Consider the following 70,144-nt stretch of genomic DNA (forward strand, 5'->3'; position numbering starts at 1 on the left):
GGCCACCACCTGTGATGCTGGCATCCATAGGGTCACATGTCACAGCTGCTCTACTTCAGATCAAGCTCCCTGCTAATGGCCTGGGAAGAGCAGAGGAAAATGGCACAAGTGTTTAGGCCCCTGCTACTGATGTAGGAGGCCTGAATGCAGCACCAGGCTCCTGCCTTCAGTCTGGCCCAGTGCTTGTTTGCTGCAGAGATCTGGGATTGAACCAGTAGGTTGACGATGTCTGTCCCACTCTCTAACTCAGCCTTTCAAATACATACATAAAACTTTAAACAATTCTAAATTTTGGTAAGTTCATTTAGAATTCTTTTTATTGGGGCCAGCACTGTGGCATAGTAGGTTAAACCTCCACCTGCAGTGCTGGCATTTCATAAGAGCACTGGTTCAAAATGCCCTAGAAAAGCAGTGGAGGATGGCACAAATCCTTTGGCCACTGCACCCATGTGGGAGACTTGGATGAGGGTCCTGGCTCTTGGCTTCAGATCAGCAAGATCCAGCCATTGTAGCCCTCTGGGGAGGGAACCTGTGGATGGAGGACCTCTCTCTCTCTTTCTCTCTCTCTCTCTGGGGAGGGAACCTGTGGATGGAGGACCTCTCTCTCTCTCTCTCTCTCTCTCTCTCTGGGGAGGGAACCTGTGGATGGAGGACCTCTCTCTCTCTCTCTCTCTCTCTGGGGAGGGAACCTGTGGATGAAGGACCTCTCTCTCTCTCTCTGGGGAGGGAACCTGTGGATGGAGGACCTCTCTCTCTCTCTCTCTCTCTCTCTCTGTTATTCTGCTTTGCAAATACTTAAATAAATCTTAAAAAAATATTTCTTATCCTTGATAACTTGATTTTTTTTTACTTTGAACTTTTATTTGGCAAAGCAACACTGCATAAACTGTGCAGTAACAAATGACAGTTTACACAGAATGTTAAATTCATATACATTATCAGCAGCAAATTAGAAATAAACAAAAAACCACTAAGCTACAAATCCCCTATCACTTTTAGAGAGAAAGAACAAACTGTCAGTTGTGTCCAACTTGAACAGCAGAGTCTATAGGACATCACCTGCCATCTTAAGTTTCAGGATTTACAGATGCCTAGTTGGAAGGTAACAAAGCAGTTGACTGTATCTACAACACGCTATTCTGTGACACCACCTCAAAAGCTTTAAAAAGAAAGCTCATCTCTACTTTCTTAGTAGCATCTAACAGATATCCAAATACCAAGAAGCTTAACTTGTGAATGGTGGTGTTATCTGATACACAGAAGAAATTCAGAAATTCAGGTAATTCAGAATATCAGTAAATGGTTTTTGCTATACAAAATGTGAAAACGAAAAGGGAAGGAAGATGGTTTTATTATGGTTACTCCTCCTTTTTAAAACTCCCAAAGAAAAATGAATAAAAGTTCTAATCAATTAAATAGAATTACTTCTTGCTGTTAGTAACCTCAGTTAACCCTATTGTTCCACAGTTGAAACCTGAAAAACTTACTTGAGCATTTAATTTGGAAAGCAACTCTAGTCCCAGTAATGGTACTGGACACCAACATACATAAAGATAACTATATCCTCATTACAGACTCAGTGGGCACTCTGCTCAGAAAACACCTTTAATTGCATTAATTCTTGTTCCTCACAGTCAATTTCATCAGAGGCATCTGTGGAAATTTACAATAGGTTTGTAAGAGATCAAGGAGCCAGGAAAGTGAGGGTTTAGTTCAGGTAGGAGAGAGGGGAAAAGTCTGGAAACTAGGGTAGTATCCATACCACTCAGAGAGCAGGCCAAAACCACATGCAGCAAGCACTTGGAGCTGCTCTCCACCGCTTATCACCAGCAGCAAAGCAGAGGCAGAGAGCGTTATTTAAGAAAGAGAGGAAAATGTGGGATCATACTGAGCACCAGGAACCAGCTACATGGAGGAGTATCTAGGCCTGGAAGCCTAGGGCGCGGGGCTACAGCAAGCCCCCTTCTGGCAAGAGGTCAGGGGAAAGAGAAGGGCCAGACACATCATGTCCTAGGAGTTTAACCCACTTCCAAAGGGGAGTGGTTAATTAACCTGATTGGCTGGTTGGCAGGCACCCAGATGTGGCCAGGTAGGGGGATGAGGTCACACAGGGGCGTGGCAAAGGCGTGGTCTTCCAGCTCACAAACCTAATCAATTTTAAGCTGTATGCCTGCCTGCTTCAACTCTGACTTTCAAATGAAATAAATATTTTAAAAATCCACTTACCAGCCACCTTCTCTTAACTTTAACACATACACAGGCCATGCAGTATGACAACAGAACACCACTTTCTTCTTAGAAATAGGATGGTAACTGTAAGCTGCTCAATCAGCCACAACGCAACTCAAGGTGCTTTTGGATGGAAATTAAATTGAACCACTCGTATTTCACCACATGCGTACTCTTCCAAACCATATCCAAATCTTCCTCACAGAGGGGCTGAGGCAAAAATCTTGGAATCTTGTCTCCCACATGAAGCAGGCAAGCATACAGGTAAAGATAGATTAGGTTTGTGAGCTGGAAGACCACACCTCTGCCACGCCCCTGTGTGGCCTCAGGCCCCTACCTGATGCCTTTGCCACGCCCCTGTGTGGCCTCATTCCCCTACCTGCCCACACCTGGGTGCCCACCAGCCAAGCAGGTTAATTAACCACTCCCCTTTGGAAGTGGGTTAAAAGCCCAGCCACGGTGTGGCCCCGGCTGCTCTTCTTCCCTGGCCTCTTGCCAGGACAGGGCTTGCTGTAGCCCTGCACCTCCAGGGTGCATGGCCTTCTGGCCATGTGCTCTAGGCTTCCTGGCCTAGAGGCTCATCCATGTGGCTGGTTCCTGGTGCTTGGTATGAACCCTACTCACCTCTCTCCCGTAAATAGCTCTCACTCTCCTATGCATCTTTCTCACTAAATAAAAGCTTAAAACGTGCCATGCTGCCTCGTTTATCTGTACTGGTATTTAGAAGTCTTCTCTAAATATTAGGCAAGAACCCTCTTGGGCTTATTAATATTGGGGATTTAGTAATAAGCCTGTGGTGAAAGCGTATGGCACCCCAAATTCCGGTAGTACACGTGGCACCCCGGATAGCATTTCTAGGGAACCTTAAGGGGGGGCTACAATTTAGTGTGGATTTTATGGGGTCTTCTCCAGTTTCACACAAACCAGTACCACGAAAAATGACCTAAGCCAGGTCCCAATTCCATAAACCCAAAGAGCAGAGACAGAAATTTCAGTCTCAGAGCTGTTGACTCCGTACACCAATGGAAGCCATTGTGCTAATAGGTAGCTAATGCGCAGCAGGAAGAGAAAGGACAGCTGCTGGATGTCCCCAGAGTCCCAACCACCACATTAGCTCACAAGCTGCTCTGGGGATGGAGTACAAGTGGCCACTGCCCTCCTTACCAGCGTGAGAGGGTCAGGCCACTTGAAGAATATACCCTAGACCTCTGGGCTAGCTCACCAATGTGGTTACCGAGGGAATAGTCCAGCTCTTGATGCTCGCCGCTTCAATTCACCAAAGATGAGGCATGGCCAGAGGTAAAGGTTTATTGCAAGAAGGCAGCAGCAGCCTTGGGGAAAGAAAAAGAAGTTTCTCTCAATCCAAACAGGTGCTTTTCTACCAAACCACCCAGTACAGAGGATTTTTTAAAGAGACAGGGTGGGCCGGCGCCATGGCTCAACAGGCTAATCCTCCTCCTAGCGGTGCCAGCACACTGGGTTCTAGTCCTGGTCGGGGCGCCAGATTCTGTCCCGGTTGCACCTCTTCCAGGCCAGCTTTCTGCTGTGGCCAGGGAGTGCAGTGGAGGATGGCCCAAGTGCTTGGGCCCTGCACCCCATGGGAGACCATGACCAGCATGGTGTGCTGGCCACAGCACGCCGGCTGCAGCAGCCATTGGAGGATGAACCACCGGCAAAGGAAGACCTTTCTGTCTCTCTCTCTCACTGTCCACTCTGCCTGTCAAAAAAAATAAATAAATAAAGAGACAGGGTAATTGGAGGGTGAGGATTCAAAGAAAACAGTCTATTCACTTGACAATTATGCAGATTTTCAGGCTTTGTTCTGAGGCACATCCCACCACCCAGTCAGAGGAGTCCTGGGTGTAACCCCAGGGGCTTTCTGCCTCAGTTGGGGGAGGGGGGAAGGGTTCTTTGTCAGTTGGGGCAACAGCCTGCCATTCCTAATCATCTCCTTTTTTCAGTGGGCTTTTGAAATTCTTATGCAAATATTATTCACTAGATTACAGCAACAGCAAGTGTCTTCATTAAGGTAAACATTTGAAAAGGAAAAATGCATTTATTGTGGTTACAGGAGTACCATTCTGTTGGAGGAGGGTATTTGGGGGCTTATAAAGAGGTCATAAGGCAGGGGGTGGCTGCTGTAAGGACTAGATGACCTAATGAGGAGTCCTTTTAAGAGTGGGCAAGACCTGTCTACTAGCAAGACAGTGAGTTTCTAGTTGTTTTTTTTTTTTTTTGACAGGCAGAGTGGACAGTGAGAGAAAGAGACAGAGAAAGGTCTTCCTTGGCCATTGGTTCACCCTCCAATGGCCGCCGTGGCCGGCGCACCGTCCTGATCTGAAGGCAGGAGCCAGGTGCTTCCCCTGGTCTCCCATGGGGTGCAGGGCCCAAGCACTTGGGGCCATCCTCCACTGCCCTCCCTGGCCACAGCAGAAAGCTGGCCTGGAAGAGGTGCAACCGGGACAGAATCCAGTGCCCTGACCGGGACTAGAACCCGGTGTGCTGGTGCCGCAAGGCAGAGGATTAGCGTGTTGAGCCAAGGGGCCAGCCCAGTGAGTTTCTAGTTTTATCATGAGAATAGAAGGGAAGTTAACAATCCCACCCTTCTAACCTAGTTTTACCAAGAGAATTTGCCTATTGCATAGTTCCCAAGGTTTTTGGTTTTAACAAGAGCAGGCTAGACAAGATTATGATTCTGTCCTTCTGATGAGATTGTTAGCTGTTATTATTCTGCTCATCCAAATCGTGGTTCAAAAACTCCACTCCATTTTTCAGGGTTGGGTGTCTACTTCTCACTGTTTCTACACACACACACACACACCCCACTCATGAACAAAATATTTCTCAGGTGCAAAATTAGGTAACGTTATCAGACTCAGTACCCTCCTTTGCACCAAGCAAACAGGTTTCTCCTGGTGTGCCTTTATTGGAGGGGCAGGGTTTTGTAGTGTAAAGTGCTGGGCTGCTTTCCCAGGCCTGCCTCTAAGGCTGCTGCATTCCTTCTGCAGAGCACATGTTTTGTTTCCCATGGCTGCTTTCACACACATAGGCTAATTTCTATCTTCCTGTCTAAAAATAGTACTAAGAGCATGAAAATCTTTTTTTTTTTAATTTATTTGACAGATAGAGTTAGTGAGAAAGACAGAGAGAAAGGTCTTCCTTCTGTTGGTTCACCCCCCCAAATGGCCGCTATGGCAGAAGCTACACCGATCCAAAGCTAGGAGCCTGGTGCTTCCTCCTGGTCTCCCATGTGGGTGCAGGGGCCCAAGCACCTGGACCATCCTCCATTGCCTTCCTGGGCCACAGCAGAGAGCTGGACTGGAAGAGGAGCTACCTGGACTAGAACCCAACACCCATATGAGATGCCCGCAGATGGAGGATTAGCCAAGTGAGCCATGGCACCGGCCCCATGAAAACCTTGAATAGAAGAATACCCTTAGAAACAAAAGCTGAAGGAATTGTCTGATTACATGAAAAAACTTAAACACATTAAGAAAAGACAGAAGAATCAAGTATCCTATAACCTAAGGCTTCTAAGATAAACAGTTTGAATGTCAGGTCACAGGAGTCAGAACTAAGGAGGAAGAAATACCTTACAGGAGATGCCTAGAAATTTGAAAAGAAAATCACCAATTAAGTAGAAACTACTAAAAGGAGAAACTGCATTAAAAATAGATTTCAAAATGAAACAGCAAGATTATTACAAATATGTATGTTACTGGAGGGAAGGCCATGGAAACTGTGGGTTCTTATCTTCAGGCAAGAAAGAATTCAGGTGTGAGACAGAGGGCAGAGTGCTAAGGCTTTGTTGGGGACAGGGCATCCATCAGGATGGAAGGGAGAGAAAGAGCGCCCAGTCGCTCAGACTGGGGAGAGTGAGGTTATGAAGTAGCACCTTGACAGTAGGGACTCCATTTTGGAGAACCTGAGACTCCATTCTGGGAAGGTGCCCCCCCACACCGTGAGACTCTGGTCTGAAACTATGATCTAAAACAGTTGAACAATAGCAGTCCACTACATCACACTTGGCAGAGCACAGAAACCCCCTACCATGATCGCTCAAGCTTGAAGTGAGTAGGCTACACCTGGGTTAATAATAAAAATGTAATTTGTCTATGTCCTACATATGATTAAACCAATACCTGGATTAATGTCAAGATTATAATTAAAATTGTTAAGATTGTAACTGGTATTGTCAAGATTATAATTGATACTAGTTTTGCATAGGTTTAAGTCAGCTTGACCCCAGTAACCGTGTATTCCCCCCCGATCCTAGCAACCATGTATTCCCCTCCCGATTTTGCAGTTTTTGCCTTTATAAACCTTTATAAACCTTTATAAACCCTACTCTCCTCCCCACCACTTCTCTCATCCCCTCGAGCCCCATTCCTGTCCTGACTTCCTTGACTTTTCCTAACTACATTTCATCATCTCAGACACTCCTATTCCCAGAGGCCTGGATTGGGTCATTGGTGGTAGTGCTTCTAAAGCTCCCCCTTTTCCCACTGGATATGCAATAATTGAGGGGGCATCCTGATGTCACCTCCTCCTCTTCCCTGCATAGGGCCATAGAGGCCAGGCCCCTACCTCAAGGCACTACCTCCCAACAGGCCGAGTTATTAGCCTTGGTTCAAGCCTTCACCTTTGCCAAAGGAAAGACAGTCAATATATATACAGATTCCCGGTATGCCTATCATATCATGCACTCCAATGCCCAGATGTGGCAAGCCCAAGGGACCCCTATAATAAATGGCAAGCTGATTAAAGCTCTTCTTGATGCTGCCCAGTTGCCAACAAAAGCTGCTATTATTCACTGCAAAGGACACCAGAAAGGTAAACAATCCCTATCTGAAGCTAATAACAAGGCTGATCTGACAGCTAACACAGCGACCCTGAAGGAAGAAAAGAAATCTAAAATCTGTCCCTTTAATACTAGAAACTGCTTCACTTGTTTTCCTTTGGCTCCTTTTGTTATGCTTTCTCTGAACTGCTTTCTCTGAATAAAGAACCAAGAAAGTAACCTTAGTGTGACCCTCCCCTGTTCTCTCCCCAGCCAGGTTTCACTTGATTAATGCAGATGTAACAAGGGCTTGTACAACAGACTGCTTGTACCTGCTTTGTGCTACTAAGGAGTTATGGTTTATATTATCCCAAGATTTGGATTGCCTGCTTCCATCAGTCAGACAGTGGACCAGAGTTTACCTCTAAAATTACTCAAATAGTATCTGCCTCCCTTCATAGCTCATGGCATTTTCACATTCCCTATCGTCCCCCCTCCTCAGGCAAAGTAGAATGGATGAATGGAATTTTAGAACAGGCTCTAACTAAGCTCTCCACCCAGGTTTACTTGGACTGGGTAAAACTCCTCCCTTTGGCTCTGTTAAGAATCAGATCTCTTCCCAAGAAGTCCTTAATGCTTAGCCCATTTGAAATTCCCTATGGAAGGCCTGTCCTTCTGTTACCGGAGAAATTGCAGGGTTCTTGTCTTCAGGCAAGAAAGAATTCAGGCGTGAGACAGAGAGTAGTGGGAGGTAAAATAGCAAGGTTTATTAGGAAGGGACATCTGTAGGGACGGATGGGCACCTCTCCTGACAGAGCCTGAGAGTCGGGGGAGGAGGAAGGAGGGAGGTTCCATGTTGAGTGGAGAGATTACACATGACCAGGCCAGGCGGGCGGCTCAGCAAAGATGCAGAGAGCTGGGGGTTTTTAAGGAGATGGGTCTTGCTTCCCCACCTCTGCTCCTCTTGGAACAAAGGGCTTTTTGGATGTAAATAGAAAAACTTCTCTTGAAGGTCTGAAACAAAGGACTTTATGGATGCAAATGTTAGCAGACAGGAGGAAGCCAGCAGGGTGTTTGAGATGCAGATACTAGGCTGCACCTGGGAGATTGTGGAAGCTTGTCAGGCAGAAGGGGTGGGAACCGCCACCTGGCAGGTTATCAGGTAGAAGGGGGCAGGGCAGGATGCGAACTCTGGGCTGCCCCTGAAACATTGTCATGATGACTTTCAGATGCAGATGCATCTCATGCTGGACATAGATGTCCTCTCTTTAGGCCTGTTACACACACATAAGCTCATAACTGACTTCCTACCTAACACTTCCACCTAGCTTCCCTCCTCTACAGAGCACTGAAGCTATTCCTCCTCCTCTGGCTTTCTCTCTTCTTACTGAAATGTGCTCTGACTTAGGGATGTATGCAGACACACACCTACCCAAACCACACTCTCTGCCTCCCGACTATATTCCTATCTTTCCACCTGGTGACTGGGTTTATCTAAAACAAAATGAGGCTGCTCTAAAAACAAAGTGGAGTGGGCCCTACCAGGTGATATTGACTACCCCCACCGCAGCCAAACTCAAAGGGCACCCTCCCTGGGTGCATTTTACTTCATTAAAACTAGTTACCTCTCCCTCATAAGAGTCCACCCCCACAGGACCCACCTCGCTCAGGTCGACATACTAACACGATGCATTTACAAGGTAACTCTGCCTCATTTTGGCCGTTGTTTCCACCATGGGCCATGGCTCTAGTGTCTCCTTTTGCCCTCATAATCATCGTGCTCCTATTTCTGCCATGCATAATTAATCCATTCCAAAGGTTCTTGCAGGAACAAATAACTGCTATATCTCAAGCCAACTCACAGGAGCAATGCAAGACTGCTCTTCTCCAATCAATCTGATCCCAAGTATAGGTCACTGCTCAAGTCCTGGCTCCATGGCTAAGCCCCCTCTCAGCAGGAAGTAGCCAGACAGAAATTGGCACCCCTCTCCTTATCTGTACTCAGAGTCAGGATTGATGGAACAATGACAGAAGCCTCAGGTATTCTCCCTCATTGCCCACAATAGGTAAACACTGGAATGTATTCCTTGTCCTCGAAACTCAACTGGATTTCATACCCTATTGCCTTCATACTCCACTCCTTACAGCCACCTGAAAGACCAGCTGCTCTCAACACCTTCAGGAACACCAGTTCCAGGAATTCCCCTCTGCCTGCTGGCCCCTACCCAAAATATAAAAAGGCCCAGCCCCTGGGGTTGGGGCCTTCTGTCCCGTGCTCCACTAGTGTGCATGTGGGCAGTTGATCACCCACCTCTACAGACTTATTTTCTCTGAATAAGTTCAGTCTGGCTGTAAATTTGTACACTGCCCCCTCTCTATTCTGCACCTCTTTCCCTAACATTTTGGTGTCCTGTGTGGGGAAGCAAAAATCTGCAACTCTTTTCCTAACAATTACCAATGCTCAATTTTGAGAAACTCATTTAGAAGTAATTTCCTTCTAATCTCAGCCAAAGTAATCTCACACAAAATTATCTGCTACAAATCTTCTGTAACATTCTTATATTACCTAAGTTATCTATTGTTTTGTACCTCCTTCTCCTTGCCAAACACCAGTTTTATTTCAGGTTAGACAAAGATCACTTGCTTCCTTTGTTATTCAAAACACATCTTGAGCACCAAGACACATTCTCATGTTTATAGATTCCTTAACATTTCTCTCCCCTATCTATTGGTTCCTTAATTTGCAATTTAAAGTGATCCTAAAAAGCCTCTAAAATAAGAACAAAGCATTTTAATAAAACATAAATTTCAAATTATTTTAAAGTAGTCAAATCCAAAAGTCCATTGTCTTTTACAACTTTTACAAGGCCAACAGTACAAAAGTTTGAAAACATTTCTTTTATGTTTACCAATTTATTATTAACAAGTACAGACTTTTTAAGAAACTAAAATATTGGACTAGCATGGTTATAATCTTGAGTCATGTTTTGCCAAAGAACAACTCGAGGAGTTAAATTTTACTTCAAACAGGAATTAATGAACATTGCATTATACCACTAACCTGTATCCTTTTTTCTTGCCCAAAATGAACATTTATGACTGAGTATCCAAAAAAAGTAAGTATGACTTTTGCTTGACCAGCAAACCCAGGGACAAAACCCTGACAATATTTCAATTTGTATCTATCAACCAAGTTAAAACAACCTATCAGATGCTTACTTAGGTTGCATGAATCAAAAGATATTTTTGGCCGGCGCCACGGCTCACTAGGCTAATCCTCCACCTGTGGAACCCGCACACCAGGTTCTAGTCCCAGTCAGAGTGCCGCATTGATTGCCTGTATTTTAACCAAGACAAACAAATTTTCACACAGTGACTCTTCCAAACAATATTTCCCTTGTGGAGGGACTGATCAGAGTCTTAGAATATCATCTCCCCAGGGCCGGGGCTGTGGTGCACTAGGCTAAAGCCTCTGCCTGAGGTGCCGACCTCCCATCTTAGAGCTGGTGTCCCATACGGGTGCCAGTTCTGTTCCTGGCTGCTCCTCTTCTGATGCAGCTCTCTGCTATGGCCTGAGAAAGCAGTCAAAAAATGGCCCAAGTCCTTGGCCTCTGCAGCCATGTGGGAGACCTGGAAGAAGCTTCTGGCTTCAGATCAGCCCATCTCCGGCTGTTGCAACCATTTGAGAAGTGAACCAGTGGATGTAAGACCTTTCTCTTTGTCTCTCCCTCTCTCTGTAACTCTACCTCTCAAATAAATAAATAAAAATCTTTAAAAAAAAATCTACCACCAGTGGGTACTGGAACAAATGACCTAAGCCAGGTCCAAATGGCATGAAACCTAAATGTCAGAGAAAGAGGATTCCCAGTGAGTATCCTGTTTGATCTAGCCAGTCTTGGAGCCTCAACTGCCCAGCAAATACCATTTCTTTGTGTCAACAGATATTCAGAGGGAGCTGATGCCAAGGCAGGGAGAAAAGGGAGAGTCTCCCAGAAAGGATTCTTGGCCTCTGCTTGGGCTGTCTCTGAAATCCCTGCCCAGGGTCCGCTCATAACCAGCAGCCACAGGCTGAGAGCTGATGCAGGGAGACAGCCTCACACCCCTAGGAAGAGCTGTGCTAAGAGGACTGGCTTGTGGACTTGGTGACCTGCTTTCTAGCTGAGGGGAATTCTGTGATCCAGGAGGAGAAAGAAGGGACAGGGATCCCAAACTCACAGCTTCTCCCCCAATGCCGTGTATGAAGTCTGGATTCTCCCTGAGGACCCACGAACCCTAACCACACAATTTGGAAAAATACAGAGCTCTAGGCTGAGCCAAAGTCACCACATTCAGGAATGAAACAAGATATCCAGGGTCCCATGCCAGCTGCCATCCTGCAAGCCAGAAGCACCTGGCCCCCACACACTCACCTCATTCCAGATTCTGAGCTGCCCAGGCATCCTTCTGAGGGCTCTTGTACTGGGAGAAGTGCACAGAGAGGGAAGGGCTGAGCATCGTGGCACCTCCATGAGCATCAGACTGGAGAAGCTGTTTAGCAGCATACAGAAAGAGACCTCACTCCCATGAGTCTGATTGGACAGCTTGCTGAGCCAGTGAGCAGGCAGCACATCAGATGATGCAGCCAATCAGAGTCACACCTACCAGATTGCCCCGAGGGGTTGGGGGGAGGGGTGCAGTTCATCCAGGCTGTGGCTGGTGGGGGAAGTGAGGGTTGAGTCTTGGGCTCAGGTCTGGTGGTGCTCACGGGGGGCCTAGCTATCCTAAGAGCCAGGGCTGCTGTCACCTTCCTGCTGACCCAACCACACAAGATTGGAGACCCTCCCTCCACTGTCTGTGATCCTGCTGGGAGCTTAGGACCTGGAGCTTCCAATAACCTCCTTCACAAGGGATGCAAGTCACTCACAATTTACTGAATGTTGAGCTTTTCATCCTCTTCATGTTGTTGGCTTAATTTCCTTTTAGGTTTTCAATTTTTTTTTTATGATTAAAAAATATTTGCTGGCTCCACAGCTCACTAGGCCTGCAGCACTGGTACTCCGGGTTCTAGTCCCAGTTGGGGCACTGGTTCTGTCCTGGTTGCTCCTCTTCCTGTCCAGCTCTCTGCTGTGGCCCAGGAAGGCAGTGGAGGATGGCCCAAGTGCTTGGGCCCTACACCCACATGGGAGACCAGGAGGAGGCACCTGGCTCCTAGCTTCAGATCAGCACAGCACACTGGCTATGGTGGCCATTTGGGGGGTGAACCAATGGAAGGAAGGCCTTTCTCTCTCTCTCTCTCTCACTAAGTCTGCCTGTCAAAAAAAAAAGAAAGAAAGAAAGAAAATATCTAAAGGTATTCTATAGAGGTTTTCTAGTCTGTATTGTGTCCTTTAAAATGGCTTTCTATTTTTTCCTGCTGCTCCATGGGAAGCCAGTTGACCTATATTGATCTTGTACTCACTCATATCACTTAATTCTCTTAGCTTAAATTTTGTTTTGCATTGCCTCTGTAGATTGTAGAGTGATCCACATATATTGAAAATTTTGTTGCTTAAAAATTGAATCTGGGGCTGGCACCGTGGTGCAGTGGGTTAATCCTCCACCTGTGGTGCCAGAATTCCATGTCCCGGCTGCTCCTCTTCCAGTCCAGCTCTCTGCTATGGCCTGGGAAAACAGTAGAAGATGGCCCAAGTGCTTGGGCCCCTGTACCCATGTGGGAGACCAGGAAGAAGCTCATGCTCCTGGTTTCAGATCAGCCCATCTCCAGCCATTGCAACCATTTGGGGAGTAAACCAATGGAAGGAAGAGTTTTCTCTCTGTCTCTTCCTCTCTCAGTCTGTAACTCTACCTCTCAAATAAATAAACCTTAAACATAAATTAATTAATCCTTTTACTTAATGCTTCCATTTTTTGTTTCACTTTCCTAACTACACTTCCAGTACAATGTTGGAGAACGAGAATTTAAGGAGTCAGCTTTGGGTAAACTCCCAGGAAAAGAGGTGTTTTTTTTTTTTAAGATTTTATTTTATTTATTCCAAAGTCAGAGTTACACACACACACAGAGAAGTAGAGGCAGAGGGAGAGAGAAAGAGAGAGAGAGAGAGAGAGGTCTTCCATCTGCTGGTTCACTCCCTGGTTGGACTCAATGGCCAGAGCTATGTTGATCCAAAGCCAGGAGCCAGGAACTTCTGTGTCTCCTACATGAGGACAGAAGCTCAAGGGCTTGGGCCATCTTCCACTGCATTCCCAGGCAACAGCAGAGAGCTGAATCAGAAGTGGAGCAGCTGGGATTTCAACTGACACCCATATGGGATGCTGGTGCTGGCCCCAAGAGCTTTCAACGTCGTGTTATTTATACTGGTTGCTATAGGTTCATCATAGACAATTTTAATTATAATAAAGAAATTCTGATATTTTACTTCTCTGCTTACAGGGTTTTTTTTTTTAAAGGCCAGATGCTGAATTTAATCAAATGCTTCCTAGCATTTAATTTAAATAATCACGTGATTTTTCTCCTTGAATTTTTATGATTTATTTGGAAGGCATACTGACAGAGAATTTGATCCATTGGTTCATGTCCCAAATGATCACAACAACCAAGCTAGGCTAAGCTGAAGCCAAAAGTCAGGAACACCAACTAGGTCTCACACATGAGTGTCAGAGACTCAAGTATTTGGGTCATTTTCTGCTTTCCTAGGTACAACAGCAGGGAACTGGGCAAAATGTCAATCATTCAGGATTCAAACCACTCTGATATGGGACTCCAACATCGCAACTGGCATCACAACTGGCATCACTGTGCCACAAGGGCAGCCATTGATTTTGAGTGTTTTTCTTTTTTAGGAAATAGCTTGATTGACCAGATTTGTATATACTTGAAAGGCAGTTATGAACACACACACACACACACACACAGAGGATGAATCTATCAGTGATGGCTAAGTCTGGGACAGGTTGAAGCAGGAGTCTTGACCTCCATCTGGGTCTCCACAAGGGTGCAGAGGGCCAAAGCCTTAGGTCATCTTTCACTGCATTCTCAGGCCTATTAGCAGGGAACTAGATCAGAAGTGCAGAAGGGGCTGGCGCTGTGGCATAGCAGGTAAAACCACTGCCTGCAGTGCCAGCTTCCCAAATGGATTCCAGTTTGAGTTCCAGCTGCTCCATTACTGATCCAGCTCTCTGCTGAAGTCTGGGAAAGCAGTAGAAAGTGATCCAAGTCCTTGGGCCCCTGCACCCATGTGGGAGACCCAGAGAAAGCTCCTGGCTCCTGAATTAGCTCAGACCCAACCATTGCGGCCGTCTGGGGAGTGAACTAATGGATGGAAGACCTCTTTCTCTCTCTCTCTGACTCTGTCTCTCTGTAGCTCTGCCTTTCAAATAAATAAATACATCTTAAAAAATAAAGAAATACAGCAGTTAGTACACGAAGCCGTGCCCATGTAAGATGTCATCCTTGCAGGCAGTGGCCCCAAGAGATATTTTTAATAACTGTAATGCTTGATATCTTAAGACTATTTCAATAGGTAAACACACACATAAATGGCATGCATCCCAGGGTTCATCCTTACCGTTTGGGTAGGGGCTAAACACCAAGGACTCCTCAGCACCTCAACTCAGAACCACTCTCAGTGGGCTTATACATTACACTAAAGAATAAACTTGCTTTAAGTGTTCCACAAATAAAAATCAACAAAATGTGGCAATTGAACTCTCTAGGGAGCAACAGTGATGATGCAGTAAAACTGCCATCCAGTGAAGTATTGGCGCCTGTCTGTGGGGTCTTGTACCTACTCATGTGGGTTAAGGGAGCACAGGGAGGCTGAGGAGACTTCAGCTGACAAAACCTGTCCTTTGGAGGTTCAGAAAAGGGAGCAGCAGCATCTTTCTGTAACTTGGGGTCCCAGCAGGGAAATCTTGTGATGTTTCCTCCCAGTAGCCCAGGGGCTGCTTCTCTCCTCCAGAGTCAGGCCCCAGACTCCAGGTCTCTACAACATTTAAATGTTCTTTTGCACCCCCAGCCAGTGCTGAAGTCTTCTATGACCCCTTGCTAGCTGACAGCAGCTGTCATTTCAGCATCCCTTGTGACCTGGAGGATGGATGGGCTCTTGTGGCAACAGTGTCCTGTTCAAAACTGAATCTCAGAGGAAACAGGTTTGGAGGAGTGGTATCTCGGTTTCAGAATATGAGGAACACTGTCAACATGTTAAGGTACTGTAGTGTCTGACACATATAATACCCCTTGACAAATACTTGCTATCCAAGGAGAACTCTCGAAACTTCTGGGGGGTGGGAGAATGCTGTTGTGGCATAGTGGGTTAAGCCACTTCCTGTGATGCCAGCATTCCCATGTGGGTGCCAATTTGAGTCTTGGATGCTCCATTCTGATTCAGCTCCATGCTAGTGTGGCGTGTGGGAGATCTGGATGAAGCTCCTTGTTCGGGCTTCAGTTTGGCCCAATCCTGGATTTTGCAGGGATTTGTGGAGTGAACCAGTGCAAGGAAGGTCTCTCTCTGTCTCATATCTCTCTCTCTCTCTCTCTCTCTCTCTCTCTAACTCTGTGTTTCAAATAAGTAAATTTTTAAAAAGGACATTAAAAAAAACCTGCCAAATATTCTACATGCTGGGCACAGGCCCAGCTCCCAATGTCTTGGTTCCCCTTCATTGTAGCATTGTTATCACACCATTGCATTTGTTAGCTAGATGATTTCACAGACAGAATCAGGAAGATACAGATTTCATTTAAAAAAATATTTATTTATGTATTTATTTGAAAGGCAGAATGGCTGGCATTGTGGAGTAATGGGGAAAGCCACTGCCTGTGATGCTGGCATGCCATATGTTTATGTTCTGGCTGCTCCATTCCAATCCAGCTCCCTGTTAATGGTCTGGGAAAAGCAACAGAGGATGGCACAAGTGTTTGAGCCCCAACCACTCACATAGAGACTAGAAGAATCTCCAAACTCATGGCTTTAGCCTGAACCAGCACCAGCCATTGTAGCCATCTGGAGGGAGGGAACAAGCAGATGGAAGATTTCTCCCTCTGTATCTCTCCCTCTCTCTGTGGAACTCTGACTTTCAAAAGAAACAAATAAATATTTTAAAAATTAAAAAAGGGTGAGTGATACAGAAGGAGAGAGACAGAGAGATATAGTTGAGAGAGAGAGAGAGAGAGAGAGAGATCTTCAATCTACTAATCTACTATTCAAATGGGCACAGTATCTGAGGCTGAGCTAGGACAAATCCAGGAGCCTGCAACTCCATTCAGGTCTCCCATGTGAGTGTAGGGGCCAAAGTACTTAGGTGATGACTCCAGTGCTTTCCCACATGTATTAACAGGGAGTTGGATTGGAAGAAGAGAAATAAGGACTCAAATGAATGCTCATACAAGATGCTGGTATTGCAGGTTGTGGCTGAACATTTGCACCACAGTGCTGAACATGGTTTTCACAGATTTCTGTTGGTCACTGTGGATGTCATGTAGAAAGCATATTTTCTTGGAAGCAAGCAGTTAGACGGTTGCTCCAAAGACACCATGCTAATCTGTCATACAGATCTACATGTACTAGAAATCTCACATTGAGTATGCACACTGTCACCAAATGTCAGACAATAGTAACATTTACTATGACAGTTTAGAGTGTGAACCAAACTTTGAAAAGTCGGTGGATGTTGGTGAAGCATGAAGACCTGCATAGTAGACATTCCTGTAATTTCAGTAGTTGTCTAAGAAAGATACTTGCTTACAACAGCTTGAATTAGAGCATCTCCCTGAGTCTTATCCTTCTGTTGAAAGGATTCTGGGATGCAGCATTGACATCATTGCTGAGGGTTTGCAATATGCTTAGTGTCTTGATCTATAAATATGCGCATCTCCGCTGAATGGTGTGTGACTTGTCTGTGGGCTTTTTGTTGGGTCAGTCCATGTTGGGCTGTTTTGTTGCACTGGAGCTTACCCATGTCATGCAAAAGCTGGAAGTGATAAGTGATATCACATGGAGGCTGCTAAAGTAGCATGTGTGGCACTTTTCCTGCATCAAGTCAAAAGCCTATGCCCTCATTTACACCATGAGGAGAGTTAGAGACAGTGGGAGGATGTTAATAGGTGAGAAAACAAGAGCCCTGGGAACAGACCATCCAGAGAGGGGAGCACAAGAAGGAGACTAATATGTGAAAGAGCCTGAGACACTGGAACATTTGGAAGAAAAGACAAGCAAAGAAACAACCTGAGATGTGTTAAATATCCTCCAAGAACAAATCTGACTGAAACCTACATTTGTTCTCAGGAAAATAGACTTTTCTTCACCTTCCACTGCAGTTTAGCTCACAGGTTCCAGTGCAAATCTAGAATAGGAAATAATCATCGAGAACATGAACATAAAACTCACTTGCTGGGACTGGCATTGTGGTACAGCACATTAAACTATCACTTATGATGCCTGCATCCCCTATCAGAGTGCCAACTTGAATTCTAGCTGTGTTCTTTCTGATCCAATCTCCTAACCTGTGCCTAGGAATTAGCAGATAATGGCCTGATTACTTGACTCCTTGCCACCCACATGAAATACTCAGATGGGGTTCTTGACTTCTGGCTTCAGTCTGGCCCAGGTTCAACTGTTGAAGCCATTTAGGAGAGGGAACCAGTGAATGGAAATCTCTCTCTTTATCCCTCCCCTGTGTATGTGTATCTCCCTTCTCACTCTGCCTTTCAGCAAAATAAATGAATCTCTAAAATATCTCCCTTCAGGATCAAGCATCTGGGGGATATTACACTTTAGGAAGAAGTGGATTGATTTGTTCAGAGTACTCAAAGCAGTTTCTTTTTTTTTTTCTTTTTTGACAGGCAGAGTGGACAGTGAGAGAAAGAGACAGAGAGAAAGGTCTTCCTTTGCCATTGGTTCACCCTCCAATGGCTGCTGTGGCTGGTGCACCATGCCTACTCAAAGGCAGGAGCCAGGTGCTTATGCTGGTCTCCCATGGGGTGCAGGGCCCAAGCACTTGGGCCATCCTCCACTGTACTCCCTGGCCACAGCAGAGAGCTGGCCTGGAAGAGGGGCAACCAGGACAGTATCCGGTGCCCTGAACAGGACTAGAACCCAGTGTGCCGGCACTGCAAGGTGGAGGATTAGCCTATTGAGCTGCGGTGCCGACCCTCAAAGCAGTTTCTTTATATCCCCATTCTTTGTACATACTTATGTTTTTATAGTACTTATTATAGCATCAGTGTGAATTTTCATTCATTTTCTCAAATCTAGTGTGTGACCTATTAAAAAGCAGCCTTCCTGATTGTGTGTCTTTTTGCTGCTCCATCCCAAATACTTAGAATAGTGTCTAGTGACTGACATGTGAAGATCATTTGTTGAATGAACAAACTGAACTATTTACTAAATGTTCATGAAGGAGCTTATGTGCAATCATTCCATTTATAAAATAAAGCTCAGCCGACTATGAAATGTTTATATTGTATAGAAAATATATATGAATTTGCAATCTGCCTTTGAACTCAGTCATAAGCATCAGCATCCTGGTCTCCTTAATTTGTTGTGGGCAGTAAGAAGACTTCTGCCTGCTCTGTTTAAAGATCCCCATGGTTCTCAGTGTTCAGAGAGCTTTTCTGCTGGTGACCTTCCATGTCCACCTGGTTTCTCTTTGTACCAAGCCTGGACTTGAGGATTGTGATTGTGGCTATGGATCCCAGGTCAAAACTCAAAATGTACCCACTGAAATATTCTCTGATTTCCTTTTTGATTTCCTCTTCAAGCCAATGGCTGTTTGACACTGTGTGGATTGACATCCACATATGTGTGACTTTTCCCATTTTTCTGGAATTGATTTCTGTTTTTATTCTATTAGAGTTATGAAAGACAATGATATGACTCCAATTTTCTAAATGTTGTTGATGCATATTTTCTGAATTAACAGATGATCCCACCTGGAGACTTTAGACAGCTGTTGAGAAGAACACATGTTCTGCCTCTGCCAGGTAGAATGCTCTCTGTGTAACTGTTAGGAAAAGTTGATTTATAATATTGTTCAAATCTACCATTCTTTACTGATTTCCCACCAAGGTATTCTATTCTGTGTTGAAAGTGGAGTAGTGATATGTTCTGCTTGTTCCCTTGCTGTTTATCTCTTCAGAGCTGTCAACATTTGCTTATATATTCTGATGATCTGAGGTTGGGTATGCATGTTGTTCAACCTAGAAAAGTACACAGAGGAACACGCAAGAATATCAAGAATAATATGGAAACAAAATGAGGAATTCAAAAAACACATAGAACAATGAAGAAGAATCAATCGATTTTCAAGATGTAGAAAATGGTGAATAAAAAGAAAAAAATCAAATAGAAAACTTTTACTCCAAGGAACACAACAGAAGAAATATTTTGTTATGCAGAAATGGGGTTGGACTTGTATGATCCTCCAGCTTTGATGCATTTCCCTGGCACAAATCCATGTCTTCTACTGAGAGCATCATTCCAGGACTTCTTCAGGGAGGGATCCATCCCACCTGTCAGTGCAAGTGGTAAGTGAGGATAGAACTAGCTCCTGCTGCAGGGGCAAGGGTCATGCTTGTTCTTCCTGCTGTGGCATTGTTGGTGCATGAGGAGTTGGGGCTCAGGGGTGCACATTTTAGGAGGGAATGTATAGGGCCCAGGATTTAGCCCTGGCTATGGACATCTCTGTGTTCAGCTCAAGGCACACCTGCTTCCACCTAAGTGTAAGATGCCCAGTGGTGACCACATTATGTTTCCCTCAAACACAGCCAGGAGGGAGGGAACCCAGGCCACACCCACACAGAACATGGCTTCTGCACTCTGTCATCAGTGTCTTTAGTGAGAGAGGATTGCATCTGATTCTTATTTCAAAAAAAATGACATAGCAACTCAGCAAAATGGAATCAGGGATGTTACTATTTTGAAAATGGGCAAATATAAGCGATTATACAAAATTAATAAGTATTAACTGCACTTCTGAGAAAGCATAACATTAACTTTTATGAGATGTGTATTTGGCCACTTTTCAAATCAACTTTTTTTTTAAAAGAGCTGTGTTGTTTATTTGAAAGGCAGAGTTAGAGAAAGAGAGGTAGACAGAAAGAGATCTTCATCTGCTGGTTCACTCCCCAAATGCCCAGAGTGGGCCGAGCTAGGCCAATCTGAATCCAGGAGCCAGGAGTTTCTTCCAGGTCCCCCATGTGGGTGAAGGGGCCCAAGTATTTGGGCCATCTTCCTCTGCTTTCCCAGGCACATTAGCAGAGAGTTGGATGCGAAGTGGAGCACCCAGGACTTGAACCGGCACCCTTGTGGGATGCTGACATTGCAGGCCAGGGCTTTAACCTGTTGTGCCACAGCTCTAGCCCCCATTTGACCACTTTTAAAATGTACTGTTAGTGTGGTCCTGACCAAAAAAAATATAGCTGATGAATTTTATCATCTTAAGTATTTCTGAGTGTATGGTTGAGTAGTATTGAGTATATGCACATTGCTGTGGGACCAATATTCAGAACTGTTTTTCCTTATGAGACTGAAACTCTCTACCCATTGAATGAAAGTTTTTTTATCATTTCACCACCTCCAGATCCCAGCAATTGCCATTCTACTTGCCATTGCCCAGACTATGGAGTCTTTAGGAGGTATGGTGATATTTCAGGGTCACATAACTGAGAGGGTAGAGGGAACCCTCCTGGATCTCAGTTTGTCTCTGCAAAGCTGGGTTCGGATTATACCTGGAAACTCCCTGGGGTTTTCAGATTGGGCAATGTGGCATATATGTGTGTGACTATGGACATGGCATGAGGCAGATGGAGGATGAGACTTTGGAGAGGTCTTTTCTGCTGAGGAATCCCATGAAAGAGGATCCCAAGAAATGAAATCAATTTCTTGAGGAAAGTCTACAATAGGACCTGGAACTCAGGGTGTCTAAGCTTTCTTCGCTGAAGCCCCACTAGAGAAAGCCATCTGTTCTGCTGCTTTGTCCTGACTTTCCAGGGGCCCAGACTCAAGATTTCCTGGATGTGAATACTTTATAACTGAGATATTGACTCAGCTCTTGCTATTGACACCTCGGGCATTTGGGCAGGAAGCATCCCATGGTGACATGGGTTGTCCCGAAGAAGGAAACTCTAGGCAAGGTCACCACTCTGATCCCATTTGGGCATTGCAACACTACTTCCCCTTTTGTGGGTATTTTTTGGGAGCCTCATGTAGGGTGTCCTGTCCCATCTAGGAACAATTTATTGGAAGAATTAAAATCTGGGTCAGCCTGTTAGGTCTGCAATCTAGGTCATGACGGCAGAATGGGAAGAGGAATGTTGTGCTGGCACTCATGTTTTATGTGAATCCTAAGCTAGAGAAATGTTCACACAGAAATCTCTGCTCCACCTTGCTAACAGAAAGTTACCTGGAACAGAAAGAGTATTAATAGCCAGATGGGGTTAGGATACCTCCAGACCTGGCTTTAGAAACACTGCAGGAGGTTGAAAATGTATTTAACGGAGTCATACACTTCTCCCTGGGTGATGGGCAATTTCACCACACTGACAATGAAGCCCAATGCTGATTCACCTTGAGTGCAAATGCAGAGGGATCTTCATAACCATGGCCAGTAATGGCCAATAAGACCTCCTGCTCCTGTTCTTTAAAAACAAACAAACAAAAAACCCAGGTGCATAATTTGATGAAGATAGAAAGATTTTCAGCTACATGTCCAGTGTCGGTGGTAATGTAAAATGATGCAACCACCACAGAAAACAGTTTGTTCTTCATTACCTTGAAAATAAAATTTTTATATGATCTGATAATCTCAGTTCTGATTATATATCTAAAGTTATTTAAAGTTCAATATAAATAAGGTATTAGCACTATTTGCCACAGCATAATTCACTGTAGCCAAGACTTCTAGTGTGGCCTGCACTCAACAGTGGAAAGTTATGCAGGCACAGAAGAAAAGAAAATTCTATGCCATGGATGAACAGTGAGGTTATTTTCCTAAGTGAAATTAGCCACAACTATCAGTCCCCCAAGGACAAGGATTCCAACATATGAAGTATTTAAAGTAGTCAGAGAGGCCAGTGCTGTAGTGCAGTAGTTTAAAGCCCCACCTGCAGTGTCGGCAATCCATATGGGTGCCTATTCAATTCCTGGCTATTCCACTTCTGACCCAGCTCTCTGTTATGGCCTGGGGAAGCAGTAGAAGATGGCCCAAGTCCTTGGTCCCCTGCACCTGTGTGGGAGATCTGGAAGAAGCTTCCAGAGCTCCTGGCTCCTGGCTTCAGATTGGCTCAGCTCTAGCTGTTGTGGTCATTTGGGGAGTGAACCAGTGGATGGAAGATCGCTCTCTGGCTCCACCTCTCTCTGTAACTCTTTCAATTAAATAAAATAAATCTTTTTTAAAAAATAGAATATGAGAAGCATAAAGTAGAAGGGTAGTTATGGATGGTGGGGGGGTATGCTATTCAGTAGAAATGGAATTTTTAGATGAAAAAATCCTAGAGATCTGGTGTGTGTGTGTAGACACATGTACATGTCACTTACCTTAGAGTGACATCTGTGCTTGTGAGATACAGTACTCAAGCCCTCTTCTACCTGACCTTGTATAAGAAAAGGGCTCCCCCTCTTGGTCTTTGGTCACTCTTCAGGTGCTTGTGAGTAGGATTGGTGGCAAGCTATTCCAAAATATGTGGAGATTCATGATTAGAGTCATCTAGGAATACTGGGAAAGACTGCAATGCAATATCTCCTCTCTCCCCAGCTTGGTCTCCTTAGTTTCTACACTGTATTTTGGTGAGAATACAAGAAGATACACCAATCTCTGATGAGTTTATGACAATACAATTGAAATAGAATCCTATGAATGGATCTTCCTTTACAGAAAAGTCTCATCTTGGCCTGAGACTTCTAAATGCATCCAACAATATTAGTTCCAGTTTTATTTATTTTATTTTATTTGTTTAAAGATTTATTGACTTATTTGAAAATCAGAGCTACATAGAGAGGCAGAGAGAGAGACAGAGAGACACAGAGAGAGGTCTTCCTCTGATGGTTTACTCCCCTATTGGCTGCGACAGCCAGAACTGAACCAATCTGAAGCCAGGAGCTAGGAGCTTCTTTCAGTTCTCCTACATGGGTGCAGGGGCTCAAGGACTTGGGCCATCTTCCACTGCCTTCCCATGCCACAGCAGAAAGCTGGACTGGAAGAGGAGCAACCAGGACAGAATCCAGCACCCCAACCAGGACTAGAACCTGGGGTGCCAGCGCCGCAGGTGGAAGATTAACCAAATGAACTGTGGTGCTGGCCTCCCAGGCAGGTTTGTAAAGATGGCCAAATGTGACTGTGGAGAATAAGATTTCTGCCAAAGCAAAGACATTTTCTTCCTAGTACACAGTGTGTGGCTGCTAAACATGTTCGAGAGAATCCTTGGAGTTAGATGAACACATGCATGAGCTGTACAATATGTGGTTGTAATCCTTTTTATTTTAATTATTTTTTTTCTCACAGACATAGTGAAAGAGAGAGACAGGGAGAAAGGTCTTCCTTCCATTGGTTCACACCCAAATAGCTGCTGTGGCTGGTGCTGCAAAGATCCTAAGCCAGGAGCCAGGTGCATCCTTCTGGTCTCCCATGGGTGCAGGGCCCAAGTACTTGGGCCATCCTCCACTACACTCACAGAACACAGCAGAAAGCTGGACTACATGAGGAGCAACCAGGACAGAATCTGGCCACAGACTTGGACTAGAACCCATGGTGCCAGCGCTACAGGTGCCTCCTCTGGCAGTTAACCGAAGGGTTGGCACCAGCTGCGCCTCAGCAGCTGGCCTCCCTCCCTCCCTCACTCCCTGCATCCCTCTGGTCGGGCACTGCAAGCCACACAGCCACTTGTGTCCCCTGTGTCCCTCCCTGGAGGCCGCAGCGCGTTTTGGGTTTTGGCGCGGACGGGCCCCTCTCGGCTTCCGTAGTCCATTTGCCCCCGGAGCCTGCCAGACCCCTGGCTCTAGGAGGCTGCCCAGGGGCGCTGCCAACAGCCCCCAGGTGCTGGCTAGCCACAGCAGCCGGCCACGGGGGAGCACACACACCTGCGGTTGTCCCCAGGCCGCACACACGGACTGCCCCGCGCTTCACGGCGTTGCAAATAGGTCCCCCGAGAAGCCCCGCCGGCCCTAGGGGCTTGTCGGGCGGGGCCGACGCACGGTGGGTGAGTGGGGAGGGCTGCTGCTGCCACACACCCACTCCTGAAGCCCACTGGGGCGGTCCAAGGGCGAGGAGCTCGGAGCTCGGTCAGGGCTGTCCCAGCAGAACTTTTTGAGGGTGGACGGACACGCCCGCGGGCAATCAGGTGTTGAGGGCAGGCCCCGGGGGCAGGCCCTGCTGAGTCCCCGAGCACCACCTGGGTTCCTGCCACCACCCTTGGGCCGGGATGAGGTGCCACCTTGTGTGTAGAAGCCCTGCACACAGGCAAGAAGCCCCCCAGGCCCGCGGCGCACCCGACCCTGGAGCCCCCTGGCCGGATGCAGCCACAGGGAACGGGGGTTCTGAGTTGGCAGGCCCCATTCCCGAAGCATCCACGGGCACTTCCTGAAGGGCTGACACCTGCTGCGCCTCAGCAGCCAGCCAACCTCCCTCCCTCTGGTCGGGCACTGCAAGCCACACAGCCACTTGTGTCCCCTGTGTCCCTCCCTGGAGGCCGCAGCGCGTTTTGGGTTTTGGCGCGGACGGGCCCCTCTCGGCTTCCGTAGTCCATTTGCCCCCGGAGCCTGCCAGACCCCTGACTCTAGGAGGCTGCCCAGGGACGCTGCCAACAGCCCCCAGGTGCTGGCTAGCTGCAGCGGCCGGCCACAGGGGGAGCACACACACCTGCGGGTGTCCCCGGGCCGCACACACGAACTGCCCCACGCTTCCTGGCTTTGCAAATAGGCCCCCCGGGAAGCCCCGCCGGCCCTAGGGGCTTGTCGGGTGGGGCCGACGCACGGTGGTTGACTGGGGAGGGCTGCTGCTGGCACACACCCACTCCTGAAGCCCACTGGGGCGGTCCAAGGGCGAGGAGCTCGGAGCTCGGTCAGGGCTGTCCCAGCAGAACTTTTTGAGGGTGGACAGACACGCCCGCAGGCAATCAGGTGTTGCGGGCAGGCCCCGGGGGCAGGCCCTGCTGAGTCCCCGAGCGCCACCTGGGTTCCTGCCACCACCCTTGGGCCGGGATGAGGTGCCACCTTGTGCATAGAAGCCCTGCACACAGGCAAGAAGCCCCCCAGGCCCGCGGCGCACCCGACCCTGGAGCCCCCTGGCCGGATGCAGCCACAGGGAACGGGGGTTCTGAGTTGGCAGGCCCCATTCCCGAAGCATCCACGGGCACTTCCCGAAGGGCTGACACCTGCTGCGCCTCAGCAGCCAGCCAACCTCCCTCCCTCTGGTCGGGCACTGCAAGCCACACAGCCACTTGTGTCCCCTGTGTCCCTCCCTGGAGGCCGCAGCGCGTTTTGGGTATTGGCGCGGACGGGCCCCTCTCGGCTTCCGTAGTCCATTTGCCCCCGGAGCCTGCCAGACCCCTGGCTCTAGCAGGCTGCCCAGGGGCGCTGCCAACAGCCCCCAGGTGCTGGCTAGCCGCCTCGGCCGGCCACGGGGGGGAACACAGACACCTGCGGGTGTCCCCGGGCCGCACACATGGACTGCCCCGCGCTTCCCGGCGTTGCAAATAGGCCCCCCGGGAAGCCCCGCCCGCCCTAGGGGCTTGTCGGGTGGGGCCGACGCAAGATGGTTGACTGGGGAGGGCTGCTGCTGGCACACACCCACTCCTGAAGCCCACTGGGGCGGTCCAAGGATGAGGAGCTCGGAGCTCGGTCAGGGCTGTCCCAGCAGAACTTTTTGAGGGTGGACGGACACGCCCGCGGGCAATCAGGTGTTGTGGGCAGGCCCCGGGGGCAGGCCCTGCTGAGTCCCCGAGCGCCACCTGGGTTCCTGCCACCACCCTTGGGCCGGGATGAGGTGCCACCTTGTGCGTAGAAGCCCTGCACACAGGCAAGAAGCCCCCCAGGCCCGCGGCGCACCCGACCCTGGAGCCCCCTGGCCGGATGCAGCCACAGGGAACGGGGGTTCTGAGTTGGCAGGCCCCATTCCCGAAGCATCCACGGGCACTTCCCGAAGGGCTGACACCTGCTGCGCCTCAGCAGCCAGCCAACCTCCCTCCCTCTGGTCGGGCACTGCAAGCCACACAGCCACTTGTGTCCCCTGTGTCCCTCCCTGGAGGCCGCAGCGTGTTTTGGGTTTTGGCGCGGACGGGCCCCTCTCGGCTTCCGTAGTCCATTTGCCCCCGGAGCCTGCCAGACCCCTGGCTCTAGGAGGCTGCCCAGGGGCGCTGCCAACAGCCCCCAGGTGCTGGCTAGCCGCAGCAGCCGGCCACGGGGGAGCACACACACCTGCGGGTGTCCCCAGGCCGCACACACGGACTGCCCCGCGCTTCCCGGCGTTGCAAATAGGTCCCCCGGGAAGCCCCGCCCGCCCTAGGGGCTTGTCGGGCGGGGCCGACGCACGGTGGGTGAGTGGGGAGGGCTGCTGCTGGCACACACCCACTCCTGAAGCCCACTGGGGCGGTCCAAGGGCGAGGAGCTCGGAGCTCGGTCAGGGCTGTCCCAGCAGAACTTTTTGAGGGTGGACGGACACGCCCGCGGGCAATCAGGTGTTGCGGGTAGAACCCGAAGGCAGGCCCTGCTGAGTCCCCGAGCGCCACCTGGGTTCCTGCCACCACCCTTGGGCCGGGATGAGGTGCCACCTTGTGCGTAGAAGCCCTGCACACAGGCAAGAAGCCCCCCAGGCCCGCGGCGCACCCGACCCTGGAGCCCCCTGGCCGGATGCAGCCACAGGGAACGGGGGTTCTGAGTTGGCAGGCCCCATTCCCGAAGCATCCACGGGCACTTCCCGAAGGGCTGACACCTGCTGCGCCTCAGCAGCCAGCCAACCTCCCTCCCTCTGGTCGGGCACTGCAAGCCACACAGCCACTTGTGTCCCCTGTGTCCCTCCCTGGAGGCCGCAGCGTGTTTTGGGTTTTGGCGCGGACGGGCCCCTCTCGGCTTCCGTAGTCCATTTGCCCCCGGAGCCTGCCAGACCCCTGGCTCTAGGAGGCTGCCGAGGGGCGCTGCCAACAGCCCCCAGGTGCTGGCTAGCCGCCTCGGCCGGCCACGGGGGGAGCACACACACCTGCGGGTGTCCCCGGGCCGCACACACGAACTGCCCCGCGCTTCCCGGCGTTGCAAATAGGCCCCCCGGGAAGCCCCGCCCGCCCTAGGGGCTTGGCGGGTGGGGCCGACGCAAGGTGGTTGACTGGGGAGGGCTGCTGCTGGCACACACCCACTCCTGAAGCCCACTGGGGCGGTCCAAGGGCGAGGAGCTCGGAGCTCGGTCAGGGCTGTCCCAGCAGAACTTTTTGAGGGTGGACGGACACGCCCGCAGGCAATCAGGTGTTGCAGGCAGGCCCCGGGGGCAGGCCCTGCTGAGTCCCCGAGCGCCACCTGCGTTCCTGCCACCACCCTTGGGCCGGGAAGAGGTGCCACCTTGTGCGTAGAAGCCCTGCACACAGGCAAGAAGCCCCCCAGGCCCGCGGCGCACCCGACCCTGGAGCCCCCTGGCCGGATGCAGCCACAGGGAACGGGGCTTCTGAGTTGGCAGGCCCCATTCCCGAAGCATCCACGGGCACTTCCCGAAGGGCTGACACCTGCTGCGCCTCAGCAGCCAGCCAACCTCCCTCCCTCTGGTCGGGCACTGCAAGCCACACAGCCACTTGTGTCCCCTGTGTCCCTCCCTGGAGGCCGCAGCGCGTTTTGGGTTTTGGCGCGGACGGGCCCCTCTCGGCTTCCGTAGTCCATTTGCCCCCGGAGCCTGCCAGACCCCTGGCTCTAGGAGGCTGCCCAGGGGCGCTGCCAACAGCCCCCAGGTGCTGGCTAGCTGCAGCAGCCGGCCACGGGGGAGCACACACACCTGCGGGTGTCCCCAGGCCGCACACACGGACTGCCCCGCGCTTCCCGGCGTTGCAAATAGGTCCCCCGGGAAGCCCCGCCCGCCCTAGGGGCTTGTCGGGCGGGGCCGACGCACGGTGGGTGAGTGGGGAGGGCTGCTGCTGGCACACACCCACTCCTGAAGCCCACTGGGGCGGTCCAAGGGCGAGGAGCTCGGAGCTCGGTCAGGGCTGTCCCAGCAGAACTTTTTGATGGTGGACGGACACGCCCGCGGGCAATCAGGTGTTGCGGGTAGAACCCGAAGGCAGGCCCTGCTGAGTCCCCGAGCGCCACCTGGGTTCCTGCCACCACCCTTGGGCCGGGATGAGGTGCCACCTTGTGCGTAGAAGCCCTGCACACAGGCAAGAAGCCCCCCAGGCCCGCGGCGCACCCGACCCTGGAGCCCCCTGGCCGGATGCAGCCACAGGGAACGGGGGTTCTGAGTTGGCAGGCCCCATTCCCGAAGCATCCACGGGCACTTCCCGAAGGGCTGACACCTGCTGCGCCTCAGCAGCCAGCCAACCTCCCTCCCTCTGGTCGGGCACTGCAAGCCACACAGCCACTTATGTCCCCTGTGTCCCTCCCTGGAGGCCGCAGCGTGTTTTGGGTTTTGGCGCGGACGGGCCCCTCTCGGCTTCCGTAGTCCATTTGCCCCCGGAGCCTGCCAGACCCCTGGCTCTAGGAGGCTGCCCAGGGGCGCTGCCAACAGCCCCCAGGTGCTGGCTAGCCGCCTCGGCCGGCCACGGGGGGAGCACACACACCTGCGGGTGTCCCCGGGCCGCACACACGAACTGCCCCGCGCTTCCCGGCGTTGCAAATAGGCCCCCCGGGAAGCCCCGCCCGCCCTAGGGGGTTGGCGGGTGGGGCCGACGCAAGGTGGTTGACTGGGGAGGGCTGCTGCTGGCACACACCCACTCCTGAAGCCCACTGGGGCGGTCCAAGGGCGAGGAGCTCGGAGCTCGGTCAGGGCTGTCCCAGCAGAACTTTTTGAGGGTGGACGGACACGCCCGCAGGCAATCAGGTGTTGCGGGCAGGCCCCGGGGGCAGGCCCTGCTGAGTCCCCGAGCGCCACCTGGGTTCCTGCCACCACCCTTGGGCCGGGAAGAGGTGCCACCTTGTGTGTAGAAGCCCTGCACACAGGCAAGAAGCCCCCCAGGCCCGCGGCGCACCCGACCCTGGAGCCCCCTGGCCGGATGCAGCCACAGGGAACGGGGCTTCTGAGTTGGCAGGCCCCATTCCCGAAGCATCCACGGGCACTTCCCGAAGGGCTGACACCTGCTGCGCCTCAGCAGCCAGCCAACCTCCCTCCCTCTGGTCGGGCACTGCAAGCCACACAGCCACTTGTGTCCCCTGTGTCCCTCCCTGGAGGCCGCAGCGCGTTTTGGGTTTTGGCGCGGACGGGCCCCTCTCGGCTTCCGTAGTCCATTTGCCCCCGGAGCCTGCCAGACCCCTGGCTCTAGGAGGCTGCCCAGGGGCGCTGCCAACAGCCCCCAGGTGCTGGCTAGCCGCAGCAGCCGGCCACGGGGGAGCACACACACCTGCGGGTGTCCCCAGGCCGCACACACGGACTGCCCCGCGCTTCCCGGTGTTGCAAATAGGTCCCCCGGGAAGCCCCGCCCGCCCTAGGGGCTTGTCGGGCGGGGCCGACGCACGGTGGGTGAGTGGGGAGGGCTGCTGCTGCCACACACCCACTCCTGAAGCCCACTGGGGCGGTCCAAGGGCGAGGAGCTCGGAGCTCGGTCAGGGCTGTCCCAGCAGAACTTTTTGAGGGTGGACGGACACGCCCGCGGGCAATCAGGTGTTGCGGGTAGAACCCGAAGGCAGGCCCTGCTGAGTCCCCGAGCGCCACCTGGGTTCCTGCCACCACCCTTGGGCCGGGAAGAGGTGCCACCTTGTGCGTAGAAGCCCTGCACACAGGCAAGAAGCCCCCCAGGCCCGCGGCGCACCCGACCCTGTAGCCCCCTGGCCGGATGCAGCCACAGGGAACGGGGCTTCTGAGTTGGCAGGCCCCATTCCCGAAGCATCCACGGGCACTTCCCGAAGGGCTGACACCTGCTGCGCCTCAGCAGCCAGCCAACCTCCCTCCCTCTGGTCGGGCACTGCAAGCCACACAGCCACTTGTGTCCCCTGTGTCCCTCCCTGGAGGCCGCAGCGCATTTTGGGTTTTGGCGCGGACGGGCCCCTCTCGGCTTCCGTAGTCCATTTGCCCCCGGAGCCTGCCAGACCCCTGGCTCTAGGAGGCTGCCCAGGGGCGCTGCCAACAGCCCCCAGGTGCTGGCTAGCCGCAGCAGCCGGCCACGGGGGGAGCACACACACCTGCGGGTGTCCCCGGGGCGCACACACGAACTGCCCCGCACTTCCTGGCGTTGCAAATAGGCCCCCCGGGAAGCCCCGCTCGCCCTAGGGGCTTGTCGGGTGGGGCCGACGCACGGTGGTTGACTGGGGAGGGCTGCTGCTGGCACACACCCACTCCTGAAGCCCACTGGGGCGGTCCAAGGGCGAGGAGCTCGGAGCTCGGTCAGGGCTGTCCCAGCAGAACTTTTTGAGGGTGGACAGACACGCCCGCAGGCAATCAGGTGTTGCGGGCAGGCCCCGGGGTCAGGCCCTGCTGAGTCCCCGAGCGCCACCTGGGTTCCTGCCACCACCCTTGGGCCGGGATGAGGTGCCACCTTGTGCGTAGAAGCCCTGCACACAGGCAAGAAGCCCCCTAGGCCCGCGGCGCACCCGACCCTGGAGCCCCCTGGCCGGATGCAGCCACAGGGAACGGGGGTTCTGAGTTGGCAGGCCCCATTCCCGAAGCATCCACGGGCACTTCCCGAAGGGCTGACACCTGCTGCGCCTCAGCAGCCAGCCAACCTCCCTCCCTCTGGTCGGGCACTGCAAGCCACACAGCCACTTGTGTCCCCTGTGTCCCTCCCTGGAGGCCGCAGCACATTTTGGGTTTTGGCGCGGACGGGCCCCTCTCGGCTTCCGTAGTCCATTTGCCCCCGGAGCCTGCCAGACCCCTGGCTCTAGGAGGCTGCCCAGGGGCGCTGCCAACAGCCCCCAGGTGCTGGCTAGCCGCCTCGGCCGGCCACGGGGGGAGCACACACACCTGCGGGTGTCCCCGGGCCACACACACGAACTGCCCCGCGCTTCCCGGCGTTGCAAATAGGCCCCCCGGGAAGCCCCGCCCGCCCTAGGGGCTTGTCGGGTGGGGCCGACGCAAGGTGGTTGACTGGGGAGGGCTGCTGCTGGCACACACCCACTCCTGAAGCCCACTGGGGCGGTCCAAGGGCGAGGAGCTCGGAGCTCGGTCAGGGCTGTCCCAGCAGAACTGTTTGAGGGTGGAGGGACACGCCCGCGGGCATCAGGTGTTGCGGGCAGGCCCCGGGGGCAGGCCCTGCTGAGTCCCCGAGCGCCACCTGGGTTCCTGCCACCACCCTTGGGCCGGGAAGAGGTGCCACCTTGTGCGTAGAAGCCCTGCACACAGGCAAGAAGCCCCCCAGGCCCGCGGCGCACCCGACCCTGGAGCCCCCTGGCCGGATGCAGCCACAGGGAACGGGGGTTCTTTGTTGGCAGGCCGCATTCCCGAAGAATCCACGGGCACTTCCCGAAGGTCTGACACCTGCTGCGCCTCAGCAGCCAGCCAACCTCCCTCCCTCTGGTCGGGCACTGCAAGCCACACAGCCACTTGTGTCCCCTGTGTCCCTCCCTGGAGGCCGCAGCGCGTTTTGGGTTTTGGCGCGGACGGGCCCCTCTCGGCTTCCGTAGTCCATTTGCCCCCGGAGCCTGCCAGACCCCTGGCTCTAGGAGGCTGCCCAGGGGCGCTGCCAACAGCCCCCAGGTGGTGGCTAGCCGCAGCGGCCGGCCACGGGGGGAGCACACACACCTGCGGGTGTCCCCGGGCCGCACACACGAACTGCCCCGCGCTTCCTGGCGTTGCAAATAGGCCCCCCGGGAAGCCCCGCCCGCCCTAGGGGCTTGTTGGGTGGGGCCGACGCACGGTGGTTGACTGGGGAGGGCTGCTGCTGGAACACACCCACTCCTGAAGCCCACTGGGGCGGTCCAAGGGCGAGGAGCTCGGAGCTCGGTCAGGGCTGTCCCAGCAGAACTTTTTGAGGGTGCACGGACACGCCCGCAGGCAAACAGGTGTTGCGGGCAGGCCCCGGGGGCAGGCCCTGCTGAGTCCCCGAGCGCCGCCTGGGTTCCTGCCACCACCCTTGGGCCGGGATGAGGTGCCACCTTGTGCGTAGAAGCCCTGCACACAGGCAAGAAGCCCCCCAGGCCCGCGGCGCACCCGACCCTGGAGCCCCCTGGCCGGCTGCAGCCACAGGGAACGGGGGTTCTGAGTTGGCAGGCCCCATTCCCGAAGCATCCACGGGCACTTCCCGAAGGGCTGACACCTGCTGCGCCTCAGCAGCCAGCCAACCTCCCTCCCTCTGGTCGGGCACTGCAAGCCACACAGCCACTTGTGTCCCCGGTGTCCCTCCCTGGAGGCCGCAGCGCGTTTTGGGTTTTGGCGCGGACGGGCCCCTCTCGGCTTCCGTAGTCCATTTGCCCCCGGAGCCTGCCAGACCCCTGGCTCTAGGAGGCTGCCCAGGGGCGCTGCCAACAGCCCCCAGTGCTGGCTAGCCGCAGGGGCCGGCCACGGGGGAGCACACACACCTGCGGGTGTCCCCGGGCCGCACACACGAACTGCCCCGCGCTTCCTGGCGTTGCAAATAGGCCCCCCCGGGAAGCCCCGCCCGCCCTAGGGGCTTGTCGGGTGGGGCCGACACACGGTGGTTGACTGGGGAGGGCTGCTGCTGCCACACACCCACTCCTGAAGCCCACTGGGGCGGTCCAAGGGCGAGGAGCTCGGAGCTCGGTCAGGGCTGTCCCAGCAGAACTTTTTGAGGGTGGACGGACACGCCCGCAGGCAATCAGGTGTTGCGGGCAGGCCCCGGGGGCAGGCCCTGCTGAGTCCCCAAGCGCCACCTGGGTTCCTGCCACCACCCTTGGGCCGGGATGAGGTGCCACCTTGTGCGTTGAAGCCCTGCACACAGGCAAGAAGCCCCCCAGGCCCGCGGCGCACCCGACCCTGGAGCCCCCTGGCCGGATGCAGCCACAGGGAACGGGGGTTCTGAGTTGGCAGGCCCCATTCCCGAAGCATCCACGGGCACTTCCCGAAGGGCTGACACCTGCTGCGCCTCAGCAGCCAGCCAACCTCCCTCCCTCTGGTCGGGCACTGCAAGCCACACAGCCACTTGTGTCCCCTGTGTCCCTCCCTGGAGGCCGCAGCGCGTTTTGGGTTTTGGCGCGGATGGGCCCCTCTCGGCTTCCGTAGTCCATTTGCCCCCGGAGCCTGCCAGACCCCTGGCTCTAGGAGGCTGCCCAGGGGCGCTGCCAACAGCCCCCAGGTGCTGGCTAGCCGCCTCGGCCGGCCACGGGGGGAGCACACACACCTGCGGGTGTCCCCGGGCCGCACACACGAACTGCCCCGCGCTTCCCGGCGTTGCAAATATGTCCCCCGGGAAGCCCCGCCCGCCCTAGGGGCTTCTCGGGTGGGGCCGACGCACGGTGGTTGACTGGGGAGGGCTGCTGCTGGCACACACCCACTCCTGAAGCCCACTGGGGCGGTCCAAGGGCGAGGAGCTCGGAGCTCGGTCAGGGCTGTCCCAGCAGAACTGTTTGAGGGTGGAGGGACACGCCCGCGGGCATCAGGTGTTGCGGGCAGGCCCCGGGGGCAGGCCCTGCTGAGTCCCCGAGCGCCACCTGGGTTCCTGCCACCACCCTTGGGCCGGGAAGAGGTGCCACCTTGTGCGTAGAAGCCCTGCACACAGGCAAGAAGCCCCCCAGGCCCGCGGCGCACCCGACCCTGGAGCCCCCTGGCGGGCTGCAGCCACAGGGAACGGGGGTTCTTTGTTGGCAGGCCGCATTCCCGAAGAATCCACGGGCACTTCCCGAAGGGCTGACACCTGCTGCGCCTCAGCAGCCAGCCAACCTCCCTCCCTCTGGTCGGGCACTGCAAGCCACACAGCCACTTGTGTCCCCTGTGTCCCTCCCTGGAGGCCGCAGCGCGTTTTGGGTTTTGGCGCGGACGGGCCCCTCTCGGCTTCCGTAGTCCATTTGCCCCTGGAGCCTGCCAGACCCCTGGCTCTAGGAGGCTGCCCAGGGGCGCTGCCAACAGCCCCCAGGTGCTGGCTAGCCGCAGCGGCCGGCCACGGGGGGAGCACACACACCTGCGGGTGTCCCCGGGCCGCACACACGAACTGCCCCGCGCTTCCTGGCGTTGCAAATAGGCCCCCCGGGAAGCCCCGCCCGCCCTAGGGGCTTGTTGGGTGGGGCCGACGCACGGTGGTTGACTGGGGAGGGCTGCTGCTGGAACACACCCACTCCTGAAGCCCACTGGGGCGGTCCAAGGGCGAGGAGCTCGGAGCTCGGTCAGGGCTGTCCCAGCAGAACTTTTTGAGGGTGCACGGACACGCCCGCAGGCAAACAGGTGTTGCGGGCAGGCCCCGGGGGCAGGCCCTGCTGAGTCCCCGAGCGCCGCCTGGGTTCCTGCCACCACCCTTGGGCCGGGATGAGGTGCCACCTTGTGCGTAGAAGCCCTGCACACAGGCAAGAAGCCCCCCAGGCCCGCGGCGCACCCGACCCTGGAGCCCCCTGGCCGGCTGCAGCCACAGGGAACGGGGGTTCTGAGTTGGCAGGCCCCATTCCCGAAGCATCCACGGGCACTTCCCGAAGGGCTGACACCTGCTGCGCCTCAGCAGCCAGCCAACCTCCCTCCCTCTGGTTGGGCACTGCAAGCCACACAGCCACTTGTGTCCCCTGTGTCCCTCCCTGGAGGCCGCAGCGCGTTTTGGGTTTTGGCGCGGACGGGCCCCTCTCGGCTTCCGTAGTCCATTTGCCCCCGGAGCCTGCCAGACCCCTGGCTCTAGGAGGCTGCCCAGGGGCGCTGCCAACAGCCCCCAGGTGCTGGCTAGCTGCCTCGGCCAGCCACGGGGGGAGCACACACACCTGCGGGTGTCCCCGGGCCGCACACACGAACTGCCCCGCGCTTCCTGGCGTTGCAAATAGGCCCCCCGGGAAGCCCCACCCGCCCTAGGGGCTTGTCGGGTGGGGCCGACGCAAGGTGGTTGACTGGGGAGGGCTGCTGCTGGCACACACCCACTCCTGAAGCCCACTGGGGCGGTCCAAGGGCGAGGAGCTCGGAGCTCGGTCAGGGCTGTCCCAGCAGAACTTTTTGAGGATGGACGGACACGCCCGCGGGCAATCAGGTGTTGCGGGCAGGCCCCGGGGGCAGGCCCTGCTGAGTCCCCGAGCGCCGCCTGGGTTCCTGCCACCACCCTTGGGCCGGGATGAGGTGCCACCTTGTGCGTAGAAGCCCTGCACACAGGCAAGAAGCCCCCCAGGCCCGCGGCGCACCCGACCCTGGAGCCCCCTGGCCGGATGCAGCCACAGGGAACGGGGGTTCTGAGTTGGCAGGCCCCATTCCCGAAGCATCCACGGGCACTTCCCGAAGGGCTGACACCTGCTGCGCCTCAGCAGCCAGCCAACCTCCCTCCCTCTGGTCGGGCACTGCAAGCCACACAGCCACTTGTGTCCCCTGTGTCCCTCCCTGGAGGCCGCAGCGCGTTTTGGGTTTTGGCGCGGACGGGCCCCTCTCGGCTTCCGTAGTCCATTTGCCCCCGGAGCCTGCCAGACCCCTGGCTCTAGGAGGCTGCCCAGGGGTGCTGCCAACATCCCCCAGGGGCTGGCTGGCCGCAGCGGCCGGCCACGGGGAGAGCACACACACCTGCGGGTGTCCCCGGGCCGCACACACGAACTGCCCCGCGCTTCCTGGCGTTGCAAATAGGCCCCCCGGTAAGCCCCACCCGCCCTAGGGGCTTGTCGGGTGGGGCCGACGCATGGTGGTTGACTGGGGAGGGCTGCTGCTGGCACACACCCACTCCTGAAGCCCACTGGGGCGGTCCAAGGGCGAGGAGCTCGGAGCTCGGTCAGGGCTGTCCCAGCAGAACTTTTTGAGGGTGGACGGACACGCCCGCGGGCAATCAGGTGTTGCGGCAGGCCCCGGGGGCAGGCCCTGCTGAGTCCCCGAGCGCCACCTGGGTTCCTGCCACCACCCTTGGGCCGGGATGAGGTGCCACCTTGTGCGTAGAAGCCCTGCACACAGGCAAGAAGCCCCCCAGGCCCGCGGCGCACCCGACCCTGGAGCCCCCTTGCCGGATGCAGCCACAGGGAACGGGGGTTCTTTGTTGGCAGGCCCCATTCCCGAAGCATCCACGGGCACTTCCCGAAGGGCTGACACCTGCTGCGCCTCAGCAGCCAGCCAACCTCCCTCCCTCTGGTCGGGCACTGCAAGCCACACAGCCACTTGTGTCCCCTGTGTCCCTCCCTGGAGGCCGCAGCGCGTTTTGGGTTTTGGCGCGGATGGGCCCCTCTCGGCTTCCGTAGTCCATTTGCCCCCGGAGCCTGCCAGACCCCTGGCTCTAGGAGGCTGCCCAGGGGCGCTGCCAACAGCCCCCAGGTGCTGGCTAGCCGCCTCGGCCGGCCACGGGGGGAGCACACACACCTGCGGGTGTCCCCGGGCCGCACACACGAACTGCCCCGCGCTTCCCGGCGTTGCAAATATGTCCCCCGGGAAGCCCCGCCCGCCCTAGGGGCTTCTCGGGTGGGGCCGACGCACGGTGGTTGACTGGGGAGGGCTGCTGCTGGCACACACCCACTCCTGAAGCCCACTGGGGCGGTCCAAGGGCGAGGAGCTCGGAGCTCGGTCAGGGCTGTCCCAGCAGAACTGTTTGAGGGTGGAGGGACACGCCCGCGGGCATCAGGTGTTGCGGGCAGGCCCCGGGGGCAGGCCCTGCTGAGTCCCCGAGCGCCACCTGGGTTCCTGCCACCACCCTTGGGCCGGGATGAGGTGCCACCTTGTGCGTAGAAGCCCTGCACACAGGCAAGAAGCCCCCCAGGCCCGCGGCGCACCCGACCCTGGAGCCCCCTGGCCGGCTGCAGCCACAGGGAACGGGGGTTCTTTGTTGGCAGGCCGCATTCCCGAAGAATCCACGGGCACTTCCCGAAGGGCTGACACCTGCTGCGCCTCAGCAGCCAGCCAACCTCCCTCCCTCTGGTCGGGCACTGCAAGCCACACAGCCACTTGTGTCCCCTGTGTCCCTCCCTGGAGGCCGCAGCGCGTTTTGGGTTTTGGCGCGGACGGGCCCCTCTCGGCTTCCGTAGTCCATTTGCCCCTGGAGCCTGCCAGACCCCTGGCTCTAGGAGGCTGCCCAGGGGCGCTGCCAACAGCCCCCAGGTGGTGGCTAGCCGCAGCGGCCGGCCACGGGGGGAGCACACACACCTGCGGGTGTCCCCGGGCCGCACACACGAACTGCCCCGCGCTTCCTGGCGTTGCAAATAGGCCCCCCGGGAAGCCCCGCCCGCCCTAGGGGCTTGTTGGGTGGGGCCGACGCACGGTGGTTGACTGGGGAGGGCTGCTGCTGGAACACACCCACTCCTGAAGCCCACTGGGGCGGTCCAAGGGCGAGGAGCTCGGAGCTCGGTCAGGGCTGTCCCAGCAGAACTTTTTGAGGGTGCACGGACACGCCCGCAGGCAAACAGGTGTTGCGGGCAGGCCCCGGGGGCAGGCCCTGCTGAGTCCCCGAGCGCCGCCTGGGTTCCTGCCACCACCCTTGGGCCGGGATGAGGTGCCACCTTGTGCGTAGAAGCCCTGCACACAGGCAAGAAGCCCCCCAGGCCCGCGGCGCACCCGACCCTGGAGCCCCCTGGCCGGCTGCAGCCACAGGGAACGGGGGTTCTGAGTTGGCAGGCCCCATTCCCGAAGCATCCACGGGCACTTCCCGAAGGGCTGACACCTGCTGCGCCTCAGCAGCCAGCCAACCTCCCTCCCTCTGGTCGGGCACTGCAAGCCACACAGCCACTTGTGTCCCCTGTGTCCCTCCCTGGAGGCCGCAGCGCGTTTTGGGTTTTGGCGCGGACGGGCCCCTCTCGGCTTCCGTAGTCCATTTGCCCCCGGAGCCTGCCAGACCCCTGGCTCTAGGAGGCTGCCCAGGGGCGCTGCCAACAGCCCCCAGGTGCTGGCTAGCCGCCTCGGCCGGCCACGGGGGGAGCACACACACCTGCGGGTGTCCCCGGGCCGCACACACGAACTGCCCCGCGCTTCCCGGCGTTGCAAATATGTCCCCCGGGAAGCCCCGCCCGCCCTAGGGGCTTGTCGGGTGGGGCCGACGCACGGTGGTTGACTGGGGAGGGCTGCTGCTGGCACACACCCACTCCTGAAGCCCACTGGGGCGGTCCAAGGGCGAGGAGCTCGGAGCTCGGTCAGGGCTGTCCCAGCAGAACTGTTTGAGGGTGGAGGGACACGCCCGCGGGCATCAGGTGTTGCGGGCAGGCCCCGGGGGCAGGCCCTGCTGAGTCCCCGAGCGCCACCTGGGTTCCTGCCACCACCCTTGGGCCGGGAAGAGGTGCCACCTTGTGCGTAGAAGCCCTGCACACAGGCAAGAAGCCCCCCAGGCCCGCGGCGCACCCGACCCTGGAGCCCCCTGGCCGGATGCAGCCACAGGGAACGGGGGTTCTTTGTTGGCAGGCCGCATTCCCGAAGAATCCACGGGCACTTCCCGAAGGGCTGACACCTGCTGCGCCTCAGCAGCCAGCCAACCTCCCTCCCTCTGGTCGGGCACTGCAAGCCACACAGCCACTTGTGTCCCCTGTGTCCCTCCCTGGAGGCCGCAGCGCGTTTTGGGTTTTGGCGCGGACGGGCCCCTCTCGGCTTCCGTAGTCCATTTGCCCCCGGAGCCTGCCAGACCCCTGGCTCTAGGAGGCTGCCCAGGGGCGCTGCCAACAGCCCCCAGGTGGTGGCTAGCCGCAGCGGCCGGCCACGGGGGGAGCACACACACCTGCGGGTGTCCCCGGGCCGCACACACGAACTGCCCCGCGCTTCCTGGCGTTGCAAATAGGCCCCCCGGGAAGCCCCGCCCGCCCTAGGGGCTTGTTGGGTGGGGCCGAAGCACGGTGGTTGACTGGGGAGGGCTGCTGCTGGAACACACCCACTCCTGAAGCCCACTGGGGCGGTCCAAGGGCGAGGAGCTCGGAGCTCGGTCAGGGCTGTCCCAGCAGAACTTTTTGAGGGTGCACGGACACGCCCGCAGGCAAACAGGTGTTGCGGGCAGGCCCCGGGGGCAGGCCCTGCTGAGTCCCCGAGCGCCGCCTGGGTTCCTGCCACCACCCTTGGGCCGGGATGAGGTGCCACCTTGTGCGTAGAAGCCCTGCACACAGGCAAGAAGCCCCCCAGGCCCGCGGCGCACCCGACCCTGGAGCCCCCTGGCCGGATGCAGCCACAGGGAACGGGGGTTCTGAGTTGGCAGGCCCCATTCCCGAAGCATCCACGGGCACTTCCCGAAGGGCTGACACCTGCTGCGCCTCAGCAGCCAGCCAACCTCCCTCCCTCTGGTTGGGCACTGCAAGCCACACAGCCACTTGTGCCCCCTGTGTCCCTCCCTGGAGGCCGCAGCGCGTTTTGGGTTTTGGCGCGGACGGGCCCCTCTCGGCTTCCGTAGTCCATTTGCCCCCGGAGCCTGCCAGACCCCTGGCTCTAGGAGGCTGCCCAGGGGCGCTGCCAACAGCCCCCAGGTGCTGGCTAGCCGCCTCGGCCAGCCACGGGGGGAGCACACACACCTGCGGGTGTCCCCGGGCCGCACACTCGAACTGCCCCGCGCTTCCTGGCGTTGCAAATAGGCCCCCCGGGAAGCCCCACCCGCCCTAGCGGCTTGTCGGGTGGGGCCGACGCAAGGTGGTTGACTGGGGAGGGCTGCTGCTGGCACACACCCACTCCTGAAGCCCACTGGGGCGGTCCAAGGGCGAGGAGCTCGGAGCTCGGTCAGGGCTGTCCCAGCAGAACTTTTTGAGGGTGGACGGACACGCCCGCGGGCAATCAGGTGTTGCGGGCAGGCCCCGGGGGCAGGCCCTGCTGAGTCCCCGAGCGCCACCTGGGTTCCTGCCACCACCCTTGGGCCGGGATGAGGTGCCACCTTGTGCGTAGAAGCCCTGCACACAGGCAAGAAGCCCCCCAGGCCCGCGGCGCTCCCGACCCTGGAGCCCCCTGGCCGGATGCAGCCACAGGGAACGGGGGTTCTTTGTTGGCAGGCCCCATTCCCGAAGCATCCACGGGCACTTCCCGAAGGGCTGACACCTGCTGCGCCTCAGCAGCCAGCCAACCTCCCTCCCTCTGGTCGGGCACTGCAAGCCACACAGCCACTTGTGTCCCCTGTGTCCCTCCCTGGAGGCCGCAGCGCGTTTTGGGTTTTGGCGCGGACGGGCCCCTCTCGGCTTCCGTAGTCCATTTGCCCCCGGAGCCTGCCAGACCCCTGGCTCTAGGAGGCTGCCCAGGGGTGCTGCCAACATCCCCCAGGGGCTGGCTGGCCGCAGCGGCCGGCCACGGGGAGAGCACACACACCTGCGGGTGTCCCCGGGCCGCACACACGAACTGCCCCGCGCTTCCTGGCGTTGCAAATAGGCCCCCCGGTAAGCCCCACCCGCCCTAGGGGCTTGTCGGGTGGGGCCGACGCACGGTGGTTGACTGGGGAGGGCTGCTGCTGGCACACACCCACTCCTGAAGCCCACTGGGGCGGTCCAAGGGCGAGGAGCTCGGAGCTCGGTCAGGGCTGTCCCAGCAGAACTTTTTGAGGGTGGACGGACACGCCCGCAGGCAATCAGGTGTTGCGGGCAGGCCCCGGGGGCAGGCCCTGCTGAGTCCCCGAGCGCCACCTGGGTTCCTGCCACCACCCTTGGGCCGGGATGAGGTGCCACCTTGTGCGTAGAAGCCCTGCACACAGGCAAGAAGCCCCCCAGGCCCGCGGCGCACCCGACCCTGGAGCCCCCTGGCCGGCTGCAGCCACAGGGAACGGGGGTTCTGAGTTGGCAGGCCCCATTCCCGAAGCATCCACGGGCACTTCCCGAAGGGCTGACACCTGCTGCGCCTCAGCAGCCAGCCAACCTCCCTCCCTCTGGTCGGGCACTGCAAGCCACACAGCCACTTGTGTCCCCTGTGTCCCTCCCTGGAGGCCGCAGCGCGTTTTGGGTTTTGGCGCGGACGGGCCCCTCTCAGCTTCCGTAGTCCATTTGCCCCCGGAGCCTGCCAGACCCATGGCTCTAGGAGGCTGCCCAGGGGCGCTGCCAACAGCCCCCAGGTGCTGGCTAGCCGCCTCGGCCGGCCACGGGGGGAGCACACACACCTGCGGGTGTCCCCGGGCCGCACACACGAACTGCCCCGCGCTTCCTGGCGTTGCAAATAGGCCCCCCGGGAAGCCCCGCCCGCCCTAGGGGCTTGTCGGGTGGGGCCGACGTATGGTGGTTGACTGGGGAGGGCTGCTGCTGGCACACACCCACTCCTGAAGCCCACTGGGGCGGTCCAAGGGTGAGGAGCTCGGAGCTCGGTCAGGGCTGTCCCAGCAGAACTTTTTGAGGGTGGACGGACACGCCCGCAGGCAATCAGGTGTTGCGGGCAGGCCCCGGGGGCAGGCCCTGCTGAGTCCCCGAGCGCCACCTGGGTTCCTGCCACCACCCTTGGGCCGGGATGAGGTGCCACCTTGTGCGTAGAAGCCCTGCATACAGGCAAGAAGCCCCCCAGGCCCGCGGCGCACCCGACCCTGGAGCCCCCTGGCCGGATGCAGCCACAGGGAACGGGGGTTCTGAGTTGGCAGGCCCCATTCCCGAAGCATCCACGGGCACTTCCCGAAGGGCTGACACCTGCTGCGCCTCAGCAGCCAGCCAACCTCCCTCCCTCTGGTCGGGCACTGCAAGCCACACAGCCACTTGTGTCCCCTGTGTCCCTCCCTGGAGGCCGCAGCGCGTTTTGGGTTTTGGCGCGGACGGGCCCCTCTCGGCTTCCGTAGTCCATTTGCCCCCGGAGCCTGCCAGACCCCTGGCTCTAGGAGGCTGCCCAGGGGCGCTGCCAACAGCCCCCAGGTGCTGGCTGGCCGCAGCGGCCGGCCACGGGGGGAGCACACACACCTGCGGGTGTCCCCGGGCCGCACACACGAACTGCCCCGCGCTTCCTGGCATTGCAAATAGGCCCCCCGGGAAGCCCCACCCGCCCTAGGGTCTTGTCGGGTGGGGCCGACGCACGGTGGTTGACTGGGGAGGGCTGCTGCTGGCACACACCCACTCCTGAAGCCCACTGGGGCGGTCCAAGGGCGAGGAGCTCGGAGCTCGGTCAGGGCTGTCCCAGCAGAACTTTTTGAGGGTGGACGGACACGCCCGCAGGCAATCAGGTGTTGCGGGCAGGCCCCGGGGGCAGGCCCTGCTGAGTCCCCGAGCGCCACCTGGGTTCCTGCCACCACCCTTGGGCCGGGATGAGGTGCCACCTTGTGCGTAGAAGCCCTGCACACAGGCAAGAAGCCCCCCAGGCCCGCGGCGCACCCGACCCTGGAGCCCCCTGGCCGGATGCAGCCACAGGGAACGGGGGTTCTGAGTTGGCAGGCCCCATTCCCGAAGCATCCACGGGCACTTCCCGAAGGGCTGACACCTGCTGCGCCTCAGCAGCCAGCCAACCTCCCTCCCTCTGGTCGGGCACTGCAAGCCACACAGCCACTTGTGTCCCCTGTGTCCCTCCCTGGAGGCCGCAGCGCGTTTTGGGTTTTGGCGCGGACGGGCCCCTCTCGGCTTCCGTAGTCCATTTGCCCCCGGAGCCTGCCAGATCCTGGCTCTAGGAGGCTGCCCAGGGGCGCTGCCAACAGCCCCCAGGTGCTGGCTAGCCGCCTCGGCCGGCCACGGGGGGAGCACACACACCTGCGGGTGTCCCCGGGCCGCACACACGAACTGCCCCGCGCTTCCCGGCGTTGCAAATATGTCCCCCGGGAAGCCCCGCCCGCCCTAGGGGCTTCTCGGGTGGGGCCGACGCACGGTGGTTGACTGGGGAGGGCTGCTGCTGGCACACACCCACTCCTGAAGCCCACTGGGGCGGTCCAAGGGCGAGGAGCTCGGAGCTCGGTCAGGGCTGTCCCAGCAGAACTGTTTGAGGGTGGAGGGACACGCCCGCGGGCATCAGGTGTTGCGGGCAGGCCCCGGGGGCAGGCCCTGCTGAGTCCCCGAGCGCCACCTGGGTTCCTGCCACCACCCTTGGGCCGGGAAGAGGTGCCACCTTGTGCGTAGAAGCCCTGCACACAGGCAAGAAGCCCCCCAGGCCCGCGGCGCACCCGACCCTGGAGCCCCCTGGCCGGATGCAGCCACAGGGAACGGGGGTTCTTTGTTGGCAGGCCGCATTCCCGAAGAATCCACGGGCACTTCCCGAAGGGCTGACACCTGCTGCGCCTCAGCAGCCAGCCAACCTCCCTCCCTCTGGTCGGGCACTGCAAGCCACACAGCCACTTGTGTCCCCTGTGTCCCTCCCTGGAGGCCGCAGCGCGTTTTGGGTTTTGGCGCGGACGGGCCCCTCTCGGCTTCCGTAGTCCATTTGCCCCCGGAGCCTGCCAGACCCCTGGCTCTAGGAGGCTGCCCAGGGGCGCTGCCAACAGCCCCCAGGTGCTGGCTAGCCGCAGCGGCCGGCCACGGGGGGAGCACACACACCTGCGGGTGTCCCCGGGCCGCACACACGAACTGCCCCGCGCTTCCTGGCGTTGCAAATAGGCCCCCCGGGAAGCCCCGCCCGCCCTAGGGGCTTGTTGGGTGGGGCCGACGCAAGGTGGTTGACTGGGGAGGGCTGCTGCTGGCACACACCCACTCCTGAAGCCCACTGGGGCGGTCCAAGGGCGAGGAGCTCGGAGCTCGGTCAGGGCTGTCCCAGCAGAACTTTTTGAGGGTGCACGGACACGCCCGCGGGCAATCAGGTGTTGCGGGCAGGCCCCGGGGGCAGGCCCTGCTGAGTCCCCGAGCGCCGCCTGGGTTCCTGCCACCACCCTTGGGCCGGGATGAGGTGCCACCTTGTGCGTAGAAGCCCTGCACACAGGCAAGAAGCCCCCCAGGCCCGCGGCACACCCGACCCTGGAGCCCCCTGGCCGGATGCAGCCACAGGGAACGGGGGTTCTTTGTTGGCAGGCCCCATTCCCGAAGCATCCACGGGCACTTCCCGAAGGGCTGACACCTGCTGCGCCTCAGCAGCCAGCCAACCTCCCTCCCTCTGGTCGGGCACTGCAAGCCACACAGCCACTTGTGTCCCCTGTGTCCCTCCCTGGAGGCCGCAGCGCGTTTTGGGTTTTGGCGCGGACGGGCCCCTCTCGGCTTCCGTAGTCCATTTGCCCCCGGAGCCTGCCAGACCCCTGGCTCTAGGAGGCTGCCCAGGGGTGCTGCCAACATCCCCCAGGGGCTGGCTGGCCGCAGCGGCCGGCCACGGGGAGAGCACACACACCTGCGGGTGTCCCCGGGCCGCACACACGAACTGCCCCGCGCTTCCTGGCGTTGCAAATAGGCCCCCCGGTAAGCCCCACCCGCCCTAGGGGCTTGTCGGGTGGGGCCGACGCACGGTGGTTGACTGGGGAGGGCTGCTGCTGGCACACACCCACTCCTGAAGCCCACTGGGGCGGTCCAAGGGCGAGGAGCTCGGAGCTCGGTCAGGGCTGTCCCAGCAGAACTTTTTGAGGGTGGACGGACACGCCCGCAGGCAATCAGGTGTTGCGGGCAGGCCCCGGGGGCAGGCCCTGCTGAGTCCCCGAGCGCCACCTGGGTTCCTGCCACCACCCTTGGGCCGGGATGAGGTGCCACCTTGTGCGTAGAAGCCCTGCACACAGGCAAGAAGCCCCCCAGGCCCGCGGCGCACCCGACCCTGGAGCCCCCTGGCCGGCTGCAGCCACAGGGAACGGGGGTTCTGAGTTGGCAGGCCCCATTCCCGAAGCATCCACGGGCACTTCCCGAAGGGCTGACACCTGCTGCGCCTCAGCAGCCAGCCAACCTCCCTCCCTCTGGTCGGGCACTGCAAGCCACACAGCCACTTGTGTCCCCTGTGTCCCTCCCTGGAGGCCGCAGCGCGTTTTGGGTTTTGGCGCGGACGGGCCCCTCTCAGCTTCCGTAGTCCATTTGCCCCCGGAGCCTGCCAGACCCATGGCTCTAGGAGGCTGCCCAGGGGCGCTGCCAACAGCCCCCAGGTGCTGGCTAGCCGCCTCGGCCGGCCACGGGGGGAGCACACACACCTGCGGGTGTCCCCGGGCCACACACACGAACTGCCCCGCGCTTCCTGGCGTTGCAAATAGGCCCCCCGGGAAGCCCCGCCCGCCCTAGGGGCTTGTTGGGTGGGGCCGACGCACGGTGGTTGACTGGGGAGGGCTGCTGCTGGCACACACCCACTCCTGAAGCCCACTGGGGCGGTCCAAGGGTGAGGAGCTCGGAGCTCGGTCAGGGCTGTCCCAGCAGAACTTTTTGAGGGTGGACGGACACGCCCGCAGGCAAACAGGTGTTGCGGGCAGGCCCCGGGGGCAGGCCCTGCTGAGTCCCCGAGCGCCACCTGGGTTCCTGCCACCACCCTTGGGCCGGGATGAGGTGCCACCTTGTGCGTAGAAGCCCTGCACACAGGCAAGAAGCCCCCCAGGCCCGCGGCGCACCCGACCCTGGAGCCCCCTGGCCGGATGCAGCCACAGGGAACGGGGGTTCTGAGTTGGCAGGCCCCATTCCCGAAGCATCCACGGGCACTTCCCGAAGGGCTGACACCTGCTGCGCCTCAGCAGCCAGCCAACCTCCCTCCCTCTGGTCGGGCACTGCAAGCCACACAGCCACTTGTGTCCCCTGTGTCCCTCCCTGGAGGCCGCAGCGCGTTTTGGGTTTTGGCGCGGACGGGCCCCTCTCGGCTTCCGTAGTCCATTTGCCCCCGGAGCCTGCCAGACCCCTGGCTCTAGGAGGCTGCCCAGGGGCGCTGCCAACAGCCCCCAGGTGCTGGCTGGCCGCAGCGGCCGGCCACGGGGGGAGCACACACACCTGCGGGTGTCCCCGGGCCGCACACACGAACTGCCCCGCGCTTCCTGGCATTGCAAATAGGCCCCCCGGGAAGCCCCGCCCGCCCTAGGGGCTTGTCGGGTGGTGCCGACGCACGGTGGTTGACTGGGGAGGGCTGCTGCTGGCACACACCCACTCCTGAAGCCCACTGGGGCGGTCCAAGGGCGAGGAGCTCGGAGCTCGGTCAGGGCTGTCCCAGCAGAACTTTTTGAGGGTGGACGGACACGCCCGCGGGCAATCAGGTGTTGTGGGCAGGCCCCGGGGGCAGGCCCTGCTGAGTTCCCGAGCGCCACCTGGGTTCCTGCCACCACCCTTGGGCCGGGATGAGGTGCCACCTTGTGCGTAGAAGCCCTGCACACAGGCAAGAAGCCCCCCAGGCCCGCGGCGCACCCGACCCTGGAGCCCCCTTGCCGGATGCAGCCACAGGGAACGGGGGTTCTTTGTTGGCAGGCCCCATTCCCGAAGCATCCACGGGCACTTCCCGAAGGGCTGACACCTGCTGCGCCTCAGCAGCCAGCCAACCTCCCTCCCTCTGGTCGGGCACTGCAAGCCACACAGCCACTTGTGTCCCCTGTGTCCCTCCCTGGAGGCCGCAGCGCGTTTTGGGTTTTGGCGCGGACGGGCCCCTCTCGGCTTCCGTAGTCCATTTGCCCCCGGAGCCTGCAAGACCCCTGGCTCTAGGAGGCTGCCCAGGGGCGCTGCCAACAGCCCCCAGTGCTGGCTAGCCGCAGGGGCCGGCCACGGGGGAGCACACACACCTGCGGGTGTCCCCGGGCCGCACACACGAACTGCCCCGCGCTTCCTGGCGTTGCAAATAGGCCCCCCGGGAAGCCCCGCCCGCCCTAGGGGCTTGTCGGGTGGGGCCGACGCACGGTGGTTGACTGGGGAGGGCTGCTGCTGCCACACACCCACTCCTGAAGCCCACTGGGGCGGTCCAAGGGCGAGGAGCTCGGAGCTCGGTCAGGGCTGTCCCAGCAGAACTTTTTGAGGGTGGACGGACACGCCCGCAGGCAATCAGGTGTTGCGGGCAGGCCCCGGGGGCAGGCCCTGCTGAGTCCCCGAGCGCCACCTGGGTTCCTGCCACCACCCTTGGGCCGGGATGAGGTGCCACCTTGTGCGTTGAAGCCCTGCACACAGGCAAGAAGCCCCCCAGGCCCGCGGCGCACCCGACCCTGGAGCCCCCTGGCCGGATGCAGCCACAGGGAACGGGGCTTCTGAGTTGGCAGGCCCCATTCCCGAAGCATCCACGGGCACTTCCCGAAGGGCTGACACCTGCTGCGCCTCAGCAGCCAGCCAACCTCCCTCCCTCTGGTCGGGCACTGCAAGCCACACAGCCACTTGTGTCCCCTGTGTCCCTCCCTGGAGGCCGCAGCGCGTTTTGGGTTTTGGCGCGGATGGGCCCCTCTCGGCTTCCGTAGTCCATTTGCCCCCGGAGCCTGCCAGACCCCTGGCTCTAGGAGGCTGCCCAGGGGCGCTGCCAACAGCCCCCAGGTGCTGGCTAGCCGCCTCGGCCGGCCACGGGGGGAGCACACACACCTGCGGGTGTCCCCGGGCCGCACACACGAACTGCCCCGCGCTTCCCGGCGTTGCAAATATGTCCCCCGGGAAGCCCCGCCCGCCCTAGGGGCTTCTCGGGTGGGGCCGACGCACGGTGGTTGACTGGGGAGGGCTGCTGCTGGCACACACCCACTCCTGAAGCCCACTGGGGCGGTCCAAGGGCGAGGAGCTCGGAGCTCGGTCAGGGCTGTCCCAGCAGAACTGTTTGAGGGTGGAGGGACACGCCCGCGGGCATCAGGTGTTGCGGGCAGGCCCCGGGGGCAGGCCCTGCTGAGTCCCCGAGCGCCACCTGGGTTCCTGCCACCACCCTTGGGCCGGGAAGAGGTGCCACCTTGTGCGTAGAAGCCCTGCACACAGGCAAGAAGCCCCCCAGGCCCGCGGCGCACCCGACCCTGGAGCCCCCTGGCCGGATGCAGCCACAGGGAACGGGGGTTCTTTGTTGGCAGGCCGCATTCCCGAAGAATCCACGGGCACTTCCCGAAGGGCTGACACCTGCTGCGCCTCAGCAGCCAGCCAACCTCCCTCCCTCTGGTCGGGCACTGCAAGCCACACAGCCACTTGTGTCCCCTGTGTCCCTCCCTGGAGGCCGCAGCGCGTTTTGGGTTTTGGCGCGGATGGGCCCCTCTCGGCTTCCGTAGTCCATTTGCCCCCGGAGCCTGCCAGACCCCTGGCTCTAGGAGGCTGCCCAGGGGCGCTGCCAACAGCCCCCAGGTGGTGGCTAGCTGCAGCGGCCGGCCACGGGGGGAGCACACACACCTGCGGGTGTCCCCGGGCCGCACACACGAACTGCCCCGCGCTTCCCGGCGTTGCAAATAGGCCCCCCGGGAAGCCCCGCCCGCCCTAGGGGCTTGTTGGGTGGGGCCGACGCACGGTGGTTGACTGGGGAGGGCTGCTGCTGGAACACACCCACTCCTGAAGCCCACTGGGGCGGTCCAAGGGCGAGGAGCTCGGAGCTCGGTCAGGGCTGTCCCAGCAGAACTTTTTGAGGGTGCACGGACACGCCCGCAGGCAAACAGGTGTTGCGGGCAGGCCCCGGGGGCAGGCCCTGCTGAGTCCCCGAGCGCCGCCTGGGTTCCTGCCACCACCCTTGGGCCGGGATGAGGTGCCACCTTGTGCGTAGAAGCCCTGCACACAGGCAAGAAGCCCCCCAGGCCCGCGGCGCACCCGACCCTGGAGCCCCCTGGCTGGCTGCAGCCACAGGGAACGGGGGTTCTGAGTTGGCAGGCCCCATTCCCGAAGCATCCACGGGCACTTCCCGAAGGGCTGACACCTGCTGCGCCTCAGCAGCCAGCCAACCTCCCTCCCTCTGGTCGGGCACTGCAAGCCACACAGCCACTTGTGTCCCCTGTGTCCCTCCCTGGAGGCCGCAGCGCGTTTTGGGTTTTGGCGCGGACGGGCCCCTCTCGGCTTCCGTAGTCCATTTGCCCCCGGAGCCTGCCAGACCCCTGGCTCTAGGAGGCTGCCCAGGGGCGCTGCCAACAGCCCCCAGGTGCTGGCTGGCCGCAGCGGCCGGCCACGGGGGGAGCACACACACCTGCGGGTGTCCCCGGGCCGCACACACGAACTGCCCCGCGCTTCCTGGCATTGCAAATAGGCCCCCCGGGAAGCCCCACCCGCCCTAGGGTCTTGTCGGGTGGGGCCGACGCACGGTGGTTGACTGGGGAGGGCTGCTGCTGGCACACACCCACTCCTGAAGCCCACTGGGGCGGTCCAAGGGCGAGGAGCTCGGAGCTCGGTCAGGGCTGTCCCAGCAGAACTTTTTGAGGGTGGACGGACACGCCCGCAGGCAATCAGGTGTTGCGGGCAGGCCCCGGGGGCAGGCCCTGCTGAGTCCCCGAGCGCCACCTGGGTTCCTGCCACCACCCTTGGGCCGGGATGAGGTGCCACCTTGTGCGTAGAAGCCCTGCACACAGGCAAGAAGCCCCCCAGGCCCGCGGCGCACCCGACCCTGGAGCCCCCTGGCCGGATGCAGCCACAGGGAACGGGGGTTCTGAGTTGGCAGGCCCCATTCCCGAAGCATCCACGGGCACTTCCCGAAGGGCTGACACCTGCTGCGCCTCAGCAGCCAGCCAACCTCCCTCCCTCTGGTCGGGCACTGCAAGCCACACAGCCACTTGTGTCCCCTGTGTCCCTCCCTGGAGGCCGCAGCGCATTTTGGGTTTTGGCGCGGACGGGCCCCTCTCGGCTTCCGTAGTCCATTTGCCCCCGGAGCCTGCCAGACCCCTGGCTCTAGGAGGCTGCCCAGGGGCGCTGCCAACAGCCCCCAGGTGCTGGCTAGCCGCCTCGGCCGGCCACGGGGGGAGCACACACACCTGCGGGTGTCCCCGGGCCGCACACACGAACTGCCCCGCGCTTCCTGGCGTTGCAAATAGGCCCCCCGGGAAGCCCCGCCCGCCCTAGGGGCTTGTCGGGTGGTGCCGACGCACGGTGGTTGACTGGGGAGGGCTGCTGCTGGCACACACCCACTCCTGAAGCCCACTGGGGCGGTCCAAGGGCGAGGAGCTCGGAGCTCGGTCAGGGCTGTCCCAGCAGAACTTTTTGAGGGTGGACGGACACGCCCGCGGGCAATCAGGTGTTGTGGGCAGGCCCCGGGGGCAGGCCCTGCTGAGTCCCCGAGCGCCACCTGGGTTCCTGCCACCACCCTTGGGCCGGGATGAGGTGCCACCTTGTGCGTAGAAGCCCTGCACACAGGCAAGAAGCCCCCCAGGCCCGCGGCGCACCCGACCCTGGAGCCCCCTTGCCGGATGCAGCCACAGGGAACGGGGGTTCTTTGTTGGCAGGCCCCATTCCCGAAGCATCCACGGGCACTTCCCGAAGGGCTGACACCTGCTGCGCCTCAGCAGCCAGCCAACCTCCCTCCCTCTGGTCGGGCACTGCAAGCCACACAGCCACTTGTGTCCCCTGTGTCCCTCCCTGGAGGCCGCAGCGCGTTTTGGGTTTTGGCGCGGACGGGCCCCTCTCGGCTTCCGTAGTCCATTTGCCCCCGGAGCCTGCCAGACCCCTGGCTCTAGGAGGCTGCCCAGGGGCACTGCCAACAGCCCCCAGTGCTGGCTAGCCGCAGGGGCCGGCCACGGGGGAGCACACACACCTGCGGGTGTCCCCGGGCCGCACACACGAACTGCCCCGCGCTTCCTGGCGTTGCAAATAGGCCCCCCGGGAAGCCCCGCCCGCCCTAGGGGCTTGTCGGGTGGGGCCGACGCACGGTGGTTGACTGGGGAGGGCTGCTGCTGCCACACACCCACTCCTGAAGCCCACTGGGGCGGTCCAAGGGCGAGGAGCTCGGAGCTCGGTCAGGGCTGTCCCAGCAGAACTTTTTGAGGGTGGACGGACACGCCCGCAGGCAATCAGGTGTTGCGGGCAGGCCCCGGGGGCAGGCCCTGCTGAGTCCCCGAGCGCCACCTGGGTTCCTGCCACCACCCTTGGGCCGGGATGAGGTGCCACCTTGTGCGTTGAAGCCCTGCACACAGGCAAGAAGCCCCCCAGGCCCGCGGCGCACCCGACCCTGGAGCCCCCTGGCCGGATGCAGCCACAGGGAACGGGGGTTCTGAGTTGGCAGGCCCCATTCCCGAAGCATCCACGGGCACTTCCCGAAGGGCTGACACCTGCTGCGCCTCAGCAGCCAGCCAACCTCCCTCCCTCTGGTCGGGCACTGCAAGCCACACAGCCACTTGTGTCCCCTGTGTCCCTCCCTGGAGGCCGCAGCGCGTTTTGGGTTTTGGCGCGGATGGGCCCCTCTCGGCTTCCGTAGTCCATTTGCCCCCGGAGCCTGCCAGACCCCTGGCTCTAGGAGGCTGCCCAGGGGCGCTGCCAACAGCCCCCAGGTGCTGGCTAGCCGCCTCGGCCGGCCACGGGGGGAGCACACACACCTGCGGGTGTCCCCGGGCCGCACACACGAACTGCCCCGCGCGTCCCGGCGTTGCAAATATGTCCCCCGGGAAGCCCCGCCCGCCCAAGGGGCTTCTCGGGTGGGGCCGACGCACGGTGGTTGACTGGGGAGGGCTGCTGCTGGCACACACCCACTCCTGAAGCCCACTGGGGCGGTCCAAGGGCGAGGAGCTCGGAGCTCGGTCAGGGCTGTCCCAGCAGAACTGTTTGAGGGTGGAGGGACACGCCCGCGGGCATCAGGTGTTGCGGGCAGGCCCCGGGGGCAGGCCCTGCTGAGTCCCCGAGCGCCACCTGGGTTCCTGCCACCACCCTTGGGCCGGGAAGAGGTGCCACCTTTTGCGTAGAAGCCCTGCACACAGGCAAGAAGCCCCCCAGGCCCGCGGCGCACCCGACCCTGGAGCCCCCTGGCCGGATGCAGCCACAGGGAACGGGGGTTCTGAGTTGGCAGGCCGCATTCCCGAAGAATCCACGGGCACTTCCCGAAGGGCTGACACCTGCTGCGCCTCAGCAGCCAGCCAACCTCCCTCCCTCTGGTCGGGCACTGCAAGCCACACAGCCACTTGTGTCCCCTGTGTCCCTCCCTGGAGGCCGCAGCGCGTTTTGGGTTTTGGCGCGGACGGGCCCCTCTCGGCTTCCGTAGTCCATTTGCCCCCGGAGCCTGCCAGACCCCTGGCTCTAGGTGGCTGCCCAGGGGCGCTGCCAACAGCCCCCAGGTGGTGGCTAGCCGCAGCGGCCGGCCACGGGGGGAGCACACACACCTGCGGGTGTCCCCGGGCCGCACACACGAACTGCCCCGCGCTTCCTGGCGTTGCAAATAGGCCCCCCGGGAAGCCCCGCCTGCCCTAGGGGCTTGTTGGGTGGGGCCGACGCATGGTGGTTGACTGGGGAGGGCTGCTGCTGGCACACACCCACTCCTGAAGCCCACTGGGGCGGTCCAAGGGCGAGGAGCTCGGAGCTCGGTCAGGGCTGTCCCAGCAGAACTGTTTGAGGGTGGAGGGACACGCCCGCGGGCATCAGGTGTTGCGGGCAGGCCCCGGGGGCAGGCCCTGCTGAGTCCCCGAGCGCCACCTGGGTTCCTGCCACCACCCTTGGGCCGGGATGAGGTGCCACCTTGTGCGTAGAAGCCCTGCACACAGGCAAGAAGCCCCCTAGGCCCGCGGCGCACCCGACCCTGGAGCCCCCTGGCCGGATGCAGCCACAGGGAACGGGGGTTCTGAGTTGGCAGGCCCCATTCCCGAAGCATCCACGGGCACTTCCCGAAGGGCTGACACCTGCTGCGCCTCAGCAGCCAGCCAACCTCCCTCCCTCTGGTCGGGCACTGCAAGCCACACAGCCACTTGTGTCCCCTGTGTCCCTCCCTGGAGGCCGCAGCGCGTTTTGGGTTTTGGCGCGGATGGGCCCCTCTCGGCTTCCGTAGTCCATTTGCCCCCGGAGCCTGCCAGACCCCTGGCTCTAGGAGGCTGCCCAGGGGCGCTGCCAACAGCCCCCAGGTGCTGGCTAGCCGCCTCGGCCGGCCACGGGGGGAGCACACACACCTGCGGGTGTCCCCGGGCCGCACACACGAACTGCCCCGCGCTTCCCGGCGTTGCAAATATGTCCCCCGGGAAGCCCCGCCCGCCCTAGGGGCTTCTCGGGTGGGGCCGACGCACGGTGGTTGACTGGGGAGGGCTGCTGCTGGCACACACCCACTCCTGAAGCCCACTGGGGCGGTCCAAGGGCGAGGAGCTCGGAGCTCGGTCAGGGCTGTCCCAGCAGAACTGTTTGAGGGTGGAGGGACACGCCCGCGGGCATCAGGTGTTGCGGGCAGGCCCCGGGGGCAGGCCCTGCTGAGTCCCCGAGCGCCACCTGGGTTCCTGCCACCACCCTTGGGCCGGGAAGAGGTGCCACCTTGTGCGTAGAAGCCCTGCACACAGGCAAGAAGCCCCCCAGGCCCGCGGCGCACCCGACCCTGGAGCCCCCTGGCCGGATGCAGCCACAGGGAACGGGGGTTCTTTGTTGGCAGGCCGCATTCCCGAAGAATCCACGGGCACTTCCCGAAGGGCTGACACCTGCTGCGCCTCAGCAGCCAGCCAACCTCCCTCCCTCTGGTCGGGCACTGCAAGCCACACAGCCACTTGTGTCCCCTGTGTCCCTCCCTGGAGGCCGCAGCGCGTTTTGGGTTTTGGCGCGGATGGGCCCCTCTCGGCTTCCGTAGTCCATTTGCCCCCGGAGCCTGCCAGACCCCTGGCTCTAGGAGGCTGCCCAGGGGCGCTGCCAACAGCCCCCAGGTGGTGGCTAGCCGCAGCGGCCGGCCACGGGGGGAGCACACACACCTGCGGGTGTCCCCGGGCCGCACACACGAACTGCCCCGCGCTTCCTGGCATTGCAAATAGGCCCCCCGGGAAGCCCCACCCGCCCTAGGGTCTTGTCGGGTGGGGCCGACGCACGGTGGTTGACTGGGGAGGGCTGCTGCTGGCACACACCCACTCCTGAAGCCCACTGGGGCGGTCCAAGGGCGAGGAGCTCGGAGCTCGGTCAGGGCTGTCCCAGCAGAACTTTTTGAGGGTGGACGGACACGCCCGCAGGCAATCAGGTGTTGTGGGCAGGCCCCGGGGGCAGGCCCTGCTGAGTCCCCGAGCGCCACCTGGGTTCCTGCCACCACCCTTGGGCCGGGATGAGGTGCCACCTTGTGCGTAGAAGCCCTGCACACAGGCAAGAAGCCCCCCAGGCCCGCGGCGCACCCGACCCTGGAGCCCCCTGGCCGGATGCAGCCACAGGGAACGGGGGTTCTGAGTTGGCAGGCCCCATTCCCGAAGCATCCACGGGCACTTCCCGAAGGGCTGACACCTGCTGCGCCTCAGCAGCCAGCCAACCTCCCTCCCTCTGGTCGGGCACTGCAAGCCACACAGCCACTTGTGTCCCCTGTGTCCCTCCCTGGAGGCCGCAGCGCGTTTTGGGTTTTGGCGCGGACGGGCCCCTCTCGGCTTCCGTAGTCCATTTGCCCCCGGAGCCTGCCAGATCCTGGCTCTAGGAGGCTGCCCAGGGGCGCTGCCAACAGCCCCCAGGTGCTGGCTAGCCGCCTCGGCCGGCCACGGGGGGAGCACACACACCTGCGGGTGTCCCCGGGCCGCACACACGAACTGCCCCGCGCTTCCCGGCGTTGCAAATATGTCCCCCGGGAAGCCCCGCCCGCCCTAGGGGCTTCTCGGGTGGGGCCGACGCACGGTGGTTGACTGGGGAGGGCTGCTGCTGGCACACACCCACTCCTGAAGCCCACTGGGGCGGTCCAAGGGCGAGGAGCTCGGAGCTCGGTAGGGCTGTCCCAGCAGAACTGTTTGAGGGTGGAGGGACACGCCCGCGGGCATCAGGTGTTGCGGGCAGGCCCCGGGGGCAGGCCCTGCTGAGTCCCCGAGCGCCACCTGGGTTCCTGCCACCACCCTTGGGCCGGGAAGAGGTGCCACCTTGTGCGTAGAAGCCCTGCACACAGGCAAGAAGCCCCCCAGGCCCGCGGCGCACCCGACCCTGGAGCCCCCTGGCCGGATGCAGCCACAGGGAACGGGGGTTCTTTGTTGGCAGGCCGCATTCCCGAAGAATCCACGGGCACTTCCCGAAGGGCTGACACCTGCTGCGCCTCAGCAGCCAGCCAACCTCCCTCCCTCTGGTCGGGCACTGCAAGCCACACAGCCACTTGTGTCCCCTGTGTCCCTCCCTGGAGGCCGCAGCGCGTTTTGGGTTTTGGCGCGGACGGGCCCCTCTCGGCTTCCGTAGTCCATTTGCCCCCGGAGCCTGCCAGACCCCTGGCTCTAGGAGGCTGCCCAGGGGCGCTGCCAACAGCCCCCAGGTGCTGGCTAGCCGCAGCGGCCGGCCACGGGGGGAGCACACACACCTGCGGGTGTCCCCGGGCCGCACACACGAACTGCCCCGCGCTTCCTGGCGTTGCAAATAGGCCCCCCGGGAAGCCCCGCCCGCCCTAGGGGCTTGTTGGGTGGGGCCGACGCAAGGTGGTTGACTGGGGAGGGCTGCTGCTGGCACACACCCACTCCTGAAGCCCACTGGGGCGGTCCAAGGGCGAGGAGCTCGGAGCTCGGTCAGGGCTGTCCCAGCAGAACTTTTTGAGGGTGCACGGACACGCCCGCGGGCAATCAGGTGTTGCGGGCAGGCCCCGGGGGCAGGCCCTGCTGAGTCCCCGAGCGCCGCCTGGGTTCCTGCCACCACCCTTGGGCCGGGATGAGGTGCCACCTTGTGCGTAGAAGCCCTGCACACAGGCAAGAAGCCCCCCAGGCCCGCGGCACACCCGACCCTGGAGCCCCCTGGCCGGATGCAGCCACAGGGAACGGGGGTTCTTTGTTGGCAGGCCCCATTCCCGAAGCATCCACGGGCACTTCCCGAAGGGCTGACACCTGCTGCGCCTCAGCAGCCAGCCAACCTCCCTCCCTCTGGTCGGGCACTGCAAGCCACACAGCCACTTGTGTCCCCTGTGTCCCTCCCTGGAGGCCGCAGCGCGTTTTGGGTTTTGGCGCGGACGGGCCCCTCTCGGCTTCCGTAGTCCATTTGCCCCCGGAGCCTGCCAGACCCCTGGCTCTAGGAGGCTGCCCAGGGGTGCTGCCAACATCCCCCAGGGGCTGGCTGGCCGCAGCGGCCGGCCACGGGGAGAGCACACACACCTGCGGGTGTCCCCGGGCCGCACACACGAACTGCCCCGCGCTTCCTGGCGTTGCAAATAGGCCCCCCGGTAAGCCCCACCCGCCCTAGGGGCTTGTCGGGTGGGGCCGACGCACGGTGGTTGACTGGGGAGGGCTGCTGCTGGCACACACCCACTCCTGAAGCCCACTGGGGCGGTCCAAGGGCGAGGAGCTCGGAGCTCGGTCAGGGCTGTCCCAGCAGAACTTTTTGAGGGTGGACGGACACGCCCGCAGGCAATCAGGTGTTGCGGGCAGGCCCCGGGGGCAGGCCCTGCTGAGTCCCCGAGCGCCACCTGGGTTCCTGCCACCACCCTTGGGCCGGGATGAGGTGCCACCTTGTGCGTAGAAGCCCTGCACACAGGCAAGAAGCCCCCCAGGCCCGCGGCGCACCCGACCCTGGAGCCCCCTGGCCGGCTGCAGCCACAGGGAACGGGGGTTCTGAGTTGGCAGGCCCCATTCCCGAAGCATCCACGGGCACTTCCCGAAGGGCTGACACCTGCTGCGCCTCAGCAGCCAGCCAACCTCCCTCCCTCTGGTCGGGCACTGCAAGCCACACAGCCACTTGTGTCCCCTGTGTCCCTCCCTGGAGGCCGCAGCGCGTTTTGGGTTTTGGCGCGGACGGGCCCCTCTCAGCTTCCGTAGTCCATTTGCCCCCGGAGCCTGCCAGACCCATGGCTCTAGGAGGCTGCCCAGGGGCGCTGCCAACAGCCCCCAGGTGCTGGCTAGCCGCCTCGGCCGGCCACGGGGGGAGCACACACACCTGCGGGTGTCCCCGGGCCGCACACACGAACTGCCCCGCGCTTCCTGGCGTTGCAAATAGGCCCCCCGGGAAGCCCCGCCCGCCCTAGGGGCTTGTCGGGTGGGGCCGACGCACGGTGGTTGACTGGGGAGGGCTGCTGCTGGCACACACCCACTCCTGAAGCCCACTGGGGCGGTCCAAGGGTGAGGAGCTCGGAGCTCGGTCAGGGCTGTCCCAGCAGAACTTTTTGAGGGTGGACGGACACGCCCGCAGGCAAACAGGTGTTGCGGGCAGGCCCCGGGGGCAGGCCCTGCTGAGTCCCCGAGCGCCACCTGGGTTCCTGCCACCACCCTTGGGCCGGGATGAGGTGCCACCTTGTGCGTAGAAGCCCTGCACACAGGCAAGAAGCCCCCCAGGCCCGCGGCGCACCCGACCCTGGAGCCCCCTGGCCGGATGCAGCCACAGGGAACGGGGGTTCTGAGTTGGCAGGCCCCATTCCCGAAGCATCCACGGGCACTTCCCGAAGGGCTGACACCTGCTGCGCCTCAGCAGCCAGCCAACCTCCCTCCCTCTGGTCGGGCACTGCAAGCCACACAGCCACTTGTGTCCCCTGTGTCCCTCCCTGGAGGCCGCAGCGCGTTTTGGGTTTTGGCGCGGACGGGCCCCTCTCGGCTTCCGTAGTCCATTTGCCCCCGGAGCCTGCCAGACCCCTGGCTCTAGGAGGCTGCCCAGGGGCGCTGCCAACAGCCCCCAGGTGCTGGCTGGCCGCAGCGGCCGGCCACGGGGGGAGCACACACACCTGCGGGTGTCCCCGGGCCGCACACAAGAACTGCCCCGCGCTTCCTGGCATTGCAAATAGGCCCCCCGGGAAGCCCCGCCCGCCCTAGGGGCTTGTCGGGTGGTGCCGACGCACGGTGGTTGACTGGGGAGGGCTGCTGCTGGCACACACCCACTCCTGAAGCCCACTGGGGCGGTCCAAGGGCGAGGAGCTCGGAGCTCGGTCAGGGCTGTCCCAGCAGAACTTTTTGAGGGTGGACGGACACGCCCGCGGGCAATCAGGTGTTGTGGGCAGGCCCCGGGGGCAGGCCCTGCTGAGTTCCCGAGCGCCACCTGGGTTCCTGCCACCACCCTTGGGCCGGGATGAGGTGCCACCTTGTGCGTAGAAGCCCTGCACACAGGCAAGAAGCCCCCCAGGCCCGCGGCGCACCCGACCCTGGAGCCCCCTTGCCGGATGCAGCCACAGGGAACGGGGGTTCTTTGTTGGCAGGCCCCATTCCCGAAGCATCCACGGGCACTTCCCGAAGGGCTGACACCTGCTGCGCCTCAGCAGCCAGCCAACCTCCCTCCCTCTGGTCGGGCACTGCAAGCCACACAGCCACTTGTGTCCCCTGTGTCCCTCCCTGGAGGCCGCAGCGCGTTTTGGGTTTTGGCGCGGACGGGCCCCTCTCGGCTTCCGTAGTCCATTTGCCCCCGGAGCCTGCCAGACCCCTGGCTCTAGGAGGCTGCCCAGGGGCGCTGCCAACAGCCCCCAGTGCTGGCTAGCCGCAGGGGCCGGCCACGGGGGAGCACACACACCTGCGGGTGTCCCCGGGCCGCACACACGAACTGCCCCGCGCTTCCTGGCGTTGCAAATAGGCCCCCCGGGAAGCCCCGCCCGCCCTAGGGGCTTGTCGGGTGGGGCCGACGCACGGTGGTTGACTGGGGAGGGCTGCTGCTGCCACACACCCACTCCTGAAGCCCACTGGGGCGGTCCAAGGGCGAGGAGCTCGGAGCTCGGTCAGGGCTGTCCCAGCAGAACTTTTTGAGGGTGGACGGACACGCCCGCAGGCAATCAGGTGTTGCGGGCAGGCCCCGGGGGCAGGCCCTGCTGAGTCCCCGAGCGCCACCTGGGTTCCTGCCACCACCCTTGGGCCGGGATGAGGTGCCACCTTGTGCGTTGAAGCCCTGCACACAGGCAAGAAGCCCCCCAGGCCCGCGGCGCACCCGACCCTGGAGCCCCCTGGCCGGATGCAGCCACAGGGAACGGGGCTTCTGAGTTGGCAGGCCCCATTCCCGAAGCATCCACGGGCACTTCCCGAAGGGCTGACACCTGCTGCGCCTCAGCAGCCAGCCAACCTCCCTCCCTCTGGTCGGGCACTGCAAGCCACACAGCCACTTGTGTCCCCTGTGTCCCTCCCTGGAGGCCGCAGCGCGTTTTGGGTTTTGGCGCGGATGGGCCCCTCTCGGCTTCCGTAGTCCATTTGCCCCCGGAGCCTGCCAGACCCCTGGCTCTAGGAGGCTGCCCAGGGGCGCTGCCAACAGCCCCCAGGTGCTGGCTAGCCGCCTCGGCCGGCCACGGGGGGAGCACACACACCTGCGGGTGTCCCCGGGCCGCACACACGAACTGCCCCGCGCTTCCCGGCGTTGCAAATATGTCCCCCGGGAAGCCCCGCCCGCCCTAGGGGCTTCTCGGGTGGGGCCGACGCACGGTGGTTGACTGGGGAGGGCTGCTGCTGGCACACACCCACTCCTGAAGCCCACTGGGGCGGTCCAAGGGCGAGGAGCTCGGAGCTCGGTCAGGGCTGTCCCAGCAGAACTGTTTGAGGGTGGAGGGACACGCCCGCGGGCATCAGGTGTTGCGGGCAGGCCCCGGGGGCAGGCCCTGCTGAGTCCCCGAGCGCCACCTGGGTTCCTGCCACCACCCTTGGGCCGGGAAGAGGTGCCACCTTGTGCGTAGAAGCCCTGCACACAGGCAAGAAGCCCCCCAGGCCCGCGGCGCACCCGACCCTGGAGCCCCCTGGCCGGATGCAGCCACAGGGAACGGGGGTTCTTTGTTGGCAGGCCGCATTCCCGAAGAATCCACGGGCACTTCCCGAAGGGCTGACACCTGCTGCGCCTCAGCAGCCAGCCAACCTCCCTCCCTCTGGTCGGGCACTGCAAGCCACACAGCCACTTGTGTCCCCTGTGTCCCTCCCTGGAGGCCGCAGCGCGTTTTGGGTTTTGGCGCGGATGGGCCCCTCTCGGCTTCCGTAGTCCATTTGCCCCCGGAGCCTGCCAGACCCCTGGCTCTAGGAGGCTGCCCAGGGGCGCTGCCAACAGCCCCCAGGTGGTGGCTAGCTGCAGCGGCCGGCCACGGGGGGAGCACACACACCTGCGGGTGTCCCCGGGCCGCACACACGAACTGCCCCTCGCTTCCCGGCGTTGCAAATAGGCCCCCCGGGAAGCCCCGCCCGCCCTAGGGGCTTGTTGGGTGGGGCCGACGCACGGTGGTTGACTGGGGAGGGCTGCTGCTGGAACACACCCACTCCTGAAGCCCACTGGGGCGGTCCAAGGGCGAGGAGCTCGGAGCTCGGTCAGGGCTGTCCCAGCAGAACTTTTTGAGGGTGCACGGACACGCCCGCAGGCAAACAGGTGTTGCGGGCAGGCCCCGGGGGCAGGCCCTGCTGAGTCCCCGAGCGCCGCCTGGGTTCCTGCCACCACCCTTGGGCCGGGATGAGGTGCCACCTTGTGCGTAGAAGCCCTGCACACAGGCAAGAAGCCCCCCAGGCCCGCGGCGCACCCGACCCTGGAGCCCCCTGGCCGGCTGCAGCCACAGGGAACGGGGGTTCTGAGTTGGCAGGCCCCATTCCCGAAGCATCCACGGGCACTTCCCGAAGGGCTGACACCTGCTGCGCCTCAGCAGCCAGCCAACCTCCCTCCCTCTGGTCGGGCACTGCAAGCCACACAGCCACTTGTGTCCCCTGTGTCCCTCCCTGGAGGCCGCAGCGCGTTTTGGGTTTTGGCGCGGACGGGCCCCTCTCGGCTTCCGTAGTCCATTTGCCCCCGGAGCCTGCCAGACCCCTGGCTCTAGGAGGCTGCCCAGGGGCGCTGCCAACAGCCCCCAGGTGCTGGCTGGCCGCAGCGGCCGGCCACGGGGGGAGCACACACACCTGCGGGTGTCCCCGGGCCGCACACACGAACTGCCCCGCGCTTCCTGGCATTGCAAATAGGCCCCCCGGGAAGCCCCACCCGCCCTAGGGTCTTGTCGGGTGGGGCCGACGCACGGTGGTTGACTGGGGAGGGCTGCTGCTGGCACACACCCACTCCTGAAGCCCACTGGGGCGGTCCAAGGGCGAGGAGCTCGGAGCTCGGTCAGGGCTGTCCCAGCAGAACTTTTTGAGGGTGGACGGACACGCCCGCAGGCAATCAGGTGTTGCGGGCAGGCCCCGGGGGCAGGCCCTGCTGAGTCCCCGAGCGCCACCTGGGTTCCTGCCACCACCCTTGGGCCGGGATGAGGTGCCACCTTGTGCGTAGAAGCCCTGCACACAGGCAAGAAGCCCCCCAGGCCCGCGGCGCACCCGACCCTGGAGCCCCCTGGCCGGATGCAGCCACAGGGAACGGGGGTTCTGAGTTGGCAGGCCCCATTCCCGAAGCATCCACGGGCACTTCCCGAAGGGCTGACACCTGCTGCGCCTCAGCAGCCAGCCAACCTCCCTCCCTCTGGTCGGGCACTGCAAGCCACACAGCCACTTGTGTCCCCTGTGTCCCTCCCTGGAGGCCGCAGCGCATTTTGGGTTTTGGCGCGGACGGGCCCCTCTCGGCTTCCGTAGTCCATTTGCCCCCGGAGCCTGCCAGACCCCTGGCTCTAGGAGGCTGCCCAGGGGCGCTGCCAACAGCCCCCAGGTGCTGGCTAGCCGCCTCGGCCGGCCACGGGGGGAGCACACACACCTGCGGGTGTCCCCGGGCCGCACACACCAACTGCCCCGCGCTTCCTGGCGTTGCAAATAGGCCCCCCGGGAAGCCCCGCCCGCCCTAGGGGCTTGTCGGGTGGTGCCGACGCACGGTGGTTGACTGGGGAGGGCTGCTGCTGGCACACACCCACTCCTGAAGCCCACTGGGGCGGTCCAAGGGCGAGGAGCTCGGAGCTCGGTCAGGGCTGTCCCAGCAGAACTTTTTGAGGGTGGACGGACACGCCCGCGGGCAATCAGGTGTTGTGGGCAGGCCCCGGGGGCAGGCCCTGCTGAGTCCCCGAGCGCCACCTGGGTTCCTGCCACCACCCTTGGGCCGGGATGAGGTGCCACCTTGTGCGTAGAAGCCCTGCACACAGGCAAGAAGCCCCCCAGGCCCGCGGCGCACCCGACCCTGGAGCCCCCTTGCCGGATGCAGCCACAGGGAACGGGGGTTCTTTGTTGGCAGGCCCCATTCCCGAAGCATCCACGGGCACTTCCCGAAGGGCTGACACCTGCTGCGCCTCAGCAGCCAGCCAACCTCCCTCCCTCTGGTCGGGCACTGCAAGCCACACAGCCACTTGTGTCCCCTGTGTCCCTCCCTGGAGGCCGCAGCGCGTTTTGGGTTTTGGCGCGGACGGGCCCCTCTCGGCTTCCGTAGTCCATTTGCCCCCGGAGCCTGCCAGACCCCTGGCTCTAGGAGGCTGCCCAGGGGCACTGCCAACAGCCCCCAGTGCTGGCTAGCCGCAGGGGCCGGCCACGGGGGAGCACACACACCTGCGGGTGTCCCCGGGCCGCACACACGAACTGCCCCGCGCTTCCTGGCGTTGCAAATAGGCCCCCCGGGAAGCCCCGCCCGCCCTAGGGGCTTGTCGGGTGGGGCCGACGCACGGTGGTTGACTGGGGAGGGCTGCTGCTGCCACACACCCACTCCTGAAGCCCACTGGGGCGGTCCAAGGGCGAGGAGCTCGGAGCTCGGTCAGGGCTGTCCCAGCAGAACTTTTTGAGGGTGGACGGACACGCCCGCAGGCAATCAGGTGTTGCGGGCAGGCCCCGGGGGCAGGCCCTGCTGAGTCCCCGAGCGCCACCTGGGTTCCTGCCACCACCCTTGGGCCGGGATGAGGTGCCACCTTGTGCGTTGAAGCCCTGCACACAGGCAAGAAGCCCCCCAGGCCCGCGGCGCACCCGACCCTGGAGCCCCCTGGCCGGATGCAGCCACAGGGAACGGGGGTTCTGAGTTGGCAGGCCCCATTCCCGAAGCATCCACGGGCACTTCCCGAAGGGCTGACACCTGCTGCGCCTCAGCAGCCAGCCAACCTCCCTCCCTCTGGTCGGGCACTGCAAGCCACACAGCCACTTGTGTCCCCTGTGTCCCTCCCTGGAGGCCGCAGCGCGTTTTGGGTTTTGGCGCGGATGGGCCCCTCTCGGCTTCCGTAGTCCATTTGCCCCCGGAGCCTGCCAGACCCCTGGCTCTAGGAGGCTGCCCAGGGGCGCTGCCAACAGCCCCCAGGTGCTGGCTAGCCGCCTCGGCCGGCCACGGGGGGAGCACACACACCTGCGGGTGTCCCCGGGCCGCACACACGAACTGCCCCGCGCGTCCCGGCGTTGCAAATATGTCCCCCGGGAAGCCCCGCCCGCCCAAGGGGCTTCTCGGGTGGGGCCGACGCACGGTGGTTGACTGGGGAGGGCTGCTGCTGGCACACACCCACTCCTGAAGCCCACTGGGGCGGTCCAAGGGCGAGGAGCTCGGAGCTCGGTCAGGGCTGTCCCAGCAGAACTGTTTGAGGGTGGAGGGACACGCCCGCGGGCATCAGGTGTTGCGGGCAGGCCCCGGGGGCAGGCCCTGCTGAGTCCCCGAGCGCCACCTGGGTTCCTGCCACCACCCTTGGGCCGGGAAGAGGTGCCACCTTTTGCGTAGAAGCCCTGCACACAGGCAAGAAGCCCCCCAGGCCCGCGGCGCACCCGACCCTGGAGCCCCCTGGCCGGATGCAGCCACAGGGAACGGGGGTTCTTTGTTGGCAGGCCGCATTCCCGAAGAATCCACGGGCACTTCCCGAAGGGCTGACACCTGCTGCGCCTCAGCAGCCAGCCAACCTCCCTCCCTCTGGTCGGGCACTGCAAGCCACACAGCCACTTGTGTCCCCTGTGTCCCTCCCTGGAGGCCGCAGCGCGTTTTGGGTTTTGGCGCGGACGGGCCCCTCTCGGCTTCCGTAGTCCATTTGCCCCCGGAGCCTGCCAGACCCCTGGCTCTAGGAGGCTGCCCAGGGGCGCTGCCAACAGCCCCCAGGTGGTGGCTAGCCGCAGCGGCCGGCCACGGGGGGAGCACACACACCTGCGGGTGTCCCCGGGCCGCACACACGAACTGCCCCGCGCTTCCTGGCGTTGCAAATAGGCCCCCCGGGAAGCCCCGCCCGCCCTAGGGGCTTGTTGGGTGGGGCCGACGCACGGTGGTTGACTGGGGAGGGCTGCTGCTGGCACACACCCACTCCTGAAGCCCACTGGGGCGGTCCAAGGGCGAGGAGCTCGGAGCTCGGTCAGGGCTGTCCCAGCAGAACTGTTTGAGGGTGGAGGGACACGCCCGCGGGCATCAGGTGTTGCGGGCAGGCCCCGGGGGCAGGCCCTGCTGAGTCCCCGAGCGCCACCTGGGTTCCTGCCACCACCCTTGGGCCGGGATGAGGTGCCACCTTGTGCGTAGAAGCCCTGCACACAGGCAAGAAGCCCCCTAGGCCCGCGGCGCACCCGACCCTGGAGCCCCCTGGCCGGATGCAGCCACAGGGAACGGGGGTTCTGAGTTGGCAGGCCCCATTCCCGAAGCATCCACGGGCACTTCCCGAAGGGCTGACACCTGCTGCGCCTCAGCAGCCAGCCAACCTCCCTCCCTCTGGTCGGGCACTGCAAGCCACACAGCCACTTGTGTCCCCTGTGTCCCTCCCTGGAGGCCGCAGCGCGTTTTGGGTTTTGGCGCGGATGGGCCCCTCTCGGCTTCCGTAGTCCATTTGCCCCCGGAGCCTGCCAGACCCCTGGCTCTAGGAGGCTGCCCAGGGGCGCTGCCAACAGCCCCCAGGTGCTGGCTAGCCGCCTCGGCCGGCCACGGGGGGAGCACACACACCTGCGGGTGTCCCCGGGCCGCACACACGAACTGCCCCGCGCTTCCCGGCGTTGCAAATATGTCCCCCGGGAAGCCCCGCCCGCCCTAGGGGCTTCTCGGGTGGGGCCGACGCACGGTGGTTGACTGGGGAGGGCTGCTGCTGGCACACACCCACTCCTGAAGCCCACTGGGGCGGTCCAAGGGCGAGGAGCTCGGAGCTCGGTCAGGGCTGTCCCAGCAGAACTGTTTGAGGGTGGAGGGACACGCCCGCGGGCATCAGGTGTTGCGGGCAGGCCCCGGGGGCAGGCCCTGCTGAGTCCCCGAGCGCCACCTGGGTTCCTGCCACCACCCTTGGGCCGGGAAGAGGTGCCACCTTGTGCGTAGAAGCCCTGCACACAGGCAAGAAGCCCCCCAGGCCCGCGGCGCACCCGACCCTGGAGCCCCCTGGCCGGATGCAGCCACAGGGAACGGGGGTTCTTTGTTGGCAGGCCGCATTCCCGAAGAATCCACGGGCACTTCCCGAAGGGCTGACACCTGCTGCGCCTCAGCAGCCAGCCAACCTCCCTCCCTCTGGTCGGGCACTGCAAGCCACACAGCCACTTGTGTCCCCTGTGTCCCTCCCTGGAGGCCGCAGCGCGTTTTGGGTTTTGGCGCGGATGGGCCCCTCTCGGCTTCCGTAGTCCATTTGCCCCCGGAGCCTGCCAGACCCCTGGCTCTAGGAGGCTGCCCAGGGGCGCTGCCAACAGCCCCCAGGTGGTGGCTAGCCGCAGCGGCCGGCCACGGGGGGAGCACACACACCTGCGGGTGTCCCCGGGCCGCACACACGAACTGCCCCGCGCTTCCTGGCATTGCAAATAGGCCCCCCGGGAAGCCCCGCCCGCCCTAGGGGCTTGTTGGGTGGAGCCGACGCACGGTGGTTGACTGGGGTGGGCTGCTGCTGGAACACACCCACTCCTGAAGCCCACTGGGGCGGTCCAAGGGCGAGGAGCTCGGAGCTCGGTCAGGGCTGTCCCAGCAGAACTTTTTGAGGGTGCACGGACACGCCCGCAGGCAAACAGGTGTTGCGGGCAGGCCCCGGGGGCAGGCCCTGCTGAGTCCCCGAGCGCCGCCTGGGTTCCTGCCACCACCCTTGGGCCGGGATGAGGTGCCACCTTGTGCGTAGAAGCCCTGCACACAGGCAAGAAGCCCCCCAGGCCCGCGGCGCGCCCGACCCTGGAGCCCCCTGGCCGGATGCAGCCACAGGGAACGGGGGTTCTGAGTTGGCAGGCCCCATTCCCGAAGCATCCACGGGCACTTCCCGAAGGGCTGACACCTGCTGCGCCTCAGCAGCCAGCCAACCTCCCTCCATCTGGTCGGGCACTGCAAGCCACACAGCCACTTGTGTCCCCTGTGTCCCTCCCTGGAGGCCGCAGCGCGTTTTGGGTTTTGGCGCGGACGGGCCCCTCTCGGCTTCCGTAGTCCATTTGCCCCCGGAGCCTGCCAGACCCCTGGCTCTAGGAGGCTGCCCAGGGGCGCTGCCAACAGCCCCCAGGTGCTGGCTGGCCGCAGCGGCCGGCCACGGGGGGAGCACACACACCTGCGGGTGTCCCCGGGCCGCACACACGAACTGCCCCGCGCTTCCTGGCATTGCAAATAGGCCCCCCGGGAAGCCCCACCCGCCCTAGGGGCTTGTCGGGTGGGGCCGACGCACGGTGGTTGACTGGGGAGGGCTGCTGCTGGCACACACCCACTCCTGAAGCCCACTGGGGCGGTCCAAGGGCGAGGAGCTCGGAGCTCGGTCAGGGCTGTCCCAGCAGAACTTTTTGAGGGTGGACGGACACGCCCGCAGGCAATCAGGTGTTGCGGGCAGGCCCCGGGGGCAGGCCCTGCTGAGTCCCCGAGCGCCACCTGGGTTCCTGCCACCACCCTTGGGCCGGGATGAGGTGCCACCTTGTGCGTAGAAGCCCTGCACACAGGCAAGAAGCCCCCCAGGCCCGCGGCGCACCCGACCCTGGAGCCCCCTGGCCGGATGCAGCCACAGGGAACGGGGGTTCTGAGTTGGCAGGCCCCATTCCCGAAGCATCCACGGGCACTTCCCGAAGGGCTGACACCTGCTGCGCCTCAGCAGCCAGCCAACCTCCCTCCCTCTGGTCGGGCACTGCAAGCCACACAGCCACTTGTGTCCCCTGTGTCCCTCCCTGGAGGCCGCAGCGCATTTTGGGTTTTGGCGCGGACGGGCCCCTCTCGGCTTCCGTAGTCCATTTGCCCCCGGAGCCTGCCAGACCCCTGGCTCTAGGAGGCTGCCCAGGGGCGCTGCCAACAGCCCCCAGGTGCTGGCTAGCCGCCTCGGCCGGCCACGGGGGGAGCACACACACCTGCGGGTGTCCCCGGGCCGCACACACGAACTGCCCCGCGCTTCCTGGCGTTGCAAATAGGCCCCCCAGGAAGCCCCGCCCGCCCTAGGGGCTTGTCGGGTGGTGCCGACGCACGGTGGTTGACTGGGGAGGGCTGCTGCTGGCACACACCCACTCCTGAAGCCCACTGGGGCGGTCCAAGGGCGAGGAGCTCGGAGCTCGGTCAGGGCTGTCCCAGCAGAACTTTTTGAGGGTGGACGGACACGCCCGCGGGCAATCAGGTGTTGTGGGCAGGCCCCGGGGGCAGGCCCTGCTGAGTCCCCGAGCGCCACCTGGGTTCCTGCCACCACCCTTGGGCCGGGATGAGGTGCCACCTTGTGCGTAGAAGCCCTGCACACAGGCAAGAAGCCCCCCAGGCCCGCGGCGCACCCGACCCTGGAGCCCCCTTGCCGGATGCAGCCACAGGGAACGGGGGTTCTTTGTTGGCAGGCCCCATTCCCGAAGCATCCACGGGCACTTCCCGAAGGGCTGACACCTGCTACGCCTCAGCAGCCAGCCAACCTCCCTCCCTCTGGTCGGGCACTGCAAGCCACACAGCCACTTGTGTCCCCTGTGTCCCTCCCTGGAGGCCGCAGCGCGTTTTGGGTTTTGGCGCGGACGGGCCCCTCTCGGCTTCCGTAGTCCATTTGCCCCCGGAGCCTGCCAGACCCCTGGCTCTAGGAGGCTGCCCAGGGGCGCTGCCAACAGCCCCCAGTGCTGGCTAGCCGCAGGGGCCGGCCACGGGGGAGCACACACACCTGCGGGTGTCCCCGGGCCGCACACACGAACTGCCCCGCGCTTCCTGGCGTTGCAAATAGGCCCCCCGGGAAGCCCCGCCCGCCCTAGGGGCTTGTCGGGTGGGGCCGACGCACGGTGGTTGACTGGGGAGGGCTGCTGCTGCCACACACCCACTCCTGAAGCCCACTGGGGCGGTCCAAGGGCGAGGAGCTCGGAGCTCGGTCAGGGCTGTCCCAGCAGAACTTTTTGAGGGTGGACGGACACGCCCGCAGGCAATCAGGTGTTGCGGGCAGGCCCCGGGGGCAGGCCCTGCTGAGTCCCCGAGCGCCACCTGGGTTCCTGCCACCACCCTTGGGCCGGGATGAGGTGCCACCTTGTGCGTTGAAGCCCTGCACACAGGCAAGAAGCCCCCCAGGCCCGTGGCGCACCCGACCCTGGAGCCCCCTGGCCGGATGCAGCCACAGGGAACGGGGGTTCTGAGTTGGCAGGCCCCATTCCCGAAGCATCCACGGGCACTTCCCGAAGGGCTGACACCTGCTGCGCCTCAGCAGCCAGCCAACCTCCCTCCCTCTGGTCGGGCACTGCAAGCCACACAGCCACTTGTGTCCCCTGTGTCCCTCCCTGGAGGCCGCAGCGCGTTTTGGGTTTTGGCGCGGATGGGCCCCTCTCGGCTTCCGTAGTCCATTTGCCCCCGGAGCCTGCCAGACCCCTGGCTCTAGGAGGCTGCCCAGGGGCGCTGCCAACAGCCCCCAGTTGCTGGCTAGCCGCCTCGGCCGGCCACGGGGGGAGCACACACACCTGCGGGTGTCCCCGGGCCGCACACACGAACTGCCCCGCGCTTCCCGGCGTTGCAAATATGTCCCCCGGGAAGCCCCGCCCGCCCTAGGGGCTTCTCGGGTGGGGCCGACGCACGGTGGTTGACTGAAGAGGGCTGATGCTGGCACACACCCACTCCTGAAGCCCACTGGGGCGGTCCAAGGGCGAGGAGCTCGGAGCTCGGTCAGGGCTGTCCCAGCAGAACTGTTTGAGGGTGGAGGGACACGCCCGCGGGCATCAGGTGTTGCGGGCAGGCCCCGGGGGCAGGCCCTGCTGAGTCCCCGAGCGCCACCTGGGTTCCTGCCACCACCCTTGGGCCGGGATGAGGTGCCACCTTGTGCGTAGAAGCCCTGCACACAGGCAAGAAGCCCCCCAGGCCCGCGGCGCACCCGACCCTGGAGCCCCCTGGCCGGCTGCAGCCACAGGGAACGGGGGTTCTGAGTTGGCAGGCCCCATTCCCGAAGCATCCACGGGCACTTCCCGAAGGGCTGACACCTGCTGCGCCTCAGCAGCCAGCCAACCTCCCTCCCTCTGGTCGGGCACTGCAAGCCACACAGCCACTTGTGTCCCCTGTGTCCCTCCCTGGAGGCCGCAGCGCGTTTTGGGTTTTGGCGCGGACGGGCCCCTCTCGGCTTCCGTAGTCCATTTGCCCCCGGAGCCTGCCAGACCCCTGGCTCTAGGAGGCTGCCCAGGGGCGCTGCCAACAGCCCCCAGGTGCTGGCTAGCCGCCTCGGCCGGCCACGGGGGGAGCACACACACCTGCGGGTGTCCCCGGGCCGCACACACGAACTGCCCCGCGCTTCCCGGCGTTGCAAATATGTCCCCCGGGAAGCCCCGCCCGCCCTAGGGGCTTCTCGGGTGGGGCCGACGCACGGTGGTTGACTGGGGAGGGCTGGTGCTGGCACACACCCACTCCTGAAGCCCACTGGGGCGGTCCAAGGGCGAGGAGCTCGGAGCTCGGTCAGGGCTGTCCCAGCAGAACTGTTTGAGGGTGGAGGGACACGCCCGCGGGCATCAGGTGTTGCGGGCAGGCCCCGGGGGCAGGCCCTGCTGAGTCCCCGAGCGCCACCTGGGTTCCTGCCACCACCCTTGGGCCGGGATGAGGTGCCACCTTGTGCGTAGAAGCCCTGCACACAGGCAAGAAGCCCCCTAGGCCCGCGGCGCACCCGACCCTGGAGCCCCCTGGCCGGATGCAGCCACAGGGAACGGGGGTTCTTTGTTGGCAGGCCCCATTCCCGAAGCATCCACGGGCACTTCCCGAAGGGCTGACACCTGCTGCGCCTCAGCAGCCAGCCAACCTCCCTCCCTCTGGTCGGGCACTGCAAGCCACACAGCCACTTGTGTCCCCTGTGTCCCTCCCTGGAGGCCGCAGCGCATTTTGGGTTTTGGCGCGGACGGGCCCCTCTCGGCTTCCGTAGTCCATTTGCCCCCGGAGCCTGCCAGACCCCTGGCTCTAGGAGGCTGCCCAGGGGCGCTGCCAACAGCCCCCAGGTGCTGGCTAGCCGCCTCGGCCGGCCACGGGGGGAGCACACACACCTGCGGGTGTCCCCGGGCCGCACACACGAACTGCCCCGCGCTTCCTGGCGTTGCAAATAGGCCCCCCGGGAAGCCCCGCCCGCCCTAGGGGCTTGTCGGGTGGTGCCGACGCACGGTGGTTGACTGGGGAGGGCTGCTGCTGGCACACACCCACTCCTGAAGCCCACTGGGGCGGTCCAAGGGCGAGGAGCTCGGAGCTCGGTCAGGGCTGTCCCAGC

Source organism: Lepus europaeus, unplaced genomic scaffold, assembly GCF_033115175.1.
Source record: "Lepus europaeus isolate LE1 unplaced genomic scaffold, mLepTim1.pri SCAFFOLD_43, whole genome shotgun sequence".
In the NCBI taxonomy this organism is placed as follows: domain Eukaryota; kingdom Metazoa; phylum Chordata; class Mammalia; order Lagomorpha; family Leporidae; genus Lepus; species Lepus europaeus.